This window comes from Quercus robur, chromosome 2, assembly GCF_932294415.1.
Source record: "Quercus robur chromosome 2, dhQueRobu3.1, whole genome shotgun sequence".
Lineage (NCBI taxonomy): Eukaryota > Viridiplantae > Streptophyta > Magnoliopsida > Fagales > Fagaceae > Quercus > Quercus robur.
In genome coordinates, this window is record NC_065535.1 from 38,870,265 (window position 1) to 38,942,353 (window position 72,089).

Genomic DNA, 72,089 nt, shown 5'->3' on the forward strand with positions numbered 1-72,089 from the left:
AGAGCAGTTGCGACAACCATCGCCTCGATTTCTAGAGGGCTGTAAGCCTGGGGAACCAGCTCTGACAGTGAGCCTAAAACCAAGCCTTCGCAATTCCGTATGACCACCCTAATCCCAGCTCTATTTTCCTCAGCGAACCTGGCCTCGTCACAGTTAACCTTCACCAAACCGTGCTCAAGTGGTTTCCATTTTTGCGCTATGGGAGTGGCAATCCGATTTGAAGGTGGGTGCGCATTAACTATTTGGAATTCCTACAGACGTTCCTTTGCCAGTTGGGTGATTAGATGCTGACTGCAGCTAGGTTTATTAAGTCTGACCTGGTTCCGTTTAGTCCAGATGGACCACGCCGTGACCAAAAAGAGCTCCACTTGGTACTGGTTTTTGATCAGCCATGACACTCTTTAAGGTGATGAAGGTGAGTGAATTACGGCAACTCCATAAGGTTAAGTCCTCTCAAACTACATCCAATTCCCCACACGACCACAAGGCATGGAGGGCAGATTCATTAGCACAAGAGCAATGATCACAGAGAGGATTCTCAATAAGGATTCGACGCACCAAATTTTCCTTGGTGGGCAGAGAGTTTTGGCAAGCCCTCCAGATAAAATTTTTTACTTTGTATGGTACCTGCAGTGACCAAATACCATGCCATAACTCCCTATCTTCCACAGACCAGTTTGCACTACGTGAATCTTCCTCTAACTTCAAGAACTGATAACTCGACTTGCTGGTATATGTCCCTCTTTGAGTGAAAGGCCAAAAGAGTCTGTCCTCCACCCCTTGTTGAGGCAACAGCAAGGACTTGATCAGTTCAACCTCTTTAGGAATGAATACACCCTCAATGACTGAATGGTTCCAGCGGTGTGTTGCTTCATCTATCAGCACCTCCACCCTTGCATCTGCCATGGTATCAATAATGGGAGAAATTACCTTGGTTGGGTGTTTCCGTGGCGGCCATGTACTCTGCCAAATGTGCACAAACCTCCCATTTCCCACCCTCCACCTACAACCTCTAAGTAGCACATCTCTCCCATGTAAAATACTCCTCCAAGCGTAGGACCCAGTGGATGACTCTTTAGCCTCCATTATAGAGCAATTTGGGAAGAACCGGGCTTTGAAAAATTTACAGAATAGCGAGTCTGAATTTTGCAAAAGCCTCCAAGCATGTTTTGCCAACAAGGAATCATTGAACATTGCTAGGTCTCTAAAACCCATACCAACCCCCCCCCCCCCCCCCCTCCATCTTTGATTTAGTCAATTCCTCCCATTTCAACCAATGAATTTTTCTTTTATCTCCTCTTTGACCCCACCAAAATTTCCTTACCATTGATTCAATCTCATGGCAAAGTCCCAACGGAATTTTAAAGCACCCCATAGCATATGTTGGAATTGCCTGAATGACTGCTTTTATCAAGATCTTCCGCCCCACTTGAGATAAAAGCTTTCCTTCCCAACCTTGTAATTTTCTCCAAACCTTTTCCTTGATGAAATTGAAGCTCTCCTTCTTTTTCCTTCCCACTAGAGATGGCAACCCAAGGTATTTGTCATAATGTACAATCTCTTGTAAACCCAAAGCCTCTTTGATCTCAACCTTCATGGCTTCCGAAGTGGATTGACTAAAGAAAATAGCAGTTTTGTTTTTGTTCACCTTTTGGCCTGACCCCTCCTCATAAGTCTCCAAAATCTCCAAAATTTTTCTGCACTCCTCAATAGTTGCCCTGCAAAAAAGAAGACTATTGTCTGCAAACAATAAGTGTGTTAGTTGAGGGCCATTCCGGCTATGGATAGCCCTTTTAACTCCCCCATTCTTACAGAATGTTGTATGAGTCCATGTAATCCTTCCGTGCACAACAAGAAGAGAAAGGGGGAAAGTGGATCCCCTTGTCTAATCTCTCTGGTAGGTTGAATGAGGCCTTGTGGTTCACCATTGACTAGGATAGAGTATGTCACTATTTTTATGCATACCATAATCAAACCAATCCACCTCTCACTGAAACCCATTTTCTCATGACATTCTCCAAGTACACCCACTCCACACGGTCATAGGCTTTGCTCATATCTAACTTTACTGCCATGCAGCCTGTTTTCCCTGCTCTCATATTATTCATATAGTGAAATGACTCATAAGCTACAAGGATACTATCCGATATCAACCTATTTTTTGTAAAGGATGATTGATGTTCAGATATAATACTTGGTAAAATTTTCTTTAATCTATTGGCCAACACTTTAGAGAAAATTTTATACAAGACATTACATAAACTGATGGGGCGGTAATCACTCACATTTTCAGGGTTTTTAATTTTTGGGATAAGGGTGATAAAAGTGTGGTTTAACAGATGTGGGATGGTACCTGAATTGAGCCAAGTTAAAACTAAATTTGTGACATCGGCATCTACCAACCCCCAAAAATGCTGGAAGAACAAAGGTGGCATGCCATCAGGACCTGAAGCTTTGAAAGGTGCCATCTGTTTCAAAGCTTCTTTTACTTCCAAAGCTGTAAAGGTATCAATTAGGGCTGAGTTCATATCTTCAGTAATCATCAAAGGAATGTGCTCTAATTGAGGCCATTGGGGATTCAGCCTTGAGGTAGAGAACAGCTCCCTGTAATAGTTTACCAACACCAGATTTATCTCCTCTGATTCCACTCTCCATATGTTGTTCTCATCCATAATTCCCCGAATTTTGTTTTTACTGTGTCTCTTGGTAGCCCGACAATGGAAGAACTTGGTGTTGTTATCCCCATTTTTTAACCAAAGAGTACGTGATCTTTGGCTCCACATTCTCGCCTCTCGATCAAGCAGGATATTGATTTCCTCCTTTAATTCCCTAACCCAACCATTTTGCCCACTTACAATAGCAGCAGATTCGGCCTCCACCAAGAGAGCTTTTTTCTTCATTAATTCCTTCCTTACATTGCCAAAAATGTTGTGGTTCCACCATGCTAGGTCCCTAGCACAAATCTCCACACTTTTTAGAATATCATTGTTACGGTGCCCCACGGAATAGGAAGACCAAGATGCTTCCACCATTTCTGTACAGCGTTCATCTGAAAGCCACATTTCCTCAAACCTGAAAATTCTTTTTTTGGGGGGAGGATCCAAATCCAACAGGTTGATCAAAAGTGGACAATGATCAGAGGAGGCACTTTGAAGGTGTTGAACAAATGAACCCGAGAATTTCAGAAACCAAGCGTCATTAGCCAAACCTCGGTCAAGTCTTTCCCAAATTGAATGTCCATCCTCAAAATGTTTACTCCATGTGAACCGATTACCCACAAAACCAAGATCCAAGAACCCACATTCATCAATAACATCTCTAAAGAGTTGCATCTGCCTATGTTGTCTGATAGCCCTGCCTAGTTTCTCCTCCTGCCTAGTGAGTTCATTGAAATCACCTGCACATAACCACGAGGTTTGTGGATGGTGGTTTAAAGTTCGCAAACAGTCCCAAGCTTCAATTCTTTTCGATGTATCTGGTTCCCCATAAAAACCAGTGAACCTCCATTCATGTTCAGAACCCCTATCAATCCAAGTGTCAATGTAGTATTGTGATGAGTCAATCACCTCCAAGTTCACTGTTGATTTCCAAAATAGAACAAGACCACCTCCACGGCCTTCTTTCGATACTACCCATTTGTGTTCATAGTCAATGCTTCGTTGAACTGTATCTAGCCTTGCTTTGTCCGCCAGTGTTTCGGCTAAAAACACAACAGAGGGGTCTTTTGCCTGAATCATATCTCCAAGCTCCTTCCCTGTACGCAGGTTCCCAAGCCTACGACAGTTCCAAACTAGGCAATTCATTGTGAATGGCGAGGCTGAGCATCAGCCTCCACCACTATCATTTTTTGTGCTACTGCTTCCTTTGAAACATGTTGACGTTTGTTTGGTAACGTGGGAGAGCTATCTGCTTGCATGGGTGTTCTTTTTCCTAGGGTCAGGGACGTATGGGTAGAATTAGCTGGGGTTGGATGGTTTGGTCTCACAAGTCTGGTCCATTTCGGTTTAGGTGGTTGTGGAGAGGCTTTAGGGTTTTCAGGTGTAGCACGTGGTATTAAAGAGTCACGTGATGGGGTTAAATTTGGGTTAGGATCCAGATTGAAAGGTTGTGGGATATTTCCATTTTGGCTAAGGTTATTTGAGTAAGGGGCACAGGTTTGTTCCAGTACAATTACATGATCAACTACATGGCTATTCTTCTTAAGATATACTATCTAAGAGCAATCAAAATCATTAACGCATTCACTCAAAAGAAAAAAAAAATCATTAACATATTTATGCTTGTATTTTCATTAGATCATGACAATGGTTTGGCCATGTGGGTTATGTTACCATCAGACAATTGGTTCTCTTTATTTTGGTAATTTTTAATATTTTATGATACGTTGAATCCAATTCATGGACAAAATTAGCATTTTATGCAATAAACATGACTAGAACTCAATGTTATGGGTTCCTTGTGTTTCAAGACTCAAAATTTAAATCCAAACAGATTTAACATATGTAGTTCTAATATAACATATATAATAGAATACCATTAAGCTGATATAACACTAGCACAAAGGTTCAGCAGACCATTAAGCTGGTTTTGTTGCATTGAGAGAACTCTAGAAAGCACGATTACGACTCCAAGGTTGCCACACCCGCACCAAACACTCGGTGATGCGCCGATTCGCATTCTTTTTTTTTTTTTTTTCGTTTCCCGATTCAGGCCAATTCGCGCCAATTTGGGCTGATTCAACTCCGATTCCAGCTAGAATCTGTCGAAATTGACCGAGAAACTGATCGAAATACATGTTAAAAAAATAAAATAAAATAAAAAACTTAAGTTGATTTCTTATTTAGTTATTAACTTATTATATATTTGTCAAATTATTTGTAGGTCAAACAACTTAAATTGAAATTACTAAATTATTTGTAGTTATTATTACTCTTAAATTGGTATATGTTTACCATCATATGAAAATATATTTAATAATTTGTAAATAAAAATATATTTAATAATTTATTAGTAAACGTATTCCAAAAAACCTCACTCATAATAAAACATTCAAAATAATAATAAAACATTCAAAATGTCAACTGCTGAGACAATATAAAAATAAAGCTCTAAAGTAAAGAGGATTCTGGCATTTTATCCCTAATTTTTAAAAAAAATTAGCAATATGCCCCTGTTTGCAAACTATATAGAAGCGTGCCCCTGTTTCGATACTCGATTATCCTAAAATCGAGTTCAATTAATACTCGATTTGTAGAAAATCGAGTTATGCCCGATCAAACTTAAAAAAATATATAAAAAATAAAAAAAATAAAAAATTTCCATGGAACTCGAGTTTCAGGAAATCGAGTTCCATGCAAAAAAATTTTTTATAAGTGTGATTTCCCTATATTCAGGGAGCCCTATAGTGGCGTTTTTAATCCCTATAGTGACGTTTTAAAGCCCTATAGCGACGTTTTCCTGCAAAAATTTTTATAAGTCCCCATACCAAGTTCAAGGGGCCCTATAGTGGCGTTTTCAAGCCTTATAGTGACGTTTTAAGGCCCTATAGCGGCATTTCCCTGCAAAAAAAAATTTATAAGTGTAATCGCCCTATTCTGGGTGCCCTATAGTGGCGTTTTTAGGCCCTATAGTGACGTTTTTAATCCCTATAGTGACGTTTTAGAGCCCTATAGTGGCGTTTTCCTGTAAAAAAATTTTATAAGTCCCATACCAAGTTCAAGAGGCCCTATAGTGGCGTTTTTAAGCCCTATAGTGACGTTTTTAAGTCCTATAGTGACGTTTTGGAACTCGACTTCCCTAAAATTGAGTTTCATGCTTTTTTTTTTCTTTTTTTTTTCTTTTTTTTCTTTTTAGTTTTATTCGGCATAACTCGATTTTCTACAAATCGAGTATTTCATTGAAACTCGATTTTAAGGTAATCGAGTATCGAAACAGGGACATATCCCTATATAGTTTCGAAATAGGGGCATATTGCTAAATTTTTTAAAAATTAAGGGCAAAAGGCTAGAATCTCCCCTAAAGTAAATGATAATAATGTGAAACAATCCTAGCCTAGGTAGGACCGTAGGAGCATATCTTGGGCTCCGTTTGGTAGAGTTGTTAAACAACTCATTTTCAATTTTTAAACAACATTACACACTTTTTCATACACTTTTCCACCCATACGTATTTTAAAAAACTACAAACAATATTACTCAAACTTCTCTACCAAACGGACCCTTGGTGTCTAACTAACTTGACCCTATCAAATATAGCTCTGGGTGATCCTGTAGCAAATCAATTAGCATCAAGTGAATTATGATCAAAGGTCAATTATCAAGTATCTGGTGGTGTAGCCGTACGACTTTAGTAGCGCTTCAATATGTAAAGATTGAGCTACTGAAGGTACTCCCTGGTGATCCACACAATTTAACTCCATTCCTCCTTGCCATCCAACAAAAATGCGATGAACTGCTCCATCCCTATTGAAACAATATGCTGTTGTTTGGATGTTCATCTATTCGGTTTGGTCCGAGTCCCTTTAGAAAGTGATGTTGTATCATAAAGCAAAGGACTCTTTTCAAACAAACACTGTAGTGCATCCACAGTAATGAGGCTATAATCTAAGAACATCGAACCACTTGAATAATGATTTATTTTGCTCTTCTCTCCAGTAGGAAAAATAGTTCACTTCTTAGCAATCAACTCAAATATCCTTGGAAGAAATTGTTGGTACAACACAATAATAATGAAAATAACACAAAGAAAAACTGAATAATACTTCTGAATATTATTAATTTGAAGATAAAAAATACACAACACTATTTGAACTGAGGCGCGGCACTCGCTCTCTTTAAGAAAATTCAAGCTCTTGGTTGGCTAAACTTTGTAACCGATGCAAACCTTCTTTGACTTGTCTCCCCCAAAATACAACAATCCAACAAATGTCGTATAGCTAGAACAACCTCTGCACAAAGTGTTCAAGCCCGAAACTCTACTAGAAAGAACACCCTTCCTTGCCATAACATTGTTATATTGCAGTAACTTAGATGAGTCTAAATGAGTCTATTTATAGGCTCAATGGACCTCATGAAATTATTACCCAAATCAATTTGATTAATTAGGTCCATAAATTTGATGTAGTGAGCATTACAAGTTTATTTGCCGGACATAAATTTGACTGGCTAGAGTAACACAATTTAATGGATTAGATAAGGAGTTTCTGAAGAATAAATAAGCCCAATAGCTAATCCATTAAGTGGGTGAATGATTCTTCATTTTCCATAATAAAAAATGTCATTTACTCACCAATGAATATGGAAATTATTCTGAATATGTCTAGCTCATAATTGCTACAATACATATCAACCTATTAATCACCACAATTAGAAAAATAAAATAGTCTCTCTCCTTTTCAATGTGAAATTAGACATTTTTACTAAATCCTTATCTACCAAATTAACTCCCACATCTTTACATTTATATTGTCATATAAATCAATTTTAATTAATTAATATTAAAATGCTCCAACAATCTCTCACTCATTTTAATATTAAAATGCTCCAACAATCCCCCACTCATTTTAATATTAAATTTTATTGGTTAAAGAGAGATAACCAAGCAAAGATGGGTCACTATGCATCATGAAGGTGTGCTCTACATTGAACCTTCACTTAGTAAACAGCGATCTCAACTCCAAATTCGTAGTGGTCTCCGACTTGAATTAGGACTCCTCTAGGGAAATTAAGCGTCATTGCTTACATATACCAATCTAGGTGTTGACATAAGATTTTATAGCTAGCACTTTATGGCCATGTGTTGATCCCAGTTTCATGAGTGTATTTGAGATTAAGTCCAAATCTCATAGGGAGCAACCCCACCCCCATACTCACATAGGTGAAATTTTGTCAAAGGTGCTCCTATAATTCTGACACCCCATTCATATGAGTTACAAATTTCATTAAGAGTTTTTTACTCAACCTCTCCACATTACAGGATAAATGCACTTACATCATAGGGATGAACACTTAAAAAGTTATTTACAAAATAAATAATTAAAGAAATAAATAGTGCATTTCTTACGACCATCGTATGGTTCGTTTTTCCCATTGAACCCAATTCTTAGGATTTCTGGTCCTTGGGTTGGGTATCTTCATACATGGCTCATAAATCTATGGACTTTAGTCTCATCCCCCTCAATGTATTCCAGACTCTATCTTTTGCCAAGGCCTTGGTAAATGGATCTGCAAGATTATCATTAGATTTAACATAATCCACAGTTATGATGCCACTACTCAAATAAGATCGTACGGTACTGTGCTTTCTTCTTATAGGTCTGGATTTATCATCGTAATAACGGTTTTTAACTCTACCAATTGTGGTAGTGCTATATATCACAATGAATTAATATAGGTGGAATTAGCTTTTCCCAAAGTGTAATTTTATATAACAAATCTCTAAGCCAATTTGCCTCTTCACCAGTTAAAACTAATGCTATTAATTCAGTTTCCATTGTTGAATTAGAAATTATTGTTTGCTTTTTAGATTTCCAACAAATAGCACCACTAGCTAAGATAAAAATATAACCAGTGGTAGAGAGAGTATCACCTGACAAAGTATTTCAATCAGCATCACTAAAAGCTTCAATCACAACAGGGTACTTTTTATAAAATAAGCCATAACTTTTTGTACCAATTAAATTTCTCATAACTCGCTCAATAGCTAGTCAATATCTCTACTAGGCTTGCTAGTAAATCTGCTAAGCACTCTTACTGCATATGCAATGTCAGGTCTAGTACAATCAATAGCATAGCGCAAACTACCAATGATGCTAGCATAATCCTTTTAATTAAAAATCTCATCATCATTATCCATAGGAAATAAATGAACACTAGAATAAAAAGGAGTAGCTACACTTGTGTGATCATGAAAATTTATATTTTCTCAAAATTATATTCCATCACATGTTTTTGTAATTTTCATGCCCAAAATAAAATTAGCTTTACCAAGATCTTTTATATCAAAATGGCTTTTAAGCATATTTTTTGTCTCATTTATAAAATACATATTTGAGCCAAAAATCAACATATCATCCACATAGAGGCTAATACTAACATGTAAATCATTCCATGATTTAGAATAAATACATTTATCACATTTATTTAATTTATAACCATTCTTAATCATGCAGGAATCAAACTTTTCATGCCACTATTTAGGTGCCTATTTTAAGCCATATAGGGATTTATTTAGCTTACATACCTTACTTTCTTGTCCATGCTCTACAAAGCCTTTGAGTTGGTCCATATAAATCTCTTCCTCTAGGTCCCCATTTAGAAAAGTAGTTTTTACATTCATTTGATGAATTTTCAAATAAAAAATTGCAGCAATAGCAATTAACAATCTAATAGATGTAATTCATGTTACCGGAGAAAATGTATCAAAGAAATCAAGATTAGCTTTTTGTTTAAAACCTTTTGCAACAAGTATAGTTTTAAACTTATCTATTGATCCATTCAATTTTAACTTTTCTCTAAGGACCCATTTACAACCTATGGCCTTATAACCCGGTGGAAGATCTACTAATTTCTAAGTTCTATTAGAAATTAAAGATTTCATCTCATCATTTACAACCTCTTTCCAAAATATAGTATCAAGTGATGTTAAAGCTTCTTTTAAATTTTTAGGATTTTCCTCAATGTTAAAAACATAATAATCAAGACCAAAATCCTTTTCAACTCTATCTCTTTTACTTCTTCTAAGTTATATTTCAAAATTTTCTTGATTTTGTAAATGAGAAGTAGAAGAACTAGGTTATGACAAAATATTTTCTTCACCCCACTATTTTTCAATTTAAAAGGAATTTTTTTTTCTTCATGAAAAATTGCATCATCAGATTCAAAAATTATTTTATTTTCAAGATCAAAAAATCTATAGGTTGCACTATTAATCGCATAACCAAGAAAAGCACAAGTAGTAGTTCTTATACCTAATTTAGATATTCTAGGGTTAGTAAGCCTTACATAAGCAAGACAACCCCATACTCTCAAATATCTTAAATTTGGCTTATGTCCTTTCCACATCTCAAAAGGTGTCGTATGGTGACTTTTTACGTGGCACCTTATTCAAAACATGACATGCAATTAAAACAGTTTCACCCCAAAAATGTAAAATTGCACTAGATCCAATTAACATGACATTTGTTAACTCAATTAGAGTTCTATTTTTTCTCTCAGCTATACCATTAGAAGCAGGTGAATATGGTGCAGTAATTTCATGGATAATTCCTAAATACTAAACAAATAAGTTGAATGCACTTGCTTCATACTCACGGCCTCTATCACTTCTTATTCTTTTTATTTTTCTACCGAATTGATTTTCAACTTCTTTTAAAAAACTCTTGAAATTTTTCAAAAGTATCACTTTTATTTTTCAACAAATAAACAGTGGTATATTTTGAGAAATCATCAATAAAAATGATAATATATCTATTTCCTCTACTAGTTAAAATTCCTTGAAATTCACATAAATCAAAGTGAATTAACTCAAGCAATTCGGTATTTTTTACAACACTTTTATGAGACCTTTTTGTAATCTTTGCTTGACTACAAGTTTCACACTTTTCAAAATCTTTTGATGGTTTTGGAATTAATCCTAAACTACTCATGATTTCCACATATCTACTATTTATATGACACAAACAAGCATGCCAAAAATTAATAGAAGAAAGCATATAAACTGAACTAGTAGATGCTTTATTATTCTCAACATTTAACTTAAACATTCCATCACAAGCATAACCCTTGCCCACAAATAATCCCTTTTTAGTGATTATACAATTATCAGATTCCATAGTCTGCTTGTAGCCAACCTTGTTAAGCAAAAAGCTTGACATCAAATTTTTCCTCATAGACAAAGTGTAAGCACATCTTTCAATGTTAACACATGTCTAGAAGTGAATTTCAAATCGTCCTCACCACTCCCAAGAATCTTGGTTTTGCTAGAGTCACCTAGCATAATTTTTTTTCTTCTTCTTCAAAAAGAATGTACAACTTGAACCAATCTTTGTCATAGTAAACGTGCCTATTAGCACCAAATTCTACCCACCACCGTTCAGCCTGTAGAACAGATTCACATTTCCAAAATTTACAAAATCGAGATATGCCCACTCTTGCCACAAACAAAACAAGATCTATTAAATTGATCTTGTGAATGGGGTCCTTGGTTCTTTCTTATTGTTATTTTATTCGAGTTTCCCCTTCCTTAAGGTCTATTAATATTTTTGAACTCTCTATTTAGGCTTCAATTGACCATTTCTAGAAAAATGATTTTTGGGCATATTATTATTGGCAAAAATGAGATTTACCTTTGTGGTGAAATTACCATTGCTCTCTTGGGTCATGAGTACATCTTGTCCTCTAGCCTCCTCCACACGGATGCATATGATCAAAGTCTCCAAGGATGTCTCTTTTTTTTTTGTGCCGCAAAGTCTTTTGGAACTCCCCCCAAGATTGTGGTAGTTTATTGCCTGCTACCACCATATTATCTCCAATCTTTATACTTTCGGATCTCAATTCTACCACAATCATCTGGAAGTCTTGTGCTTGATCCACGCCTGATTTTCCATCCACCATTTGGTAACGGAAACATCTACTAGCAGCGTACTTCTTCGCACCAGCCTCCTCGATATTGTACTTGCTTTGTAACGTTTTTCATATTTTCTTGGAAGAAGTATAAGTTGTATCATAATAATCATAAAAATGATCGGCAAGACAATTCAAAAGATAAAAGCAGCAATATATTTATCTTTTTTATACTTATCTATTTTTTCTTGATGAAGAAGAAATTCTTCCTCACTCATCTCATTGGTAGAAACCTTGAAAGGATTCTTGTTAGTGAGGATGTAGGCAACTTTGAGAAGACTCAAATAGAAGAGGACCTTTCCTTTCCACCTCTTGAAGTGAGCTCCCTTAAAGCGAAAGGTCTTGTTGAGATCTCCAACAGTCTCATTTGGTTTTTCTTGTATAGGCTCCATGTGTTGAATCTCCTTAAAATTGTTAGTGCAAACACAATAATAATGGAAATAACACAAAGAGAAACTGAATAATACTTCTGCATAATATTAATTTGAAGATAAGTAATACACAACACTATTTGGATGGAGGCACGACACTCCCTTTCTTTAAGGAAATTCAAGTCCTTAGTTGGCTAAACTTTGTAACCGATGCAAAACTTATCTGACTTGTCTCCTCTAGGATACAATAGCCCAACAAATGTCGTATGGCCAGAACGACCTCTGCACAAAGTGTTCGAGCCTAAAACTTAACTAGAAAGAATACCCTTCCTTGCCAAGAACCATTCTTTTTTTTAGAGTATAAGAATGCTTGCAATTGCTAAATTTTTTGGTGTATGGTAACGTTGTTATATTGCAGTAACTTGGATGGGTATTAGTTCTTATACCTAATTTATACTCCCTCCGTCCCACTTTGTTTGTCCTGTTTGAAAAGTCAAACATTTTAAGGGAACATCATTTATTGTCTTGTATGTCTTATAAAAATGTATAAGTTTACAAAACTACCCTTAAATAAATTTATTAGCTTTTTTTAAAAGGAGTTATTCTTAATGAGGCTTAGGGGTATAATAGGAACATTAGTAAACTAATAACTTTCATTTTTAGAAACAGAACAATATTTTGGGACATCCCAAAATGGAATAGAGGACAAACAAAGTGGGACGGAGGGAGTATATTTTAATTCAAACTTTGGTTGCTTTGCTGCAGATCAATGACGCTCAGCTATCGGATACGGACAGGCTTATACGATGTTTTGCAGTGGTGACAAACTTGCTGGCTTTCCTTTGTTGCCTGTTTGTTATTAGACACTCCAATATGAACCAAGGTAATGCCAGAATTTTAAGCAGAATGAGCCACATAGCATCTGCTCTTTCGGTGATGGGGTTCGTACCAATTCTGACTATAGGTCCACCATCTCTTCAAGAGTCAGCCTATAAAATTCTTAATTTTAAGTTTAATTTTGATAGACTCTTTCACTTTCTGTGCTTAAGAGAGGAAATTTTCACAATTTCAAGTTTTCTATTACAGTAGATAGACTGAAAATTTAAGAGATTCAAATATAGAATTTGTTTTTTTTTTTTAAATTATTAACTAAAATTTTTGTGACAATGCATACCATTATTTCTAAATGCCTTAATAATTTGATTTTCATGAGATTGGGCTTTAATTATATTATCTTGGTTAATAGAGTATAAGAATGCTTGCAATTGCTAAATTTTTTGGTGTATTGTAATGCGGTAACTTGGATGGGTATTACCCAAATTAATTTATTACTTAAGTCCATAAATCTGATGTAGTAGGTGTTACAAGTTTAATTGCTGGACATAAATCTAATGGGTTAGAGTTACACAATTAAATGGATTAGATAAGGAATTTCTGAAAAATAAATTGGCCCAACAGCTAATCCATTAAGCAGGTGAATGACTCTTCATTTTCCATAATAAAAAGGGTCATTTATCCACCAATGAATATGGAAATTATTTTGAATGTATCTAACCCAATTGCTACAATACATATTAGCCTATTAGTTACCACAATTAAAAAGAATAATAGTCTCTTTCTTTTTCAATGTGGGATTAAATATTTTCACTAACTCCTTATCTTCCATATTAACTCTCACGTCTTTACATTTATATTGTCATATAAATTTAATTTAATTAATTAATATTAAAATGCTCCAACAGAGATCAAGTCTAAAAGAACAAGAACTAGGTAGGATTCAATAATTAATTTGGCATGGTCATCCATATTGCCCAAGAGTAACATCTTATACTAATCAAACATTCAAACTAGGAATCTTTTTTCTTTTGTTGGCTCTGTGGGAGGTATCCATTCTGCTGAGTGTTTTTGAGGCTGGAGGAAAGTGCTGCAGCCGAGAGATGAAGCCAGGCCACTTTTGAAGCATAGATAGGGACTGGTGAAGATAGTTTCTTATGTTATGACTCATGGCATTTTGATAGGCGGGTTTAGAATTATGGTTTGAGGATTGTTTATGAGTCTGCAAGTAGCTCTAGAATGGTCTGCTAGATTGTCCAAGTTAGGTCTGTGGGTCTAGTTCAATTCAAAGCAAGCTATGGGAAGTTCAGATAGGAGGTTTTGATAGAGTGAAATGCTTGGCTACCACAAGCAAGGATTTTAATTGTACAAAGACGTGAAAGGGTATCCGTAAGAAGAAAACTACTGTCAATAGGTGAAAAACTGGTTCGGTTTTCTAAAAATATTCCTAAGAGCAGACCGCAAGGGAGGGATCAGTTGCTTAGTTTAGTCTGCTATCATTTACCATCTTTGGTTGGACAAGAATGCTGGGATTTATAATGACAAAGTTCGATATGAATCTGATTCGTTACAATTTATCATTGTGTTATAATTCTAGTGTCCCAAATGAATTAAGTATAAGCTTAACCATGTGTTTATAAACTCTTAGACACCCTCCCTTTGCAAGTTGGTTTTAAAGGATGAATTCTACCCATGAGTTTGTAACACATAGGTGATTTAAGATATAGGCTTGCCTGATATAAGAATAGAAAAAACTCAATTCAAAATAAAGTTCTTATCTTTATAATAGTCTTTGGAGTTTCTGTTTTTGTTTTTGAGAGAGGGAGAGTGCTTTTTTTTTTTTTTTTTTTTTTTTTTTTTTGTCACAAGAGAGGAGGAAAGCAAAATATTTTTACCCAAAACTGAGAAAGAGTACTCTTGATGTAATCCTTGTTTTCAATAGAATAAAAGTCAAGATTATCAGGGACATACAATGAGCCTGGTCAAGAAGTTGTATGCTGACCAACAATTAAAGCACTAATAGCACTTTTTACGTTGCATAAATTATTCATTTCTTGTTGCAAGAACTTCCTAGGGTCCAAATACAATTGAATTAACTTTTAAGACTTAACGAGCGACCAAGTCAAAGTCAACCTCCATTATCTAGCTCGAGCTTGAACATAAAATTGCAAAGTAAAATATCTATATGGCTGCAAACGGACATTGAAATTCTTTCTTAAGTATGTTCGAGGGTCAGAGTACATAAAGCCCAGAAAAAGAACTTTTCATAATGGAAAATGGAGTCATCATGCAAACTTCCATTAGGACAGAGTAGAAGCTTGACCATGTAGTTAAAACCAGCCAGTGTGATAATGCAAGCAGAAATTCTCTTTTTATTCAGTAGGAAATTTTAAAGAAAAATGAACAATACAAGACCAAAACAAAAACTAAGACTAAAAAGTGAGAAGCATTCAAATAGGAGGTGAACACAGGTGGAGCCTGGTATGAGATACCATAGAAGAAGCAATTCCTGAATCCTGATCATGTAAAATGGCTTTCTGGCTAAAAGTAGGAATGAATTCCATGAGGACACGTTGATACAATTTTTTTTTTTTTAAGTAATCCTCAATTTTATTACTTGCCCCAAGCAGATTCATACACAGAGAAGAACTCCATATAGACTGGATAAAAATTGGAAATGCGTTAAGACCCAGAAAGCTAATAACAGAGCTCTAAAAAAACATGCTATTTGCAATACAAAATTTGTTATATGTGTGTGTGTCTGTCTGTGTATAATATATTACATACATTCATTAACACAAAATCAGCTGAAAATTGAAGATGCAACAACTTCCTCAGCAATTCGATCATAAAACAGCAACAACAAAAGGCAAAAAAATAACAACACCCATGGACGGGACAAGTCCATTCCCTTTTTTTTTTTTTTTTTTAAGAGAAAATATATGGTGATAAATAGAAGAGCTTGTGGCTGATACTTCTTGAATTCCCTGAAGCAAAAAGTGAGCAATTGAGATTGATTAATTAGCCAGAGTTGAAGTGGTTCGGCTGCTGCTGCGAAGAATCCTATGGAAGACCTCCCTGAGTTGTCTCTCCAAGGGGTCCAATCCCTCCTTAATGGCCTGGTGAACTTGAGAGAGCTCCTGCACTCTGTTCCTGACCTCAGCTTCCTTCTCTTCAGTGAGTGGGAAGTGCAGGGAATCCACCAATTCAGAGAGCTGCCTGCTGGTTTTCTCAATGTGAAGAAATTCCTTTAACAGGCCGCAAGCGTTCCTCCGTTCCCGCTTCTTTGACTCCTCCATAATCCGCTCGTGCACGGCCAGCACCGGCCCGGCCCACACAAACTGCCTCGGAATATAGAAATGCACCTGCAGACCACGGTCCTGGCACGGAATGGCAGCCACCAGAGCCCACATTGTCAACAACAACACCCAATTCATTGTAAACACCGGCACGGCCAGGCCATTCCCTTTGGGCATCACCAGGTTATTCCCAATAGCCTGGAGCTGCCGCGAAGCCGACCAAGAGCGAGACACACTCCAAGACGGAGAGCGGAAATGACCCAAGGAATTACGAGGCGAAGAAGAAGCAGCGGCGGCGAAGTTGTTCCTTCCAAAAGAGCGATTCCTAATTGCATTAGCATTGGATTGAGATTGAGATTCCTTATGATCATCCAGCATTGCAATTACAATGGACAAATCAATGAGAGCTTTCTTGGCGCGGCGGAAATGGGCCTCACCCAGATTTAAATTTGGATTTGGATTTGGATTTAGAGCGCAGAGAACGATGTGAACAAGGTTGTGGCATTGACGGATGTGTTGAATCCCGTCTCGGATAGCGTTACATAGATCAAGAGCCTTGACGGTACGGTCAAAGTAGTCGGAAAGCAAGCGATCCATAGGAGGCTTAGACAGCATAGATGTGTGTTTGAATAGAATAAGGCGGAAGTTTTCTTGGCAGGAAAGGAAGGCGTCGAGAAGCTTCCGGAGCCAGGCCAGAGAGAGCAAGTCGTCGTCATCCGACTCCGACGAACACAAATCGGCGAAACGCTCAGTTACTTGTTTCTGAAACCCTTCCAGCTCCTCCTCCTCCACCTCCACCTCTTCCATGGAAATGGTATGCATTATCTCCGACTGTGACTGTTGAGTGTGAGGAGAGGCTTTTATTCAGGGTCTTTTTTTGGACCGAGTTTTTTGGTTAGTTGAACTTGGAACAAGCAAAAAGGAAAGATTACTTCAACGACAACGACAACGACAACGACAACAACAACTACCGAAAAAAATACTAATTAGAATTTGATTAGGGAGCTACATTCATTATTACTACTAATTCATAACAAGTAATAATTCTCTTTTTTACACGCCTCCCCTTCGCTCTAACTTCAATGCTCTACGCTTCCACCCATGCTCTGGGATGTTTAAATCGACCCCAACCTCCTTCTTTTTTTTTTTTTTTTTTTTTTTTTTTTTTTTTTTTTTTTTTTTTTTTTTTTTTTTTTTCAACGGAGACTTCTGCAACCATTCATAATATTTTAAAAATATTTTCATAACAAATTTTAATTAATAAATTATTATTAATTAATTCATAACAAGTAATAATTCTCTTTTTTACACGCCTCCCCTTCGCTCTAACTTCAATTTTTTTTTTTTTAACAAAGAGAACTGCAACCATTCATAATATTTTCAAAACATTTTCATAACAAATTTTAATTAATAAGTTATTATTAATTTTAATTTGAAGTTATTATAAAAAAAATAAAAATAAAATTCATTAGTATCAATAACAAACTAACACTTAAGATTTGTAAAAAAAAAATATTATATACATAATTTTTTTTTTTTTAGAAATTTGTAATATTGAGTTTAAAAAATAATATATCACCAATTACAAAGAAACAATTTTTCTTTTTAGGATAATAAAGATAGTTCAATTATGTCCAATCATATTTATTACTATATTAATATATAAGTTTTATATAGTAAAACTTTTTAGGCGAAACTACACTATTGGTCCCTGAAGTTTATCCTGTTTGCGCAATTAGTCCCTCAAGTTTGAAGCGAGCACAATTAGTCCCTTAAGTTTTAAAACTGAGTTGTATTGATCCTTTTACTAACTTCTATTAACGGTGTTACTTACATGGCTAACTTCACAATGACTTGGCATTTTCTTTAATGATGTGGCATATTTTTAATTAAAAAATTACAAACTAAGTGAGAAAAAATATTAACCGGTACCAAATTAAAAAATATTTTCTACCTACTGTGAAAACCCACAACGAGAGAGAAAGGGAGAGAGGAAAGAAATCAAACCCCAGCCGCCGCCTGAAATTCCATGCCCTAGCTGTCGCCAGCAATAGCCCAAGTTGTAGCTACCGCCGGCGACAGCACAACAACACTACTTCTCTGGCATAACCACTAAACCGCTGCCGCCTCCCTCTGCTGGCAACAGTGACCTTTTGCCTCCTAGCGATGCTTCCTTCTCAGCCACTTTTGTATCTTCGTGCTAGCACTCTGGAACTAGAAGGCTTTTTAGGCTTCTCTAGTCCTCTGCCGTCACGTGTTCAAACCCAGCTCATAAGTCCATAACCATTGTTGTAGTAGGATTAAATTTAGTTGTATAGTTTTCAATCCAAAACATCTCTGTGTCTCTCACAGTTTCCATGTCAGGACCATTGTTTTCTTGTCTTTTTTTATCTTTTACTAAACTTTCAAGAAAACCTGTTTGAGGCTGTACTTTGAGACCCAGTTGTTTTTATTTTTATTTTTTATTTTTAAAGGGTGATATTTCTATTATTATTGTTCTATTGCTGAGATATGGAGATTTTTGGAACTGGGTAGATTTGTTCTATTATTATTGTTCTTTTTTGAGTCTCTTTTGGAACTGGGTAGTCTCGTTGTGGGTTTTCACAGTAGGCAGAAAATATTTTTTTTAATTTGGTACCGGTTAATATTTTTTCCCACTTAGTTTGTAATTTTTTAAATAAAAATATGCCACATCATTAAAGAAAATGCCAAGTCATTGTGAAGTTAGCCACGTAAGTAACACCATTAACAGAAGTTAGTGAAAGGACCAATACAACTCAGTTTTAAAACTTAAGGGACTAATTGTGCTCATTTCAAACTTGAGAGACTAATTACGCACACAGGGTAAATTTCAGGGACCAATAGTGTAGTTTCGCCAACTTTTTAATACCTTTCATTGTTAAAGATTAGACTCTGTGCCATGGATGGGTCTAAATGGTGGGACACATGGGAGAATGTGATCGGCGGAGAAGTAGAATTTCTTCTATTTATTTTTTTTTTACTACTTTTGTTGCACACGTGGAAGGTATAAAGCGTGGGTAGGTCTTCATTCCACGGAGCGTTCATACATACCATAGGAATCATAGGATAACATATTGGAGAATGGGAAGGGACTTGGTCTACTCTCTCTCTCTCTCTCTCTCTCTCTCCTAAATATCACAACTGCTACCTCGGCTTATTTTAAAAGGTGAAAAACAAAATTATTCTCCAAATTAGTTTTGAGAAAAACTCTACAAACTATTCTTATATCTTTTTATTAGATGTAAAATTTGAAAATCTAACCATTTGATTGGATATTTTTTATATTCTTAATATGCATACCAAATTTCATTTAAATTAGATAATATTTATTATTTGATCAATAAATTTATTTTTTATAAATAATTTTAGACCATAAAAACTTGAAATGTAATTACTAATTACCATTTACAACTCTACTTCCTTCTTTTGCCATTTTATTTTTTATTTTTTTTTTTTTTTTTGCCAAAAATGCACAACAACCATAAAAAAAAAAAAAAAAAAAAAAAAAAAAAAAAAAAAAAACCAAAACCCTCTTTCACCAAAATACCCACCATCATATACCAAGGAACGTGTCAATATGGGCAGCGTCTACACTCAGCCTCAAACCTTTCAACTGTCTTGAACAACTTGAAAGGGACTACACCGATTGGTTAATGGAATATATACACTAAAAAAAATAAAAAATAAAAGATGTGAATTCAAATTTAAAATATACACATATATTATAATACCTCCAAAGAGTTAAAGAATATATCTGTTCCGGTGAAGAATATGACGATGACAGAATAGTTTTTGCATGCATATAATAATTTGGATGCAATGGTCCAACTCTACAAATAATTTAACCTTTGATTATCTCATCGATTGTTTTTCCTTATGCATTCAATCCATACGTCAATATCTTTTTTAAAGAGGAGAAATACGTTTACATAGCTAAATATTCCCTCTTAAAAAAAACATAAGTGTACCAACCTATTGAATTATAACAATATTCATTATTGTGATATTAAAAAATTGAGAATTCAATCAAACATATATCCTTAATAGATTTTTTCTAAGCTTAAATTGCAAGAAATTCAGATGCGCTATGTTTGTTGACCGATAAAGTTCAGGTGAGCTGCCAAGCTCATGAGTTTGGGTTGGGATGTTGATAATTGCTTAAAATTATAATATTTTCTTAGTTTTGGTAGGCATTATCATATTTATTTTGTGTTTATTCCTACATTTACACCTAAATATAAGAGTTTGCAAGCTCTCTAAAATATATTCTTTACGCATATTTTCTCCTCTAATCATCTAGACATTAATAAGCTAAGAGACTCCAAAAGTTAATACCAAGTGAAAAATAGTTTTTGAAGCATTTAACAAGTTAAAGATGTGCAACATATTTTTTTAGCCATCTTGGAGAGAACCAAAGTTTACAACCCTTAAAAGAAGTTGTATATAGAAGATAATTTTTGCCATTTAATGTGACATAAATGGGATGAGAAAGTTCATTTTGAGGCATTTAAAAATTTCAAATGCAAAAACATGCTAAAAAATATATGAAATTAGCACAAACAATTAAGTGAGAAACACCTGGTCAATGGTGTTAACCTAGGGCAAATCTGGTATACTAGTGACGAATTTGACATGATAGTGTGTTGTTGTAGCAAGTATGTTGATGCGGCAAATGACGTGGTGTTGAAGAGGTATAGTTGACGTGGGAGGGAGGTACTAATAGTAAATACCAAATACCAATACTGTGCGCTTAGGATTAACATGATAGTCTATAATGATGACACGTATCAGTTGGCATGGTGCTTAGCATGTAGTGGCACTTGAGAGACATGTGGAAGGTACGATTAATGCGATTTTTATTCAGCAGCAATGTACAAATCGGCCAAAACTCTTTCAATTGATGTGATCAGAGACTAATAAAAAAGAGGCTCGAGACTAAAAGAATGTCATATCCCAATAACTCCATTATTATTATCTTATCATGTTTTCATGGCAAAATTTGCTAAATAGTATGTTTTTAGAAAAGCAGAACACGAAAGAAGTTATTTAATTAGTTATACTGTTTTTGGAAGTCAAGTTTGGTAAACTCGAGTTTGGGTTGGAAGTCAAGTTTGTCAAACTCGACTTCCAGCCCAAACTTGAGTTTATCAAACTCAACTTACAAAAATAGTCTAAATAACTTACAAAAACTGAAGTCATATGGACTTACCCCTCCATGTGCAAGAACAATGGCCATGACAGTTGCAGCTTCCATGACCCATGATAAAGGAATCCACATAAAACCCAAAATTTTTAGTATTTTGTTTTCTGAAGCAAGATAGAAGAGTGGAAGAACCAATCAATGAGGGAGATTGAGCAAGCAATAATGAAAAAAAATAAAAAGAATGGATGAATATGAAAATTTAACATTGTTTTTCTAACTTCTCCTCCCCAAGTTTGTTGTATCCAAACAAATCCCATCTTTCTTGAACTACATCAGATCAAAGGTCAAATCCTTTCTTATACAATTAAGATTCTTAGGGCGTAAATTTTCCAACATTAAGCAACTTATAATTTAGCACCAGACAAATAAGATAAAGTAATGAAAATTTCTTTGTATTTCCATCTTTTTCATTTTTCCTGATTCTAGGCAAATCAAAGTATCCACATGACGCTCATTTTGGGTAGCTTCCCTCTCGTCTCTCATGGGACACCCTTTACAGTACCTCCTCAGGCGTGGGGCACCCCTCGAGCATACTTGTTCGTCGAATATATCAAGCATCTCGGCTGGACCAGGCCTGGTTTGAAGGTGGGTTAGGCCTGTTCGCTCTTCAGTCTTATTTTGACAAGAATACCACTCACAAACCCCTACAGTATTTATTGTTATAATGTTATTGTTGTTCTTCTCAAAACAAAAACAAAAAAACAAAACAAAACCAAAAAAAAAAAAAGTGTTATTGTTGTTACAATTTGTTGCTTAGATTCGCTTCTCCTGCACGAGGTTATAGAATTCATGTCTCGAATCTTCCACAAATAAGACTTTTGCTAATTATTGTTACTTAATAATCAAATTAAAATCTTACTCCGTATTTTCAATTGTAATATAATAATTGAATAATAGTAAACACGATTTCACAATTTTAACTAAAATCGTATTTTTTAAACATAATTTCAGTCATATATTATATATCCAACAGACACCATGTGTAACTATCAAATTTACCGAAAAGCTCAAAATTGTTGTGTCATAGATTGGGTGCTTCGCTTTTTTGTAGTAACATGTGAGGCACCGGACGTGTTTGCCTCAATCGGGTCAAATTTATATTTATTTATTGGATTAGTGTTGCAGGCTGCCCATGTTGTCCGCAATATTTTTAATTTCCTATTTCCTTTGTTTTACTCCGAAATCCGAATTAATGCTAACCTAAATATTTGTTAAACACACCCTTTCCCACACACCAAAATAAATAAATAAATAATAATCAGTCACTAGTTTCAATTATTATTATTATTATTATTTGAAGAGAAATATAACCAAAACATTTTGTTACCATTAAAATGAGAAATTGCTATGTGGAAAAGCTGGTCTTTTGATAAGTGGTGAATGTGATATATCTTTTAATTGTCCCACACTCACAGTGAGAGTGTGGGAGTGGGACCCCCTACATTCTGGGTCTCCTAAACAAACTAACTAGAGTTATAAACGAGTCAAGCTTTATCGAGTAGTGCATATTCAACCTTAGCTCGTCAAGAAAAGTCAAAAAACTCACGCTTGACTTGAGCTCGTGACAAGCCTAAAAATAATATTTGAGCTTGAGCTTGTAGGAAAGCCAAAAAATTTTGAGCTTGTAATCAAGCCAAGCTCAAACTCAAGCTCAAGTCAAGCTTTTGAACTTAAGATCTAAGAAAATTATATTATCAAATGTTTAAATATCTAAAATAAAGAAAAAAAAATAGTACACTCGTTTTATCTTGCATCTAGTCCTACTTATGATTAGTCATTATTCAAATTAAAATTTTACATAATTAAATTCATTTATTCATCTTTCCTTATCTACAGTTTCAGCAATTGTTCAAAATCCAATTTTTACATTCACATTAGATGGTGAGGAACTAGAAAAATACTTGTTTGTAAATATTTTGAATGAGAAAATACTAACATGTTTCATAACTTTACATTAGATGATCAATGAGGAAGGATCATATGTGGCCCACTCGATTATTTATTTATTTTTAAATGTAACTAAAGTCTAAAGTAGTTCTTGGTTAGTTTAGAGGGAAGGGAAAAAATTAATGTAATGGGTAGTAATCTCATGTTGACCATATCAATATTAAGATGTGTAATGAGCATATTTAACTAATACATATAAACTTGCAGTGCAGTTTTGTTCTGCCCTCCCACCAAAAAAACACAGAATAAAAAAAATAAAAATAAAAAAAACCCAAAAAAAAAAAAAAAACTAATACATATAAACTTATAAATGAGTCTATGATTAAATTGTTTCATATCAAGCCTTAGCTCACAAACTTGTTCATGAACAAATTTTTTTGCTTGGGCTCGGCTTATTTATTAAATGAGCCTAAAACTAAGGCTCAAGTTTGGTTTATTTATAAACAAACAAACATAAACAAGCTTTTTATCGAGCTGAGCCCGAGTTGTTCATGTTCAACTTAGTTCATTTACAGCCCTAAAACCAACTAAACACAAAAACAATAGCCTCCCAACGGAAGAGCAACCAGATTCATCATTCCTCCCTTGCTACTTGCTAGTTATCTTCTTTGACCATTGACTTTTGAAATATTCATTATTCATACACAACTTGTCTCAAGCCCTCTCGCAACTCACAAGTCGCCATCTCACATTCCTTAGTTTATCTTCTAATAACTAAAATTCAGTTTAGATTTTAAAACAAAATTGCTTATATATATATTTATTTATTTATTTATTGCTTTACAGTGAGGAGAGAGGGTAGGAAAATAATGTATTTAATGTTTCAATGCACGTAACATCACACTCTCAATATTTGAATCTCACCCACTTATATAACCCACATTGTAAGTGTGACCCTTCACATTTGAAACACTAGAAATTGCTTCAAGGGTAAGGCGACTTGAACCCACAACACGATGACTGAGAAGGCGAATAGGTGACAATCAAGTTAGAGGCCCATTAACATTTTAATGCGTTATAACATTTAATCTGGACACTCATTTCCTATCAAAAAAATAAATAAATAAATAATCTGGACACTCATTTAAAACATCATATTTGGATCAATTTTGAATCATTTATAAATCTATAGTTAAATTAAATTATAGATGGAAGAAGATTTCTCTCCAAACTAGTTTGGTAAGAACCTCTTCAATCTCTACCGATATCTTTTTATTAGATGTGAATTTTGAAAATCTAACTGTTGCACTATATGTTTTTATTATATCCTCTATGCTTGCAAAATTATAAGAAGATCAAAGATCAATAGTTATGTCATCAATCGAATGTTTAAATTTCAAATTTATGTAATCTAAAATTATGCATAAAAAATAAATTTATTGATTGAATAGTAAATAATATCTTATTTTCACGAAATGTGACATGCATGTTAAGAAGGCAAGAACATAAAGAACATGAAATCTAACAGTTAGATTTTCAAAATTCACATTCAATAAAAATATATAAGAGTTTGAAGAGTTTTGGAGAGAAACCTAGCCCCGGGGGTAGGGGGGGGTGTTGATGAATAAGAACATAAATGCCACCATTAATAGCACGGGTATAAACAAACCACCATTAGAAGACTGGTTTTTACGTTTGTTGGGGCCTTGGAAGCTCAGAAGATAAGCATGTGCCACATGAAAGTTAAACAGGGGACAAACTCTATAGACTAAAACAAGAAACCCATAGTTTCTCCAGACACAGATTTCTGCTGATTGGACCATCATGAAAACTGAAGGCAAAAAACTGGCGTAGTTATATGAGCCATTAATTTAATTTTACAATTTTGACATTTCAATTGTCAGTTCTATAGTAATCATAAGAAAGAGAAGAATACCCAACCTAACTGCAGAAACCACATTGCTAGATCAGAGCTCATTTAGCCTTGCTGTGTGGTGGAAAAGCTTGACAAGTACGTCTGTTTGTGTGTTAAAATCAAAATTGCCAAATAGATATACACCATATAATATATATGTCGCTTGGACTATGGATTATCTAAAAAAACAGCTTAACTGGAGCACAGGTGACTGCTTGCAGACATGATGTGGGACCCATGTAACACTGACACGTGTAGAAAGACTGACTACTCTGGATAACCGTTGACGATTTCACTCTCTTTAGCTACAATATCAGCTACAAAAATGCTACCTGAGTCACACCATCCGCCCAAAACATCCCTTTTGGGGCACTGCAACATGGGTTAAATGTGATAGTTTGAGTTGACACCAGCATTTTTCTTGCATTATGACAGTAAGCTACGCTTATATTGACTACAAGGGAAACTTAATTTGATACAGAACAACACAGCTAATAGATCCAATCTAGTAAAAGGTTGATTCTTGTTAACTTTGCTCAGGCAGAGAAATAAGTGCAGAGTATCACGATACTACATGCCCATCTCTTAAAGAAAAAAGCATTGTGTATGTAAGTAGATTTCTTTGTAACACAGACATTCAATTTCAAAATATTGGTTGATATATACTTTCATGTCAAATCTCATAATAGGGGAAAATAACACGGTAAGCACATGAACCTCAGGAATGACAACCAATCAACCACTTTAAAGATGGCTTTGGTTCTGTTCCTCAAATCTGTTCATTCAATTTTCAATGGAGATGATTCTACGTTGCATGCATATGGTCAAACCTTGAGAAAGATGCAAGAATGATATTTAGTAATCATAACATACATGAACACGTGTGAGCCAGCACAAAGAATTTCAGAACCAAGTACCTTGCAAAACCCAAGCCAGTTTGAGTCTCCTCTATAGGAAAATACCTTCTTGTTTTCTTTCCACTGTCCACAAAAAACCTGCAAAAATACATTGTTATTTTGTCATGAGATTGAGTGCAAATCAGTACCACATGAGCTAATAAGTTACTTGACCAGTTTTCTACTTAAAGATGTTCCACATGATAAAAAGGAACCAAAAATCAATCATTCATACCCTTGCAATTTCTTTTAATAAAAAATAAAATAAAGCAAACCATATCACGCTTCCTTTATAAATTTGAGTTCAAAGCAATTTCTGTTATCAAAAAACATGAGAACACAACCAGTCTATACTATATAAACAGGCAATTCTCTTAATTAGATGGAATTATAGGTCGGGTTATCAAAAGAACAAAACAACTACTTGATGTAATAAGAAGCAAAGTTCATCCCAAGTTGAAAGTATCAAACAAAAGGAGCAATGAAGAGAAAAATGATTTCAGCTCTGGTATCTTTGAAACCATTTACCTCATAGTCAACCCCTTGTATATAGATATGGTCAGGGTCAATTGATGAAAAAGCAAGCCCAGTTATCTGCAGTAACAATGAGAAGAAAAGTTATTTCCAGCTGCAACATCCAATCCCAAAAAACATGAAAATCTGTGGAACTTATGTAGCTTGAACCAAAAACAGTAGAAATTTACTTAAGCTTGGCAAGAACAACAGGTGTGAACTGTTTGCATGCCTATTCTAAATTTCTTACAGTTAATCCATATATGTGAACCAACTAGCAAAAAGCTTGGCCAAACCCCCTCTCTCCACACCCCCCCCCCCCCAATCCCCCCTCTTCATTTTCCACCCTGAGAAATAATGACAGCTCCAAAAAAATAATAGCAACACAGGTGAGTTTGCATGATCAGTTGATCACACATAAATTGGCCATGGGAGGTTGTAAGAGAATCTGCAGTTAAGAAACTGATATCTGACACTCATCTTTCAGGGAGTAAATGAGTAAGTTTCAAACCAAATCAGATAACGCTCCAAGCTTTCACCAAAAAGATTTATACAGGAATGACCTTAATGAGCCTCTGAATCTTATTTAAGAATCAAAACATTCCTGATTCTCAAACGTACTCATTTTCAATCCATATAAAAAATGAGGTACCATAAAGGCTTAGGTACATAAATTAAACATTGGGTTGGGGTGGTCAGGAAAGGTAGGATCAGTGAAACCTTTGGATTCAATTTCTATATGTTGTACATTTCATCAAAGATTAATGCACAACTAGAGGGGGAGTGTTGGAAAGTATAATTGAAGACCAAATCTAGAGACATGGATTGCCAGAGAATATAATAGGATTGATTAATAAAGCAAGGGATTGATTGCTAGAGAGAAATATGGGATTTACGTAATCAATAAGCAATTCAAATTCAAATTATTATTGACTTTTATGTGTAATCTCTATTATAAATATGTATTTCATTGTAATTATTATCAAGAAAAAGTGAATGGGAAAATTTAGCTCTTTAGGCTCGTCCCGTGGAAGTAGACCATAAGGCCAAAACACAAACTCACATGTCTTCTCTCTTCTCTCTCTTTTCTCTATCACTCTATCGCAAACTTCTACCAACAACAATAAGGTAGGCAATCCAACAAAAGGGCTTGAGTATTAAACACCAGATACAAATACAAAAGGCCCTAAAATAAAGACAAACCAACAAATTTCATAGCAAATACAGACATACCCAGATCATAAAAGCATGTTGCACAGACACTGACATGATACAAGTATGGGTACCGGAGGGGGAGGGGGGGTATGGCATTTCTTGAAAAACTAGGGTATGACACATCTAGGGTACGGCTACTAATAAATTAAATAATATTTATTTTTAGGTATATTTTAACAATTTTTGGACATAATTTATATTTATTTTAAGTTTTAAAATTAGTAAAACCTATCAATCAATTTTTCAGTACTAATTTTACCTACAAAGTTTCAATTTAATAAATAAATAAAAATTATATCACAGCAATAATACATAACCAAACAAATTGTTTTACCTAATGATATTTCAACTAAATAAATACTAAATAGACAAATTGCTCACAGCCAGCAAGCAAGTCACAACAAATAAAATAAGTCACTACAAATGCTAAGCTAAACAACAAAACAAACAGATAAACCAAAAAAAAAAAGGTCACAACTACAAATGCTAAACAACAGGTCACAACGAAAGTAAAAGGCAAGAGAGAAAACCAAAACTCTTATTAAAATAAAATAATAATAAAAAAAATAAAAAAATAAAAAAAAAATAAAAAAAGAGAACCCAAACACAGAAAACCAAAAAAAAGAAAAAGAAAAGAAAGACGAGAAAACCAAGGCCAAGCGCCAGACTCAGGGACAGAGGGTGTGAGGGAGATAGAGACTAACCGGTGTAGCTTCGGTGACGTTAACATCAGAGCGGCTTCATTGGTCGCCAATCTACATTGGAGGGAAATGCGAGAGGGCAAACCAAGAGGGAAACATGAGAGGGAGGCTGAGAGAGTGAGAGAGAGGCTGAATGCTTTTAGTTTGATCGATGGTCGGTAATGGTCCAGCTGTAAAAATCAAGATTTTTTTCATGCTATCCCGTGTCTGGGACATACCTGGCATGTCGCTACCATGTCGCAAACATGTCTGGGACGTACCCAGAATTAATTTTTTTTTTTTTAATCTCCTGGTACGCACTGGTTACTCTGTTTAGGCGTGTCTTTCCAATACCCAGAAAACAGACGGAATTCTAGGATTCCACCTTGGGGCAAATACTTTTATACATACCTCTTCTGGTTCATCTATATCATAAGCTATTCTCGTAAGATGATACACACTAGCTAACAGTCCGCCCCGTGTCTGACATGTGTCCAACACGGGTACTAGGCCAAATTTGACGTGTCCATTCAACATAGATAAAACATTCTCGATTCACAACCCCAAGACAACAAGAAACAAAAAATACATTTTTTTATGAGACCGTGCAAAGCATCATGTCTTTGTACCCAGTTAAACCCTGGACCCATGTAATGTGTCCACATCACACGGAAAAAAGAGGACAAGTAGTAATCTCATGCCACCCCTCTAGGGGAGGAGAGAGAACCTGATTTATGGATCAGTTGGTTGTTATGGTCCAGCAGCTAGTATAGTAGTTCTGCCAAGCCGCCATACTAAAGGGAATGATGATCATGTCAATTACATCAGAATTGTGGCGAGCTCTCCTGAAGCAAGTCAATCTATGGAAAGAAGCCACCTATGATGGCAACAAGACCCTGGTCCGCACTAGGACAAGACTTGGTGCCAGTTCAAGCACTCTAACAGATCTAGACAATGGGATGGAAAGGAGGGGGGATTTGAGTTGGGGAGATAGAATTTTCCAAATTTTGAATTTAACAGAAAAGAGTAATGGCAGGGACAATTTGCTGATTATTGATCACTCAAGGGGACAATACTCGAATTTGTACTATAGGGGGAGATTGAAATAAACCCAATAGTTTTTTTTTTTTTTTGGTGGGAAGAGCGCGGGGGGGGGGGGGGGGGGGGGTCAATTTACCCAAAGTGAAAAATCCAATGAAGTATTCACAGCTTTGATCTATGCATTTTGATTTGTAACTTCAAAAATACAATTTTAATCATTGACAACACAACAGTTTTTTTAGAAATAATGGAGGAAAACACCTTGCATAATCAAGTAAGCTTCTCCCAAAATATGGCTCCACAGAATAGATAGAGTAAAAATAATAATAATAATAATAATAATAATAAATATATTAAAAAAAAAAAAAAATCATAGAATTGTTCTTGATTCCAATCAAAAAGCATTAAGAACTTAAAAAATCCTCATCATATCTTCAAAACAGTTCCACAGGTTTGCTTCAATTAATTTTGTGGAAAGGGTCCAAACAATATGATAAAGACCAGGGAAGAACAAGCTATTTAATATATTGACTGACCTCATATTTTGAGCAGTGCACCCATCTTGATAATGCTGACCATCTACATGCAAGATGTAAAAGATAAATCAGATTCACATTCTATGGAAGGTGAAAAACTTCAGCATTACAATTTCTGTTCATCCATCTTCTGGGCAACCAAATGGAGCATAGGTGAAAGTAACATGTACTCTAACATGCAGAACAAAAATTCTCTGCAAGTGCCCCACATCATCAATATGTACCATGTGCTTTTGACAGAAAGTAAAATGAATGGGCAACCAATGCCATTTTGCGTTTAGAACAGTTTAACGGTGACCAACCTGCGAGGATCAAATATGGTCACAGTACGATCAGCCCCACCAACTGCAACATTACCAGTTGAAGAACCGCAGACAGCATAAAAGACATCACCAGGGGAACCACAGATTCGGTGTAGACAACCGCCATTTTCTTTCATTCGTAAGTCCCATATAGTCAGCTGCAGTCACACCACCAAAGCAAGCACAATGTGATATATGCAAATAAAGAACAGAGGAGCAGAGTTCATCAAGACATTGAAGAGATTAAAATGTCCACACCTGGCAGCCTTCAGTGATGGCTAATATAGAGCTTTCATTCCCATGAAATAGATTTTGTATAAAGTTCAATGAAGAGGGATACCAGAGTCTGTAATGTGGCAACATCAATAAAGAATGATGTCCAGGAAGAAACATCCACATATTGTTTACAAAACACAAGTTGTTGATATAAGGAACTAAATAAATCTTTGGTAATAAATCATACAAACAAGTTTTCTGAAGAACTAAAGATCTTCATAATTGAGTACTGCTATGGTCATGGTAAACCACCAAGCAAACTTAGACCAGGACAGACGCACAAGGATTATGGTCATTTAGTCATGCCTTTCCAGCTTGCAATTTTTAAAACTTTACCATGTGTAACAGTATATTGAGGAAAAATAATGGTTCTGTCATACAACAGAAATGAATCCAACTAATTATTGAGATGTAATCTAAAACAGAAAAACTAAGAAGAGATAAACTTCCTAAGGATATCTGCCCTCCTTTTTAATTTGAATCATACAAATCTATTGATATAACCCAATATTCCAAAATTCATCATTCAAAATGTGACGAAGTATAGAAGGAAGAAAACTGACAGAAGTCAAAAGTAATGCCTGCGATTACATATGTCTGGACTAAAACCATCTCAATAAATCTCAAGAAATCAAATATTTGATATGCTATGAATAAAAATTAGATATAAAATGACATTAAAATGAGTAAAAACAAGAGATCTCTATTTCTATAAATTTTAACCATTTGTGTCACTACAGTAAATCAACATTACCATTCAACAGTAGTCCTAGAATGGAACACTATCAAGATCATATAATGCCCAGGCATCAAATTTCAAATATTAATATTGATCGCATACCCCACCCTCCTCTCCCCCACCCCCAAAAAAATAAGATAATAATAATAATAAAACCTATGAAATGGTATGCAATTATATTTTTTTGATAGGTTGGTCATCAGGATGCATGTCATTTAAGTAAAGCAATCACATGGATGGCAAGCAATGCTAAATTTATTAGGTTGTTTTTGGATGAAATTTTGATAAATTCATAATTTTAAAACTCATGGGATTTAAATATATAGGAATTTCAATCCCATCAATCTAAATTTTTGTTTTTTGGAAGTGTATATTAAAAATTTAAGAAATTAGAGTACTGTAATATTCACAATGATGATGGTAATGGTAGTGACAATTATTTCATGATGTTCACTGTGGTGTCTTAGTAGTGGTTGTGACCAAGGTTGTCAAAGTCTGGATCCTATATAAGATCGTGGGAGGATGGTGGGATCTTGGATCGTGAATTGTACTTTTTTAGGGGGGGAAAAAAAAAAGAAGCAAAAAACGCATTATTAGTGACTTTGTATGTTGAACAATCACATAAATTATGAATTCATCCATAATGTGTGTGTGTGTGTGTGTATATATTTGCATCAATATGATGTAATTTTTATACCATCAATTGATGCACCTATACTAACAAAACAAATATACTTAACTTTAATACTATGTATCCAAAAAACTCACCAAATGTTTAATTAGTAACCAAGTGCCAAAATAACTATCAACACATTTTGAAAACGTTTTCAAAGTTCTAAGTTCCAAGTTCAAAATCCAAAATAAGTTTGCAAATGACAACTAGTTTGTAAACCCAATTGCCTTCAGTGTCTTCAACAATTAGTTCCTAAGGTTTGATATTTGAGGATAAACGGCAGACCCTAAGGTTTGATTTTAAGGATCTAAGAGTAGGGAGGGAGCATCTTCAAGTTGATTATAGTTTATAGGGATTTAGGGAATAATTTTTTAATTTAAAGTGAGGAATTTTTTATATTTTTAGTTCAAATAGGGGTATTTTTTACACTTCAACACTATCTAGGGCATATTGGGCTATTTATATCCATTGGGTTGATTAGGCTTCTATTTTTTTAAGCCAACCCAAAGCAAGTTTGGGTTTTTAGTATGATCGTTCTTCATAGGATCGATCCAATCCTACACAATCCTATTGATCCAACATGTGATCCTGAAAAATACATGATCCTATTTCGATCCGAGTCATTTTGGCTTGGTAAAATTGTATGATCCTATGATCTGACTCTTGATCCTAATAACCTTGGTTGTGACAATGATGGTAGCAATGGTCATAGTAGGGGAGGTATGTGGTAGTGATAATAACAATAGGTGGTGGTGATAATGGTAGGATGGTAGTTACACAATGCATGGTGGTTGTGGTGGTGTGGCATTGTTGGTGATGAAGGTATAGGTGAAGCCAACGGTGATGATGGGAAGGTGCAACCAATATTAGTGGTTGTGGCAACAATGACAAGGTGTGGTTGAGATGGTGGTGGCAAAAACGATGGTGGTTATAGTGTGAAGAGTAATGAGTTGTATGAGATAATAATGTTAGTAGAATTTTTACAATGACAACTTCTTACATGGAATTTGAAAACAAAATTTAGATGTATGAAAATCCAAATTCAAAAATCCATGGAGTTTTTTTAAATAAAACTCTTTTGTTAACCCAAACAAGGAAAATCAAAATTGGAAATTCCCAAATTAACACTTTGACTAAAATCCAACCCAAAATCCTTCATCAAAAGACAGCATTAGAGAAAATAAATACCGTACATGTTACTTACGTATGTAAAGTTCTGACATGGATATCCTGGTCATAAACATCAACTGTTTTGCAGAAGCTACGTGCCACAGCAGCCTGGAATGAGACCAGTCAGCACAACAGAGATGCCCTAATACAGGGTGGAAAAGAACAAGAGGCGCACATACAATTTTTAGAGTAGAAATGGAGCTCAATGTTCAAAAACTAATCACTAGAAAAAATAACGTGATCTCTTTTTTACTTCTATTTCTTCACTTTATTTAAGGGAATCATTTTAGTCTTGACCTATCCTATAAATTTCCAATTGCTGTAGATTGGCAATAATCTACTTTAACTAGCATAACTGGTCCAATACAACAACAAAAAAGCATTCATCCCAATTTTTTGAGATTGGCTATAGATCCTCAACAAAGAAGTCCAATAGTGTAATTTATTTAGTGAAAGGTTGACCCAAATTCATTTAAATTATTGTTTGGATGACAAATGGAAAGAAAACAATTTATGACTTGAGTGACAGACATGTTTCCAATTGACTTATAGGGAAAACACAATATAAGCAGTTAACAAAATTTGCCTAATGACACCACACTACTTTCCAGGTGAATTTTTCCACTGGAAAGAAGCTAAAGAAGTATTATTGCATACCCTGAATGGAATCTACTAAGGTGAAAAACCCCACATTATATAAAAAAAGATATATTAGATCTAGCCTTCTCAAAAAAATATAAGTAGGTCAGCACAATTTTACCCATTGACATGCAACATGCTAAACTTAAAATCTCTTCTCATATGGTAAACCATTAAAATGTAAATTAGTTTAATCAGGAAGAATAGAGGGAACATGACTTAATATTCCAACAAATTTCAGCTTCAGCAGTTCCAGCTCCTGCTAACTGACTCACAGATATGCATCTGAGAGATACTGATGTATACCAGATTAAGCGTCTTTAAAATGATATGAGTTAACTAGAGAAACAAGGTACCATAGACAATTGACTTGGACTGAAGCAAAGCCCTGCCCAACTGCCTTCACCAACACCACCATCTTGTGGCAATACTGAATATGTCAGCCTATTAGCATCTGGAAATTTCAGCAGTATTACAAATAAGTCACTTCTACCATTTAAGAGAACAAATCCAGAAATGAAAACAAAATGGAAGCCAGAAGGAAAACAACTACTTTACATATAGTTTATCTATTGCAATTCAATTTGCAGCATGACATAAGTGTCCCTCAAACCTGAAAATATAGCAGTGCCCAAGGACAAGGGGCAAGATGCATTAAGCAAATCCACAAATGCATTAAAAAGGGCTGAAGGAGTTCTAATCACTTTCATGAAACAAATTTTTTTTATATGTAATAATAATTTTATTGAAAGATAGAAACTACCTCACGTACACAGGATTTTTTTTTTTTGATAGGTAACAAATATCTTCATAAAAAAAAAAGTATGTCACGTTTACGATGATGAACAGAATGTACTAGAAACAAATACAAACAAATCAAACAGAGATAGAATGCACGAAATCAAAAATGGAAATACATTGGGTAAAACTCCAAGTGCAAGACCATCCAAACAATGTCCCAACTAGCAAAGACTTCAAAAAATCCGCAAATTTCTCAACATCCTCAAAAGTGTGGGTATTTCGTTCCCTCCAAATTAGCCACATCAAACAGGCTAGAACCATACATAGCCTAAAGGATACAAAATAATGAGCATTACAATCGAAAACAAAGAAAATCAATAAAATCTACAATAACCAAGGGCCTTGCAGCACTTATCAAAAAAAAAAAACCAAGGGCCTTGCAGCTCAATCGCATTCCCTGGTCTCTCTTATGAGGAGAACTAGGGTTCAAATCTCCAGTCCTAACTTATTGTAACAATTGTCAAAAATAAAATAAAATCTACACTAGAATTAGTATCACTAGACCCCAAACCCAATACCAATCAAATAATGTTCTAGTAAAGACGACTTTAATTTCACCAATGAGGCTTTCTCATCTTCAAAAGTCCAATGATTCCACTCCCTCCAAACTCACCACACATAAGGGAATTAGATTCCAAACTAAAGAAGAGTATTTTCCAAACCAATTCCTCCATCCCAATAAAAGATCAACAACACTTCTCCATATAACCCATTGAACCCCAATCACCCAAAAGACAAATTCCACAATGCATATGCAATAACAGATGATCCAGTCTCATCATTTCTCCTGCACATGCAATACCTATCAACCAAAGTGATTCCTTTCTTCATGAGATTATCACAAGTCAAAATCATTCCCCAAGTAGTTGTCCACACAAAGAACACAACCCTTCTTGGAGCCTTAGCGCAGCAAATGCTTTTCCAAGGAAACTGCACCAAACAAAGCAAGCACTTATGCCTCACAAGGCCTCATAAAGGCACACATCAAACCTACCATTGCCATTTAACTTCCACCTTAAACGATCAGGCCCTTTTTCTTCGGGATACTAGAGTACAACATATCCAACAACGAATCAACCAACTCCAATTTCCAATTGTTGAAATCTCTAATGATTGACATTTGATGCGAGTGTAGTCCCTTTATTTGGATAATGAATATAAGAGGCAACTTGCTGCCTTCTTTAAGCCCAAAAACACTCAATTTCTGCCACCAAGAAATCTCTCCAACAAGCCAACCTTTCCACCTTTGATTTCAACCCTTCCCTTTGTGCCCCTTTCTTCAAACAATATACACACTTTCCTCTTTCTATCCAAGCCTTTTGAAATTCAATCAAAAAAAAAAAAATTTATTAACTCCAACATCCTAAAATTCAATTTTGTTCCAATTTTTCAAATCCTCTGTAAAGGCCTTTAGTTTCCTAGTCAGTATATAACTAGGTGACCCATTAAAATTATAACTATTCTGCAAATTTTTCACCTTCTCCACAAACCCTTCTGCCTTCAACCACAAATTCTCAAACTTATGAGCTCCTTTTCCTCTTAGCCTAGGAAGAACATGCATGGATATGAGCATGGGTACAGGTACAGGTACGGATACGGTGACAAGGCAATTTTTGAAAATTAGGACACTAGTAAAGCAGGGATACATGTGTGTACATACATATATACATACATACATACATACATACCTACATATATACATGTGTGCATATATATATATATATATATATATATTCAAAGCTTAAAAAAAAAAAATTTATAACAAAAATATTATTTGTTTTTAAATAATTGTTAAAAATTCTTTTTGTAAGTATATTAAAGTCCAGCAAATATACATATGCATGTATCTATTGTCTACCTAAATAATGAAAAAAGAATAATAAAAAGTTAATTTATAAAAGAAAATTTTAAAAAGAAGTTGAACTAACCTAAGCACACACGGACAAAAGTCACAAAACAAAAGGGCAAAAGGGGGAAATATAAATTTAGATTTGGCATTCAGTCCTTCCTGAGCAGGAAGAAGAAGACGAAGACAAAGACGAAGAAGAAGAAAAAGAAGAAGAGGAAGAAGATTTGTGATGGGCTGGGTTAGTTAGTCTTTTTTTTTTTTTTTTTTTTTGCGGGCGTGTCCCAGCAGTATCTCAGTCGTGTCCTGGAAGTATCCAGGCCATATCCGATTATTTAAAAAATACATAAAATAAAATACAGCTGGGACACGCGTGTAGCCATGTCCCAGGAATATCCCGTGTCGCATACGCATATGACACGGATACAGCAGACAATTTGCCGTGTCTGTGCTTCCCAGCTCTCAGCAGTCCAATAATTTCCAATAAGATCAAGTTATGACCCTAATAAAATAATTAGATTGAGCTATGATTAGACACAGGCCTTGGAAAAAGTCACCAAATCACATTGGGATAATGCTCCGATGACACTTAAGACTTGATCAACCAAATGTACACCCCTTCCTCTAAGGGTAGATCAATTAAGTTCTAATTTGAAATAAAATCACTAAATTCTGTCATATTGGACTGTATCTAACACATCCAACCCTTTCACTTGGGAATCTTATAGCATTAAAGTACACAAGCCAAGACACCTTCATGATATGCCCCCAAACTCCTCACGTAGGGTTCTTCCAAGTCAGTCATCATTCAGACAGCAAACCCCTCACATAGTATCAAAATCCCAATTCTTCTAACAAATAGCCATTAATTAACTCATCAAACCTTCTTTTAACTCCTAACACAACCCTAAAACCATTTATTCAACAATTCTAAACTCTAAATTAACATATTCTCCTAATCCTAAACCCACCAAAACCACACATAAACAATTTACCCAATTTTTCCTATGTCATCTCATCAATTTTAGTTTCTTGCAAGCACACTATAATGCATTTCTTTCTCCATTATTTCACCACCATACATTTACTGGACTGTTTAAACCCCTCAAATTCCAGGACAACAACCACAGCATCACAGGTGAAGTGTTAAAACCCCTTCTTTGTGAAGCTCCCCACCCCTGTTATGGCCCGAACTTCTGGCATCATATTAATTGAACATAAACTAGCAAGATTTGAAGAAACCCGAGGCACATAAATGGTATATTAGGCCCAAATCACTTACAAAATACAGACACAAAGAAAGAATGATTGAATGAAGAGAGAGAGAGAGAGAGAGAGGGGGGGGGGGGGGGGGGAAGCTCTTTAGTTAGCTCATTGGAAGAGGTGGAAGCTACTTGAGGAAGGTCTCAAACAGCCTGTATTCACCACCACTGCTAGGTTGCCATCAGTGATCAAACAAGTTTACCTACCTTCCAAGAAGCTAGATATTTCAACTTACTTCTGGGTTAGGCAATGCAGGCACACCAATTTATCAGAGAGAGAGAATCATCCCACTGGTAAATTTCAAGGAAAACCACTGCCACAATTCTTAAACTTTCAATTAAAATGATACAATGCTGCAAAGTTTACAATCAAAGCTTATTAAAAGAAATAACAACATCATGATAATTAATATAAAGAAAAATCTACCTTTACCAGTAGTATCTAGTTTAGATACAATGAGGTGACCATAGGAATCTACACTTCCCAACATCAAGTAGTCAGTGCCTGAAAATATCAAATCTGGTTAATTAGTTATGAATGTCAAGACCTGCTACCACATTAAGAATCCTGAAACAAACAGTAGAAAATAATAAAACTATGAAAGTTGCTATAACATTATCTGGGAATAATATCGTTAGTACCTTGATCAAATGGTCTACATTTTAAAGATTTCATTCATTTATATAGGTACTTGGAACCACCAAAGCCTTTCCACTTTCCCCAACCATAAAATTTGATACATTTAACCCAATTGATAAAAAAGACATGCATAAAGTCTAGTACTCAATTTCTACAATGCAATCATGTTTTTCTATACACATCTATAATCATGAACTTTAATGTGAAGAATGCAAAGTATTGCCAAATGAGGAAAGCATAAATAGGATGATCTTACAGAAACAAGAAAAAAATTGTCTAACACACCACAAATGCTGCTCAGCTGTCCAACTTTAGAAGCATACATTTGAGACGAATTATTGTCAAAACAACCCACACCAGTGTTGCATAACATTCAACAGTTTCTGGTAGAAAGAAAGAACTAAACCTTATTCAGACTTGATTATAACTTCAAAATGTTCATTCAGGATCCAATTAGAGGTAAGGACCCACCAATGTTCCAGGTGACCTGCCAAACCCAACTAACATCTTAAGAATATCAAAAGATAAGAGACGGTGAAGATAGAATCGGTCATTGTTGGGCCGGATGTTTTTAAGAGAACTTTTTCTTTGTCTAGCTTAGCAGGGGGCAGAATAAAATTATGGAAAATTTCCCCACTATGTTTTTAATAATTTCAATAACAGCACCTTCTCAAAAATTTATCATAAACTTAATACATTTGAAGTTTGGAAGTAGATATAGAGTTGGATAACATTTAAATTACATACTTCTCAAAAGCAAAATTTTGTGGTGTCATCACGGCTTCAAAGATGTCCTTTCTCCATCTTAAGCATCTATTCCTTAATTTTCCATTTCTTTTTTGGTTAGTTCCTCAATTTTATACTTCAAACCATTAACCTGAATCAACCAAGTCAATTTAAATTTCATACACCACACACACACACACAGAGGGAGAGAGAAGACCCATATTTCTCAAATTTTGAATTAAAAATTTATAGTTCACCCAAATAATCTTCTTTTATCCAGTAGCAAGCCAATTTATTATACCAAGACGAACGTGGATAAATAATAATATAACCACATTATATCATACCCTTGGGCTGCAATGTATCTAGCTTCTTTTTTTTAATATAAGAAATAAATTTAATTAAACATACACACACACAAAATAAGGGGCACAATCGTTAAACACAAACAATATAATAGAAAACACCCTAATACTAATATAACATCTAAAATTCAAAACATCTAAGAACTCCAACATGTTTGAAGAAGAAAATGAAGTTAGTTTTAAAAAATCAACTGCACAGTTGCTATGCAAAATAGAACTTGCAATGGAATAGCTAGTCTTGTTAAATATTTATTTGGTCGTTTGGTTGTGCTTATTCTTGCAATATAGTTGTTCATGGGGAATAAATATTCCTTGTCAGAGAGGTGGAAATAGGTATTCCTAAAACTAATGAATAGTTAAATTGATAAAATGGAAAATTAATTTGATAATTTTTATGAGTTCTGATTAACAATAGAATACAAATAGAAATGAGACTAAGAAGTAAATTTAAATATAATTATAATCATAAATTATAGATTTATTATTCTAACCTTATGTTTGGATGGAGGGATATGGAGACAAAGTAGAAAAGTTAAGATCATCGGAATAGACTAAAAATCAGTACATTCCAACCAACCTCCCCTCTCCCCCCATCCCCCTCTGTCCCAAACATACCCTAAAAGATCATTTATTTTCATATTATTGTATATTAAATTATACATTTCTTGATATTTAGTTAGATTTGTTTTTATTAGTAAGTTACACATGCAAGTGTGGGTCTTGAACTCACAATCTTACCCTCTGCAGTGCTCTTACAAGGGGAGGAGGTGCTGTTTGTAGCAAACCTCATTAATTACAAAAATATTACGTCGTTACAATTAAATTAAACAAATCATAACCTATTACCAAAAAAAAAAAAAAAACTATACTTTTTGAAGTAAAACTGTTACAATGTGTTCTTACTTCAACCATCGTTTGAAAATTTTTCAATAATATGCATAATTATATAATAATACTATAAGATAAATTTTCTTAATTCTGGTTTCTATTCCACTATGGGAACCAAATAAATGAATAAGAATTACAATTTCATTCCTTATAATATTTGTTCCAATTCCTACTCTTTTTTATACAACATTCCAAACATTCCCTAAAATCTCATTGGTAAGGATTAAGCATTCCAACTGAAATTGCACCATACAATGAAAATGAAGCTGTTTAATCAAACAGATTGCCACAAAGCAAATTAACCCTGCAAACTCCTAGCAACTTTGTTTATAATATTTACCCAAAAAGAATTTAATCAACCAAAACAGAAAATAACAACATGAAAAGACAAAGGCTCTTATTTTTATTTATCAGAAAAACAGATTCCGATAATTTGATAATCCACGAAGTTCTTACAAAGACTCAATCACACTTAGAACTTGTCATCAGGTCTAAGAGTAAACATAATTTTATTCCAAAAGCTTCTTTTTTTTTCTTTTTTTTTTTTTGATGTGAAACCTTACCAAGGCAGGGTCCTTTGGACCCACCCCTAGGGAGTAAACCACGGATACATGACCCCACCCACCAAAATTGTGTATTAGGTAATCTAGGGGAATTCCTACTGGGGATCAAACCCAGGACGTCTAGGTCTATAGACCATCCCAAGCCTCCAACCACTACGCTACACCTTCATGGGTATATTTTTATTCCAAAAGCATAGCATTATATCCATCTGCCAGCAACATTGTGTTTAAAAACTAAAAATAAAAAATAAACAAACAAAACTTGGGAAACACCTAACCACATTGCAACATTGCATTAATACAAATTTATGCTTTAGAACTACATTTCATCAGCTGTGGCCTAGGCACCTAGCAAGCAAAATCCAATTGCCAATGCAACAGCCACTTACTCTCAGTTTCTGTAAGCACTATACTCTGGATTTCTGAACGATGAGGACAGCGGTTGACTAAGAAAGAGTCCATAACCTTCAAGAAGGAAGATCATAGATGACGGGTTAATAAATGAATAATAGAGTAGCAGATATAGAGTTCTCATTTCCAAGTGTCAAACAGGATCAAGAATCTACGCTAACGGACAATAGCCCATGATTTCATACCTGTGCCTGTCCAGGGATCAGGAGGCTTTCTTTCCCTTTGTTTACCAAAGAATCTTCCAGAGATATCTAAAAAAAAAAAATTATTACCCCACTTGTCACGTCAAACAAAATAAATTATTTTGGAATGCATCAAAAAAAAAAAAAAAAAGGAAGAAGAAGTAAAACATCAAATTAATGCTTATGACAAACAAGCAACCGGACTTGTGGTCTTTGCTATTCTGTGCTGCAACCATTCCTCGTTTTCTGTTTTGTACTTGTAATGCAAGTTTTAATTTTATTTCTTTGATTTTGTCATTTAATTTGATTTCCTATTTAACAGTATCAATCACTTCTTATACTAAAAAAAATTATGGGTCTTTTGTTTGTATCCCTTTTTAATAATAATAAATAAACAAAAAGGAAACATGTTTTATATATGAAGTGCACATAACACAATCACAATCAATTAGATTTTAAATGCACACAACAGTTGATGGGTTGAGCAAAAGATGTAGGTAGGAGTATGTATATAAACAGAGATAGATTAGATAGATGTGGAGAGAGTAAGCGGTATGTACCTGGAGTTTGTAAATGTGGGAACCGGAAGCGATGTAAGCCCAACAAGAAGAACCGTCCTTGCTAACCTGGGCAAGGATTGGAACTCAATTATTTTTCTTTTTTTTTCTAAACAGAGAAAGAGAGAGAAAGAGAATGTGTACATGTAGGGCGAGACGAGTGGGCTGTATGTTTCCGGGAGATGGATTCTGAATGAGTGTGGACGGCACCACCGCCTTCCTCAAACTTCTCGCCTCCACCATCTCTCTCTCTATATTATGTATTTTGTGAAGTTCTATTCCAATCAAGGTTTTGAATTCCGGTTTGGTTATTTTTACTGCAAGCCTACCGTTTCGAGATTAATGGTCCGTTTGGATGGAATTGAAAACTGAAATTGAAACTGAAAAACACTGTAGCAAAATAATTTTTAAATGTGCAAATAGTACCGTGAGACCCATTTTTAATGAAAAAGTTGCTAAAAAGTGAAATTTGTGAGTTCATAAATTGTACACGATGTGCACTGATTAGCTGAAAAAAGTGAGAAAAATCAAACTTTGCAGCTATTGTTCATTGAACAGTACATGAACAATAGCCGTAAGTCTCACAAACGCGTGAAAAAAAAAAAAAAAAAAAAAAAAAACGCAAACGCAAACGCAAACGCGCTAGGTTTCAGCCCAATCCAAACGTAACCTAAGTATAATTTTTTTTTATTAAGTATAATTCTCAAAAAAAAAAAAAGTATAATTTTTTTTTAATTAAGATAATAGTTTTCATTCATAGTAAAATCTATAGGATAAGAGCTCGCGGCAAGGAGACAAGGATCAGATTCAAGTCTTGAGCTTCAGACATACACATATATATGTGTTCCCTTTGTGGTATCAGAGCTATTCTTTTCTGGCCGGTGATTGTGTTGTTGTGTTCTCTGTTGTCTTTCTATGTCTACCCAAAACTTTGATACTCTTTTGTTGTGTTCCCTTTTTACCATCGTTGGCACCACCTTAGTCGTAAAGTGAATTCTCAGAACCGAACAATAAGGCCCGTTTGAGCTAGGAGAGCGTGTAGGGCATGAGAGATATAAGGTTGATTAGGGTATGTGTTACGAAGTGCAACGGTGTTAAGAAAAACATGATAATTGAATGTTAAACCTAGGATAACATGGATAAGATGTGGAGATCCAACTCCTTTGTTAGCTCCAGGACTAGTTGTCCCCTTGATATTGTAAATGAAGAAGATCACACTGTTGAAGAAGATGAGTTTCTAGATTTCCAGAAATGGAATATCCCCAAAGTTAATACTAAAACTGTTTATAAGACTAGTTGGGCTGAAAATACCTTCTATTCTGCTTACAAAGTTAGAACTGTTGAACAAACATTTTCTATTTCAAAAACTCATGAAAAATGTTGCTTGTTTTCTAAAAGAAATATAAAAGATTTTCTTGCTAAAAAATTCAGTTATTTGCATATTGGATTTGTTCAAGTTGCTATTAACCACTCACCCGAAAGGGTATTAATGTTTCTATTCTCATGTGTTTACGAGATGCTAGATTTAAAGTCTTTTCTAATATCATTCTTAGTATGATTACTACTTCTTTGTATGATAGTCCTATTTATTTTAACTGTTATCCTTGACGGGACTGACGAAGTCAACCTCCTTAGACGGAGTCATTGATACTGACGAAGTAACCTTGACAAACGAAACAACTACACCTCTGACAAAGATAAAAGCTATTCAATACGGTCAATAAATAAGGCAGACAATCAAAAGGCCAGCTGGGCAGACCGTTGGAAGACCATTAAAACCCACATTACTGGGGAAGAGGCATTGACGAGACTGACGAAGTCAACCTCCTTGGACGGAGTCATTGATACTGACGAAGTAACCTTGACAGACGAAACAACTACACCTCTAACGAAGATAAAAGCCATTCAATACGATCAATAAATAAGGCAGACAATCAAAAGGCCAGCTAGGAGACCATTGGAAGACCATTAAAATCCAAATTACTGGGGAAAAGGCATTACTCAAAGGAGTATTAAAACCACCATAACAGCCACAACGGCTAGGAGCTAAAAGGATGTATATATATAGCCCTCACCCCTCCAATAGAAGGTTGTTTTAATTTATTTTGACTATATCTATTTTGCTATTTTCTTCTTTACAACTATTTTATCATTATTTATGCTTCTATATTATTGTTGTGCTCTCTCCTGGGTAGTTAATGGTATCAGAGCCATGGATGGTTTATGTATGAGTTTTATTTCTTTGCAATTGAGAAGTTACTAGGAATTTTATTACTACATAGCCACTACTTGCTCCTTGTTAGCGTTGGTCAGCCTAAAGACTCGTTGGCAAACCATAGTTTCGCATTGGTCAGCCCTTTTGTTGTAGCCGACGGATAGGCGTTGTTTGGGTGGTCCCGCAATGGAGTTTCTCGAGGAGGTGGTCCCGATAGCAAGGAAACCAGTGGTTAGTAATAGTTCCGCTAGTAATTATTAATTGCTTAGAAAGAGAATAAATACATTTATCAGCTCATCATCTGTTTGCTTGTTCACACTTAGGTTAGGCACACACTAATTTGAAACATGGACTATGATGATATAGATTATGATGAAGGTTATAGCATGAAAAATATGGATTATAATTGGTCAAATAGTGATATGGATTATGAAACAGATTCTGATTCTGACAGTGAAATTGATGATTATAATTTAATAGTAACACAAATAATTGGAGTACTTTAACAGGAGATAAAATTAACCGACAAACTAATAAACATAAAGATAGTTTTTTAGACAGAATTAATGAAAAATTAGAATCTTTAGAAAATATTGACAGATCCACTATATATACTAAAGTTGAAAAGGAAAATGATAGTTTTTTGGACCTCTATGAAAGAATGAAAGCTTTAAATTCACCTTTGAAAAAAGAAATAGAATTTGAACCCCATCAAAGATCATCTTTAGTGACAGATAACTGGCTTAATAGCTTAGTTGTAAGCACCGACAGACACATAAATAGTAATAGAAAAGACTATAGCCAAGAAATATAAAAGATGAAGCTAGAAGGAGACAAAGGAAAAGGAATAATAAGGAAAGGCATAGTAAAAGAAATGTTAGAAAGAATAGAAAGTCAACAAACCAATTCTAAAGATGGAACTCTACGTAAAGAGTTAGATATAGGAAAAGACATAGTAAAACAAAGAAACATGACAAAGAAAGAAAAAAGATGATAGTCTAGAAAAGACAAATAATAGTCCTAGAAATGATGATGATAATGCAAAAGATTTGTATGAAAGACAGAATAGTGAAAAGATATGTAGAAAGTTAGACACAAAAGATGAAATAGGAAAAGTTATTAAAGACATGCTAAAACCAAAAGAAAATAGTAGTAAAGAATCTCTATGTAGAAAACTTGAAACAAAGAATGAGATAGGAAATGAGATAGGAAAAGTCAACAAAGGTAGGAAAAACAATAATGATAATTTAAAAGAAAAGGCAAATAGTCATAGTGTAGTAAATGTAAAAGTGGAAAAAGTGGAAATAGTCAACAAAAATGACAAGAAGTGTAATAGTTTAAAAGAGAAAATTGATGAAAGACTAGAATTAATTGAAAGATCTATAATAGATACCCAAAATGATAGTTTGACAGAATTAACTAAAAAAATGAAAATTTTAAATACACCTTTAGAAATAGACAGAAAAAGAGCTATAGCAGTTTTAAATACTATTGCGTTATCAGACAATGAGAAAACTGACAGACATGTTAGTAATACTATTTGTCATAAATGCAAAGAATATGGGCGTACTAAAAAACAATGTGACAGACATAATAAAATTGTTAAACAAATAAGTAAATTAGAATTTGAGAAAGATATGATAAATGAATTAATGGAAATATTTCATGTTAAGCAAAAAGAGATAGATCAAGTAATGAAAAAGGAAGAAATAAAATCAACCAACCCACTTAAAATTAATAAAAGAAAAAGAAAACAAAAAGACATAATAATGAAACTGATAGAAAATCTACCGCATCACCATAAAGATAAAACAGAGTATTTGTTAAAATTGAAAGACTCTATAGAAATACCTATTGCTTGTATTAGGTGTAAGAAATATGGACACCATGTTACAGAATGTCGAAAGAAAGAAAAGACAAAAATAAAACAAGATAGAATAGATATAAAACCAGTAACTCTACAGGATTTAATGACAGAAGCAAAAATGGTAAAACAAGAAATTAAAGATATTAAAGAGGATAACTCCATAGATATAAATGAACAAAATATTGTAGAATTGATAAATTTAAAAGAACTTTCTACACCCATGATAGACCTCTCTTCTTTAGAAGATGATATTTTAGATAATGACAACAATAAACAAAAAAGTTTGAGCTTGATTGACAGAGTAATTTTCCAAAAATGGCATACAGAAATCACTCTGATAATTAATAAAGAGTTCTCTTTAACGAAGATTGCTTTGATGGACTCAGGAGCTGACATGAACTGTATACAAGAAGGATTAATACCTTTAAAGTATTATGAAAAATCATCTGAAAGATTGACTCAAGCTAATGGTGAAAAGCTGATAATTAATTATAAAATACCTAGTGTTCACATATGTAATGACGGAGTTTGTTTTGAAACAGTTTTTGTTTTAATTAAAGACCTTTCTTCTAAAATCATTCTAGGAAATCCTTTTATGACTTTACTTTACCCCTTTTTAACGACAGAAGAAGGTATTAAAACTACTGTCCTAGGGAAAGATATACTTTTTAAATTTATTTTACCACCAATTCCAAAAGATATTTATTCACTTAATACCATAGTAAAAGAAATGGAAAAAGAAAGAATTGATAGAAAGAATAGACATTTGGAATCTTTGAAGTCAGAAATAATATACAAAAGAATAGCTGATCAATTAATAGACCCTATACTAAATAATAAAATAAAATTATTTAGACAATAGATTGAGACAGAGATTTGTTCCAATCTCCCTACTGCTTTTTGGCACAGGCATCGACATATAGTACAGTTACCTTATGAAAAAGATTTTAATGAAAGACAGATACCTACTAAAGCCAGGCCAATACAAATGAATAATGAATTATTAGAACATTGTAAGAAAGAAATTGAAAATCTTTTAACTAAATGATTAATCAGAAAGAGCAAGTCTCCTTGGAGTTGTGCTGCTTTTTATGTTAATAAGCAGGCTAAGTTGGAGCAAGGAGTTTCAAGATTAGTTATAAACTATAAACCTTTAAATAAAGCATTACAGTGGATAAGATATCCTATTCCCAATAAGAAAGATCTTCTTGACAGACTTCATGAAGCAACCATATTTTCTAAATTTGATATGAAAAGTGGATTTTGGCAGATACAGATAGATGAGACAGATAGATATAAAATTGCTTTTACAGTTCCTTTTGGTCATTATGAATGGAATGTTATGCCTCTTGGTTTGAAGAATGCACCTAGTGAATTTCAAAATATAATGAATGACATATTTACACCTTTCACAGATTTTTCCATTGTTTATATAGATGATGTCCTAATCTTTTCTAAATCAATAGATGACCATTGGAAACATTTAAATATATTTCTCAGAGTAATCAAACAAAATGGTTTAGTTGTTTCAGCCTTTAAAATAAGTTTATTTCAATATAAAATTTGATTTTTAGGTCATAATATTTATAAGGGAACTTTAAGCCCTATTGACAGAGCTATTCAATTTGCAAATAAATTCCCAGACGAAATTAAAGATAAAAATAAATTACAGAGATTTCTCGATAGTTTAAATTATGTTTCAGATTATTTTCAGGGATTAAGAAATATATGCAAACCCTTGTATAAAAGATTAGAAAAGAATCCTCCACCTTGGACAGACAGACATACTATGATAGTTAGACAAATTAAAAAATATGTTAAGCAACTTCCTTGTATCGTTATCCCTCTCTTGATAATTTCAAAATTGTTGAGATAGATGCTTCTAACATAGGTTATGGTGGAATTCTAAAACAAGTAGCAAAAAATGATGCTAAAGAACAAATTGTTAGATTTCATTCTGGCTCTTGGTCAGCTACCCAGTAGAATTACAGTACTATTAAGAAAGAAATTTTATCTATCATACTCTGTATTTCAAAATTCCAAAATGATCTTTTTAATCAAAAGTTTTTAATTAGAGTTGATTGTAAAAGTGCTAAAGAAGTTTTACAAAAAGATGTTCAAAATCTTGTTTCCAAACAGAGTTTTGCTCAATGGCAGGCTATTTTAAGTATTTTTGACTTTGATATTGAATATATTAAAGGGGAAACTAATTCGATTCCTGATTTTCTAACCCGTGAATTTCTACAGGAAAGATGAGTTCCCCTGCAGATAAGAGCAAATCCCCAAAACCTAGAACCAGACAGTCTTATGCTACTCCCCCGATTCCTCCTCCCCCTAGCAGATTCCTTCCTTGTCCCTCTTTCACTTCACCCACTTTCTCTTCAAATAAATCTCAAGAAAGAACCCCATTAACCTGTAGTCCAAACTCGTTCCAACCACTCTCCCCAAGCCCCAATCCAACATCTAAACAGACTTATGCCCTACCCTCAACCTCCTCAACCCCTCCTTTAAAGAAACCATTTAATGTAGTTGCATCTTCTTTTCCTCCTTTGGCCTCTCCCTCCAACCAACCAAAATATAGATCCTCTACCTCTTAGGAAACCCAAACCCAAGCCCCAAAAGAAGATCACAACATTGAACTCCCAAAAGACTCATGGAATTTTATTTTATGGATTGAACTAGAATACCAGCATATAATAGACACCCCCTCCCTAGTCAGACAGGTCATACCCCCAGGATGGGAACATCCTAAGATAGAAACTTTTAAGACCCAGACATTTTATGAGCATATTTTAGTAGATACAGACTCAATATTAGTAACACATATGCCTTGTTCCCAGGAACCAAACAGAGTTGGTTACTCTAAAGTTGTTATTAAACAGATTCTCACTCCTTCCCAGTGGAAAGCACAACCCTGGATCACCAAAAACTTTTCTGTACCTTTTGAGACCTCAGTTTTACAATTATTATGACTATATGGAAGCTTGGGACAAATTCCTTTTATTCCAAAATAATATTAACAGGCATACTTGGTTTTTCCGATTTGATATGTATAGAAAGAAAGATATGATGATTCCAAGATGGTTCATTGACTGGTAGAATTCCTATGGTCCTGAAGCTATGATTCTCCTCCCTGATCTTTTAAAAGCTTATGAGAATTTCAAGAAAGAACCAAGCATACCGCATCTTAGGGATTTTCCACATCTTTTACAGTTCTTTTATAGGTTTCCAGATCTCCCATGGATCATTAGATGGGAATACAAGATAGAAAAGCATCCACATTTTCCTATGCTCGCCAGAAAGTTTAAATTAAAATAGTGGAATAAGTTTAATTTTGATCATATTTGCCAAGAATTACAGAAAAAGACCTCTTCCTCCCAGACAGAAAGTTCTAATTTCTTTTTAGAAAATAGTCAAGTTCAGTGCCAGCTTGCCTTTGTTTTAGACAAAAGACAGCTTAAAAAGCAACTGTTTGAAGATGCATCACAAATATCAGACGATGAAGATGACACAGTAATGGAATCCTCCTCTCCAAACTACAGAACTCATCCAGAAGCATTCCAAGATTCCCAAGACCCCTATGACATGTGACAAATAAGACAAAAGAAGACAAAAGACCAAAAGATAAAATGACAGAATGCAAATAGATCCAGGAAGATATTTTGACAGAATATTATTTGCACGCAGATTCTCACAGATAGAAAACTACTGTTCACTAGCATGCATACCCGGACAGACTCAGACTGCCAGATAGACTATTGTCCATAAAACTTTTACTGTTCAAGACTCTACCAACAGATTAACTTGAGTTCACTTTAATTAACTCAGGTTTTGAAGACTTACCATGGTTCACTTTATCTATAAAAGGACAGACTCCGAAGACAGAAGATAGGTCCAGAATTAAGGTCCAGTTTCCAAGTCCAAATTTCTAAGGTCCAACTTAGGTCCAAGATAGCTCTCCCTCTCCCTCAAAAAGACTTTTGTAATCTCCTCTCTTGTAATCTTGTAACCCTTCCCTTCTAGACAGATATAATCTTGTAACCCTTTACAGATTTTACTTTATAATCTTGTAACTCTTCAGACAATGTTTATTTTCAAAGCTTGTAAGAAAGACAGAAGTTTTCAATTTTAATCAAAGACAGAAGTTTTATTCAAGTAAGATTTTATTAGTTTCAGTTTTCATATTCCATACTCTGTTTTAATTTATTTTGACTATATCTATTTTGCTATCTTCTTCTTTATCATCTATTTTATCATTGTTTATGCTTCGCTCACAAAAAGTTCCTAGCTCTTTTTTAGCAAATCTTTTTTCTTTTTCTATCTAGTTTTTTAGCCTTAAGTCATTACATAGCCATAGAACTATTTTATTAATTGAAGATATTATGTCTCCATATGTTAGACTAGGATAGTCTATAGTTCCGTCATTATTAACTATATCAAGTCTAACTTTTTGAGCAAAAAAATACGGTAAACCAGCAATGAATTTTTCTTTCCAGTAAGACTGCTGACAATCATTCCTACTTAAAACTTTTGAAATAAAAACATCTTTATACCATCTAAAATCTGAAAGTTGTGGACATCTTAAATTAATTAAAACATCTGAAGCTCTTTCTTTATATTGATTGGGATCACCAACAAAATGTTTAGTTATAGTAAAAATTAAAGTATTTACTGCATCTTGTGAAGGCTGTTTATCTGTCATTATAACACTTCCTTTTGTTTCTCTTTTAACAGCTGTTAATATTCCATTTATGTCATCATTATTTAAATAATGATCCCACCAGCCTTTCAACTGGCCAGTAAAACCAATGACAATTAAATGAGCTATCTGATGGTCCTGTTTTCCATGATTCTTATAAACATTAGTGAGCAAAGTCATTTCATGTAAAAGGTTTATTATTTTATATTCTGACATTCCATTAATATTCCATTCAAAAATTAAATCTGGTGAATAAGACGAATTAACATAAGTATGTCTTTCTTCAAATTGTAAATCAGGGGGAGTAGGTTTAGGATACCAATTCTTTCTGGGGTATAAATCTTCAATTCTTCCTTTTTTACGATCTTGCGTTGAAGATGCTAAAGTTAATTTATTAATTTGTAATTTATCAGTGAATTGTGATTCCAAATTATTTATGTCTGTCAAATCTGTCAATTGATTGTCTTCTGATTCTTCATCCTCTGAAGAGTCAGTTTGTCCTGTTGTATTTAATGTTATAATATTCTTATTTTTTAATAGCTCCATATGCTTTAATGATTCTAATTTCATTAAGTCTAATTTTTTATTTATTTCATTAAGTAAATTATCAGTTTTCTCTGTCATGGGTTTCTTTAAAGGTGCTCTAAGGTGAGGAGGTATTACATGAGGGATAAATAAAGGGGTATTAGACGTATTTTCTTTTTTTATAGAAGTAGAAGGGGGTATTATTCTATCCTCTATGTCTTGTAGCTTTTGACCAATAGTTCTCAGATAGGTATTGGTGTAATTGTTCTGTTCAATTATACTATCCAGGTTCTTATTATCATCACTTAGGCTAGGTCTTTTGATAGGCGTAGCCAAAACTTGGACTCCACTATTTTGACTCAATATAATTGATTCAAATGGTGGATAAGTCTGATATACTTTCTCATGATTTTCTGTCTTTGTCCATGACAATATTTTTTCTATTACACTTATCTTTTTGTTATGATAGTCCAAAACGTCAAAGAAACTAAAGTGTGTCTGTAAGTCTGTCATCATTTCAAAATACTTAGTTCTTAAATTATTTCTTTCTTGTTCATTATATTCTTCAAAAAATTGGTTCTTTCTGTCATTATTTTCGGGTTTTAAGTAATCATATTTTATCAGTTCTTTATCTAAAACAAATTCTTTAGATAAAATATTAATTTGTCTATCATCTATAAATCCTAATATATCTGTGTGGGTAGGAGAATCAGGTTGAGGTTGAGGCTGATAAAGAGGTTGGTGAACATTAGGGTTAAGTTGTATGGTATCTGTCGGATAATAAGCTATTTCAGTATGGACAGGGGTTTTCTTAGTGTTTATAGGGGGAAGGTGTATAATTGGAGGAAGATTCTGGGGAGGTAAAGGTCTGGAATCAGAGAAAGGTGTCCTGGAGGAAAAGGAGCTTCTAGGGGTAAACATCATAGGGGTCTTTCTGCCTGTAGAACTACTAGGTCTTATGAGACTATCAGTATGTTTGTCATTATTATTAAAAGAAATAATAACTGTACCATCTATATTTTGGGCTATGAAGTCTGGTTCAGTGTTTTCTATACTTGGTGTAGGGGCAATGGCCTCAAGTTGCCATCTTTTAGGAAGGGTTATATCTTTCCACTGTATTTGCAGAAGGAGAGTCTGACCTTTAGGGGAAGGATCGACTATGGATGGAGGGTCTAAAGTGGTTTTCATCAGTTTATAATAAATCCTATAAATAATAGCTAAAGGTTTTGAGCCTTCTTTCATGTAATAACCATTTGTTTTTATATTCAAAGTTAAAGCATCCATAATATTTCTGTCAGATAGGCTTAAAGCAAAGTTAGGATAACAATTAAAATATACTGGTCCTTTATGTAAACTTGTTTCCATCATTCCTAGGAGTGCGTCATTAAATCTTAAATGTCTGTCATCTCTTAAACAAAGTAAAACACTTGCATTTAAAGCTTCTCTTGTTAATGGTTTAACAGCTACTTGAACCAAACCAACATGTAAAAATGCATATTTTTCTCTATGTCTGTTAATTGAGTCTATTGAAAATAACTGAACTGTTTCATATTCATTAAATAAAGAGTAAGTTTTTTCAACAGTTTTTATGGTGTAATCTATCAAGAAAGATAATTTAGAAAAAGTAGTCTATCTGTAGATTTTATCAGTTCTTTCAGTTGGTATATTCCATTTATTCCATTCTAGTAAAGTTCTGTCTATATCTTGCATGCTATATTCTTCAGAATTAACTGTCTTATCGCTTTCCATGTTCAGATTAGTGTGTGCCTGACTTAAGTGTGTCCTAGCAATAGATAATGAGCGACTAAACATATTCATTCTATTTCTAAGCAATTAATAATTACTAGTGAAACTATTACTAACCACTGGTATCCTTGCTATCGGGACCACCTCAGAGCTAGGAACTTTTTGTGAGCAAAATGGTTTTGATCCATTAATTGCTTCCTCTAGGAAAAGAAGAAAAGAAAAGAAATATGACAGAAGTGATAGATATAAGAACAATAATAGAAGATATTATAAAGGTAAGTCTAAAGACAAGAAAGAAGAATCCAAAAGAAAGAAACATAATAGACGTAGGGAAAGTGACATTACTTGCTTCAAATGTGGGAAAAAAGGTCACATTAGCAGATATTGTAACTTTCAAAGAAAGATAAATAAACTTGATATATCAGGAAAATTAAAGGATAAATTAATGAGTATAATAGAATTGATAGACAGTGATGAAACAAATAATGAAATTCACCAGATAGAAAATAGTAATAGCACTTCATCATCCTCTACAGATGTTTCTTCACATGATGAAAATGTTCAATTATGTAACTGTAATAATCCTGATAATTGTTATTGTAAAAGAAAATTAAAAATATGTGTCTTAACAAAACAAGAAGACATAATAATGGATTTGATAGATAAACTTCCAGATCTACAGTCTAAAAAAGATTATTTATCTAAATTAAAAGAATCTTTAACTGAAACTAATAGATTTGAAATAGATCTAAAAGATTATAAGTCAACTTATAATTTTACAGAAATTACTGATAGATTTAAACCCAATAAACCTATAACTATGACAGACCTACAAATAGATATTAATAACCTAAAAAATGAACTGAAAAAATTAAAATCAGAAAATTTCATATTAAAAGGTATGGTTGAACAGATAACTGCGCAAGTAATTAGCATAAAAGATAAAATTAAATATTGTAATGAACCTTTGACAGACTCCTCTTTTCTTGATAGGCATAATTATATTTGTGAAAGTTCTCATAAAGAAGATGATAAAGATGAATTTTTAAATATAATTGACAGAATGATATTTCAGAAATGGTACACGGAGATAACTTTGGTAGTTCATAAAGAATTTTCATTAACAGTTATTGCCCTTGTTGATTCAGGTGCTGATATGAATTGCATACAAGAAGGATTAATACCCTCTAAGTATTATGAATCAACAACAGACAGATTAACTCAAGCTGATGGTGATAGACTTAAAATAAGTAATAAACTAACTAAGGCATACATATATAATAATGGAATCAAGTTCAGAACACCTTTCTTCTTAACAGATTAGTTGTCCTCTAAAGTTATATTAGGAAATCCTTATTTGGCTTTAATCTACCCTTTTTTCACGACAGATAATGGAATATGTACTAATATTTTGGAAACAGAAGTTTTCTTTAAGTTCCTCCTACCCCCATTCCCCAAGGATATACACTTACTGAAAGAAATTTTCATCTCAAAGGATAAAAGTAATGATGAGATTCCTACAATGGCAAACTTAGTGATAGATGATGGTGAGATTCCTACAATGGTAGATAATACTATTCTACCCAGTAGCAGTAGTACTTAAGTATATATATACTTAAGTATGTGTATATATATACTATAAAAAAAAAAAAAAATTACTTTTGTTGACTATTCTAGTCTTTCTTTTGTTCCTACGTATCTTTCCATTATTTCTCATATCTCTTTGCCAGGATCTTTGTCTTGTACTATAGGATCATGACTTTTAGTTCTTTCTTGTCCTTTCTCATTATATATTTATTCCCATCTAGTTGTCACTTTCATAATGGCCTTTAATTAGTTAATTTTAAAATTAACGGTCAATTGCCTGGCAAGCAAGATAGCCATTCTAAGGCTAAAATCTCAGACCAAATTCTGCCAAAATAGAAATCTTTAATACAGATTTCAGTTAAAGCATGAAGGCGTCTCAATAGAGACAATATCCCTTCAGAATACAAGGTAAAAAATGACAGTGTATTCAAGTGGTTAGACAAAATAACAGACAAGATAGACAACTGCACCAGGTAACTATCCCCTTGCACCAGATTAGTTTTCAACAAATACAGACAGATGTTCCTAAGTCATTTCTACTATTCAAGAGCATGCGTAAAAAGAATTCTGACAAGGACAAAACAGATTTTAAAAGTCACAGCTATTCCAAAGTTCCAAAGTTATTGCCAGTTCGTATGAAGATTCTCAGATAGACCCAACAAAGTCTAGACAAAAATGGACATAAAGTATAGATAGGCATTTAAAGTTACTACTATTCACTAGCATGCGTACCCGGACAGAGTGCCAAATAGACTATTGTTCATAAAACTTTTACTGTTCAAGATTCTACCGACAGATTAACTTGAGTTCACTTTACTTAACTCAAGTTATTTTTGAAGACTACTCAGGTTACTTTTGAAGACTTACCATGGTTCACCTCTTCTATAAAAGGACAGCCTCCGAAGACAGAAGACAGGTTCAAATTTCTAGTTCAATTCTCAGACTAAAAGCTTAGGTCTAAGATAGCTCTCCCTCTCCCTCAGAAAGACTTTTGTAATCCTTTCTCTTTTGTAATCTTGTAACCCTTCCCTTCTAGATAGATATAATCTTGTAACCCTTTACAGATTTTACTTTGTAATCTTGTAACTCTTCAGACAGTGTTTATTTTCAAGCTTGTATCAAAGACAGTTTGTTTTCAAGTTTAATCAAAGACAGAAGTTTTATTCAAGTAAGATTTTATTAGTTTCAGTTTTCATATTCCATACTCTGTTTTAATTTATTTTGACTATATCTATTTTGCTATCTTCTTCTTTATCATCTATTTTATTATTGTTTATGCTTCTATATTACTGTTGTGCCCTCCCCTGGGTAGTTAATGGTATCAAAGCCATGGATGGTAGGTGTATGAGTTTTATTTCTTTGCAATTAAGAAGTTACTAGGAATTTTATTACTACATAGCCACTACTTGCTCCTTGTTAGCGTTGGTCAGCCTAAAGACTCGTTGGCAAACCATAGTTTCGCGTTGGTCAGCCCCTTTGTTGTTAGCCGACGAACAAGCGTTGTTTGGGTGGTCCCGCAATGGAGTTTCCCGAGGAGGTGGTCTCGATTGCAAGGATACCAGTGGTTAGTCGGGGAGACAAGGATCGGATTCAAGTCTTGAGCTTCAGACACACACATACACACACACACACACATATATATATATATATATATATATGTGTGTGTGTGTGTTTCCTTTATGGTATCAGAGCTACTCTTTTCTGGCCGGTGATAGTGTTGTTGTGTCCTCTGTTGTCTTTCTGTGTCTACCCAAAACTTTGATACTCTTTTGTTGTGTTCCCTTTTTACCATCGTTGGCACCACCTTAGTCGTAAAGTGAATTCTCAGAACCAAACAGTAACACATGTTTGAGCTAGGAGAGCGTGTAAGGCATGAGAGGTATAAGGTTGATTAGGGTATGTGTTACGAAGTGCAACGGTGTTAAGAAAAACATGGTAATTGAGTGTTAAACCTAGGATAACATGGATAAGATATGGAGATCCAACTCCTCTGTTAGCTCCAAGACTAGTTATCCCCTTGATATTGTAAATGAAGAAGATCACACTGTTGAAGAAGATGAGTTTCTGGATTTCCAGATATGGAATATCCCCAAAGTTAATACTAAAACTGTTATAAGACTAGTTGGGTTGAAAATACCTTCTATTCTGCTTACAAAGTTAGAACTGTTGAACAAACATTTTCTATTTCAAAAACTCACGAAAAATGTTGCTTGTTTTCTAAAAGAAATATAAAAGATTTTCTTGCTAAAAAATTCAATTATTTGCATATTGGATTTGTTCAAGTTGCTGTTAACCACTCACCCAAAAGGGTATTAATGTTTCTATTCTCATGTGTTTACGAGATGCTAGATTTAAAGTCTTTTCTAATAGCATTCTTAGTATGATTTGACTTCTTTGTATGATGGTCCTATTTATTTTAACTGTTATCCTTGATGGGACTGACGAAGTCAACCTCCTTGGACGGAGTCATTGATACTGACGAAGTAACCTTGACAAACGAAACAACTACACCTCTGACAAAGATAAAAGCCATTCAATACGGTCAATAAATAAGGCAGACAATCAAAAGGCCAGCTGGGCAGACCGTTGGAAGACCATTAAAACCCACATTACTGGGGAAGAGGCGTTGACAAGACTGACGAAGTCAACCTCCTTGGACAGAGTCATTGATACTGACGAAGTAACCTTGACAGACGAAACAACTACACCTCTGACGAAGATAAAAGCCATTCAATACGATCAATAAATAAGGCCGACAATCAAAAGGCCAACTAGGTAGACCATTGGAAGACCATTAAAATCCACATTACTGGGGAAAAGGCGTTACTCAAAGGAGCATTAAAACCACCATAACAGCCACAACAGCTAGGAGCTAAGAGGATGTATATATATAGCCCTCACCCCTCCAATAGAAGGTACATTGACACATAAACCGAATCCCTGGTTATTTTTATACTCCATTATTCACTATAGGCTTCTTATACTAACTTTGGCATCGGAGGTGTTGTGGCAGGCACCACACCGGTGACCACTTTGAGAGATTGTCATTTCCACGGCACCGCAGATGAACATCGAACTCCATCTGGACGTGTTCATTACGACTAACAAGTCTATTCTTCATCAGTCCTGATATTTCTCTTGCTTTGGATGATCCTAATATTGTTAAAGCTTTGACATTATATATTTTGACATCTAGTTATAACATGGAAGAAGGCAGTAAGCCTTTTGCTTTGATTTATCGTATTTATTACAGACTTTTAGGCACTCAATTGAATCTTAGTGCTAGGATCAATAGAGAACCTGCTGGTAAGACTATGTTAATCCAATGTTCAACTCTTGATGCTAGAGTTCAAGTTCCAAAAATGATTCATTGGCAAGATATTAATCTTCCAAAACAATGGTTGTTGAAACAAGAATCTCTTCTTGCTAAACCTGTTTTTGATGAGTTAAATCTCATCCATATTCAACAATATCTTAATGGAATTGTTAAAATAAGTTTTCATGATAACCAACCCTTGAGGATCAACAAAGGAAGACATTCCTTTGCTGGATCTGAAAGTATTTCAAAAAGAGATCAAGATCTCAATGATTTTTTGCAAAAGAATCTTGAAAATCCCACTAATTTAAAGCTAAAAGGTGTTTCAAGTGATAACTCCCAAGTTAGCACTGCTTTTTACTGTACTAAACCAGAACCTTCCTCTCCATATAGCAGAACTGCTATTGAAGAAGAAGAAGAAGTTAAACCTCCTATGTCACCATCTTTTTTTGATTTTCAAACAAATGTTGAAAACCCTGTTTTCGAAAGTCAATTAAGAATTTTAAATGTTCTGAATGAGAACTTTGAAATTGATATGGTTGCTTTATATAATGAATTTATTTTTGCAAAAAAAAAAAGAGATAAAAGGAAATATTACCAAAGTACTTTTGCTCAATCTGAAAAAGATCATGTTAAAAGGAAATGGAAAGAAAAGATGAATCAATTGAAAAAACACATCTTGTTTTTTGATTTTCTTGAAAACTATTATGTTTCAAAGGATGAAGTTTCCCAAAACCATTTGAATGTAATAAAAAAATAAAATTTTGTTAAAGAAGATAAAACCATTGTTAGGTCTACTCATCCGCCCCTTGAGACATTTCTTGTAAAATGTAAAAGGACTGAAGTGAAGGCCTCTCCTTTCAAAATTGCTGATGAACAAACACCTATTCATAGTATTATTGAACAAAACAATTTTACCAATGAATCTCTGCATGTTATTGGTCAGCAGCTTAACCGTATTGAAGAAAAAATTGTTGAAACAACTGCTGCTTCAAAACCTAAGAAACCTTTGATTGATTTACCCAATCAAAAAGAAAAAGTGGAATTTAAAACATCTCAAGCTAAAACTCTTGAAATTGTTGAGAAAATGCTTTCTGATTTAAAAGTTAAAACTAAGGGTACTTCTACAAGTGCTACTCAAACTATTTCAAGAAATGAGAAGGAAATTGCTTCTGAAGAACATACAGATTCCAACTCATTATCCTCTGTTTTTGTTAAAAAGGTTTTTGATGATGATTTACCAGAAATTAAAAGATTTGTTTTAAAATCCATTCCCATGTCTTTTACAAAAAATTGGTATTCAAAACCCATTCCTTCTGATATGCAATTTGAAGAGAGATCTTTTCAAACACAATTTTCTGTTTCTGCTGATATAATTTATGAATGGAATATTGATGGTTTTTCTAAACAAGAAATCATTAATAAAATGGGTCATATGTCTATGGTTGGAATTGCTTATATGAATAACCATAATCTTGACCACCCTGAAATTGTTGACCTTCTTGTTACTGGTTTTTCTGGCACTCTTCGTGGATGATGGGATTCATATCTCACAAAAGATTCCAAAGAATCTGTTAAAACAGCTGTTAAAAAGAATGATGAAAGTATTGGTCGAGGTAATCCTGATGGTGTTAATACCTTAATCTATACTATTTTTAAATATTTTGTTGGTATTCCATCCAATATTTCGTCTCAAATTTCTGATTATCTAAATAATTTGAGATGTCCTACTATGTCTGATTACAAATGGTACCAAGATGTTTTCATTTCTAGAGTTATGCTTCAGAAAGATTGTTTCAAGCCTTATTGGAAAGAAAAATTTATTGACGTTCTGCCTCCTATCTTTGCTCATAAGGCAAAACAAGAATTAATTGGTAAAAATGATTCTATTGATTATGATAATTTAAATTATGGTGATATTTTAAGCACTATTAAAAAACTTGGTATTAATATGTGCAATGATGAAAAACTGTTAAAACACCAATTAAAGAATAAAAGAAAAACTAAATATGAAATGGGTAATTTCTGTGAACAATATGGTTTGCCCCCTATGCTCCTTCCAGGTAAAAAGGGAAAAAACATGATAAAATTCACAAAAATTATAAACATAAAAAATATAGAACCAACTTTGTTAAACCCAATGGTTTTTATGCTAAAAAGAAAAATGTTGCTAAAAAATGTAATAAACAGAAATCAGGTAAAGGTAAATGTTTTAACAGTGGTAAACCCAAGGTTTTCAGACTCGGACCGTTCATTGAACCGTAAAAGGAAGAGATTCAAGGTTTTTAAGGTCGAACCGAGGTTGAACCGGGGTTGAACCGTGATGACATCATAATTAATTTAATAATTATTTAAATATAAATAAATATATTAAATTAGTATAAATAAAAAAATTGACTATAATAGTTCAAAAAAAATATAGAGATTTATCTATCAAATATTTATATATATATATATATATATATCATAACTTTCATAAATAAAATAAGAGATATTAAATTCTAAGCAAATATAAATAATTTTTGTTAAGATTTAATATTATAATCTTTTTATAGGAGCTTGTTTGAATTATCTTAAATTATTACCAAGCCCATTTGACAACCCTATAACTTGTCATGCCCAAGCCCATTTGACTAGGATCATTTATGAAAACTTTTAAAATAACCAAAAAAAAAAAAAAAAAAAAGAGCCAAAAACAAAAACAAAAGCTGGAAGAGTAGCCGGCCAAACCATTAAAATATTTGACTAAATAGAGAACAAAACCCAATAACATTTTCAAAAAGAGAGTGGTTGACAACTTGACAGCAATAATTTAGTGGGTGACAGTAAAGCATGTCCATCACGCAGAGAAGAGTCAGTAGACTAGAAGACTCTAGAGAGCAAAGACAAAAGCAAAATGCAGAGAGAGAGAGAGAGAAAAAAATGCAGAAAGAGCCGGAAAAAGTGCAGAGAGAAAAATGCTGAAGCAACAGTCGACGAAAACCATGATAGAGAGATTGAGCTAGTGAGAGTGAGAAGAAGAATAAAAAGAAATGGTGGTGTGATCTGAGGTTGCAGAATGAAGATTCAACAATGGCTAAGCCTGTAAGTACCCAAAAAAGAAGAAAAAAAAAGCTCTAAACTGAACCCGCGAGAACCGTTAAAGGAGAGGGAGACGGATAGAGAAGAAGAAGCAATTGCTTCATGGCGCCACCCCTGCTTCGCCGTCATCTTCTTCCTTTTCTCCTTTTTTTTTTTTTTTTTTTTTTTTTTTTTTTTTTTGTGTTCAGATTCAATGGAAAGTAGTGAACCGTGTGGAGTGATCTGATCACAGTTCTCAAAACCGTGAGGTTCGACCGCGGTTCGCACGGGTCCCTGTTTTTTTTCCATAGAACGGTTCTTGATGCTAAAAGAACCGTAAAAATGAACGGTTGAAGGTATTTCCGGTCGGACCATACGGTCCGGTCCGGGTTTCAAAACCTTGGGTAAACCTGGACATTACAGTAAAGACTGTAAACAAAAACCTGGTAAGTTAAAAAATAAGTTTAACATGTTAAATATTGGTGATAAAGAACAAGAAGATTTATTCCGAATCCTTGAATCAAACAATTCGTTTGATTCTTTGGAACAGGATTTTCCTTCCTCATCTGATTCTTGCTATCAATCTGCTGATGAATCTTCTGATTCACCTAATATTAAAATTGGTTGTAGAGATTCATGTTGCAATGTTATTAAAACTGTTAATGTTCTCACCAAAAGTGAAGAAAATGAAAGCTTGTTAATTAAACTGATAAGTCAGATTGAAAACCCTAAACTGCAAAAAGAATATCTTGATAAACTTAAGAAAAATTTAATGAAAGATGAAAATGTTAAAAAGCTAAAATCAACAATAAGTTTTGAAGAAACTTTGGAAAGACTTAATAAAAAGAAATCCAAAGATTTAACTGTTAATGACCTTCAACATGAAATCACTGTAGTTAAACAAGAAATAATTGAGTTAAAAAATGAATTTAAAACCATTAAAAGTGATAACAATAACCTTAAACAAGAATTTTTTATTGTTAAAAATTGATAAAAACCTTGATAAACATCAATTTGACAATGAACAAGATGAGCACAAAGGTGGAGATGAATCCAGTCAACAAGCTCTTCTTTCTGATTATGGTATTGTTGATATTTTCAATGATTCTCAACTTAATCTTGTTAATAAAATGCTTCCTCCAAAATGGTTTAGAAAAGTTAAAATTGTTGTTTCTCATGATTATTATTTCAATGTTATTGCTATGATTGATTCTGGTGCAGATATGAACTGTATCCAGGAAGGATTAATCCATTCAAAATATTTTGAAAAATCAACTGAAAGATTGGTCTCTGCCAATGGTACTCAAATGAAGATTAAATATGAATTGAATAATGCTCATGTTTGCCATGGTAATGTCTGCTTTAAGATCCCTCTGTTCTTGTTAAAAACATGACTCATAAAGTGATTCTTGGTTTGCCATTTATAAATGCTTTGTATCCTTTTCTTGTTGAGCATGATGGAATTACTACTAATCCTTTTGGACAGATAGTAAAATTCAAATTTGCTTCTAAGTTTGAAATTGATACTGATGATGCTTTAAATCTGATTCATGCTAAACCAAACATCTAAACTTCCTTAAGCAAGAAGTTAGATACAAGAAAATTGCTAAACAGCTTTCTGATAAATTGTTGCAATCAAAAATTGATAATTTTCAAAAAATTCTGATTGATGATGTTTGCTCTAATATTCCAAATGCTTTCTGGCATAGGAAAAAACATATTGTTGACCTACCTTATGTTAAAGGTTTTGATGAGAAAAACATTCCCACTAAAGCTCGTCATATTCAGATGAATGTTGAAACTGTTGAATTTTGTAAAAATGAAATTCATGATTTGCTTAAGAAAAAACTTATTAGAAATAGCAAGTCCCCATGGTCTTGTGCTGCTTTCTATGTTAAAAAAAAAGCTAAGATAGAGAGAGGAACCCCTCGCCTAGTTATTAATTACAAGCCTCTTAATAAGGTCTTAGAATGGATTAGGTATCCCATACCTAAAAAAATGATTTGGTTCAAAGATTGAGTGAGGTCGTAGTGTTTTTCAAGTTTGACATGAAATCTAGGTTCTGGCAAATCCAAATTTGTGAGATTGATAAGTATAAAACTTCTTTTACCACTCCTTTTGGACATTATGAGTGGAATGTCATGCCTTTTGGTCTTAAGAATGCCCCTAGTGAGTTCCAAAACATTATGAATGATATTTTCAATTCTTTCAACCATTTCACCATTGTTTATATTGATGATGTTCTTGTTTACTCCAATTCTATTGATGAGCACTGGAAACATTTGTATTCGTTTCTGGATACTATCAAAAGTAATGGTCTTGTGGTCTCTGCTAAGAAAATCAAGTTGTTTCAAACAAAGGTTTGCTTCCTTGGCTATGATATTGCTGAAGGACAAATTCGTCCTATTGATAGAGCCATTCAATTTGCTGATAAATTTCCTGATGTTATTACTGATAAAACCCAACTCCAGAGATTTCTTGGATCCCTCAATTATGTTGCTAATTTGTACAAGGACATGAGGAAAAATGTAAACCTTTTTTTGACCGGTTACAAAGTAATCCTCCACCTTGGTATGATGTCCATACTTCCCTTGTTAAACAAATCAAATCCCATGTGAAGACACTGCCTTGTCTAGGTATTCCTACTATCAATGCTTTCAAAATTGTTGAGACCGATGCCTCCAACATTGGTTATGGTGGTATTCTAAAACAAAGAGTTTTCCCAGATTCATCTAAACAAATTGTTCGCTTCTATTCTGGAATCTAGAATACTGCATAGTTAAACTATAGTACTATTAAAAAAGAGATTTTATCTATAGTACTATGTATTTCAAAGTTTCAATGTGATTTATTAAACCAAAAGTTTTTGTTGCATATTGATTGCAAAAGTACTAAATATGTTATTGAAAAAGATGTTGAAAATATTGTTTCAAAACATATTTTTGCCAGATGGCAAGCTATTTTAAGTGTTTTTGATTTTGATATTGAATATATTAAAGGATCTCAAAATACCGTCCCTGATTTCCTTACCCGTGAATTTCTGCAATGACATAATGGCAAGTAGGAGGTCGAAAGATAAGAGCCCTGCCACTGATAATCCAATTGTTAAAAAGGAACCTGTTTCTCCTTTAGAGATTGTTAACCGTTTCACTCCCTTAGGTACCATTCCTAAGCCTAATTACTCTTCTATTTTGGCCTCATCCTATGACCCTTATGCTTTAACCTTAGTTAACCAGCCTGTTAAAACTATTTTTCCCAAAACCTCTTATATTTCTCAATATGTTAAAAACAAAGTTTTCAAAACCTGTTTTCCATTGAGTCAAATAGGGCTTCAATTACTGATCCCTTTAGACTTGCTACCAGTTATTTTCCCCCAAAGTTTCATTGGATCCCTGAACATTATGAGAAAGATGTGTAATATTATTTTTGATATTTTACACCATGAGAAATCCATCATTATTAAAGCCATACCTGATAAGAACAACACTACTAAAATTATTTATCACAGTGTTTTCCTCAATCATATTATTTTCGAAGAAATGTGGGGCCCCAACTTTGCCTCCACAAGAATGTTACCAACTTCCCCTGTCCCTTATTCCTATCATGATTATCTCGCTGCTTAGTTCAGATTCATGCTTCATCAAAATGAAGATAAGTCTCATTCATGGTTTGTTAATTTTGATAAAGATTTCAACTCCAAGTTGCCTCTTTGGTTCAACCAATGGTGGACCCAATTTGGTTCTATCCCTGATATATTCCCAAAACAGTTAATGGGTTCCTTCAAATATTTTACAAGTTTGTTCAAAGTTGATTCTTATGGCGCCAAATTCCCTCCTTTGCTCCATTTCATTAAAAGATATAAAGTTCCTTGGATCTTGAAATGGCAATATGATAGGGAAGGAGACGTTCTCACTCTCTGTTGGTATGTTAAATGGTGGGATAAGTTTCCTTACACACAAGGAATCGTTAACAATGTTACCAGAGATTTCCTATCTCCCAATATCCTACCTGTTAAATCCATAGTGCAAACAGCTGAACTAGCCATTGCACCTGCTTTTACATTTACATCTGCTAAAACTGTTAAGCCCTCTGCTAAGCCTAAAAAGAAAGATTCTCCTTTGAAAGAAATTTGCAAGGATCCTGATGCTTTGTATGCCCTTCTCAAGAAAATAATCAAGGAAGAAGAAGTTGCTGCAAATCATGATCCAGAAGATGAACTATCTTCTGAAGTATCTGTTACAAAAAACCCATATTACCCTTACAATCAAGAACTGTTTGGTCATGATGATGAAGATACTCCTGATTTAGCAAAAGATTGATTCTCTTATTTGTCTGGCCTGCATAACGGCCAAAATACTACAATGTTTTCCCTTGGTAAAGCTCCAATTATTGTACTGCCTGCTCCCCACAAATGATGGTGCTTTTGGAAAAGAAGATTCTTCATGATTTTAGTCACCTCATAGTTACTTTCAGCACAATTTGGCTTTTTAGACTGAAGACCCAAACAAAGCCTTTGCTCCTGCTAATTTGAGTCAAAAAAGTGAAAAATCATTGTTCACTGATTACTGTTCACTTTTTACTATTCATTGGTACTGTTCACTACGCTTTTTCTGCCTATTTAAGGGGGGATGTCCCTTATGTTAAGACTCAGAACTTTTTCTTTCAAAAACTTTCTTTAGAGCATTTTTTTGAGAGAGATTTCCTTTGTTTCCACCTTAGGATTTCCTACTACTTTCCCTACAAATCTTGTAACTAAAACTAGTTCCAAGCCTTGTACTGTTGAACTGTTGAAATCCTATAACTACTACTGCTATAAGTACTGTTATCTATTTTCAATAATAACTACTTTCAGCTTTGTGTTTATTATATTTGTTGTTACCGTCTTCTTGGACGGTTTTACATTATTTTCAATCTAACTGCTTTCAATTTCTATTTAATATACTTGTTACTACCGCCTTCTTGGCTGGTTCTACTTTCAATTATATCATTTTAAATTGTTGCTACCACTTTCTTGGCTGGTTTTACTTTACTTACTTTATTTTCAACATAACATTACTATGCTTCCACCTTCAGCGCTGTGTTCTGCCTCCCTTTGTGGTATACATATATATATACTTAGATTAAAATAGAGTAGAATTTCTATTTGTATATATAAAAAAAAAAAAAAAAAAAAAAAAAAAAAAAAAAATCTTTAAAAAAAATTTGTTTCTCTCTCAACTTTTTTTTTTTTTTTTTTGAACGTGTTAAAATCTATATATAAAAAAAAAAATCTAAGTTGATATAGTGTGCATTTGGGAAGTGCGTTTTGCGCTTCCCACGTCCTGTGTTTGCAGTTTTTTTTTTTTTTTTTTTCCTCCAGCACCTCTTGCACTGTTCATGGGACATGAACAATGCATTTAGGCATGTGAAGAGTGCAACGTGCGTGAACAATAACTTTTTTTTATTTATTATTGTTTTCAGTTTTTAGTTTTCAGCAAAATAAACGGTATCCAAACGAATTCATAATCTAAAAAAAAAAAAAATTTAGAAAGTGTAAGGAGATGTAGTGTATAATTTTATGGGATATGGAAAAAACGTGGTAAAAAAAGAGAAGGGCTATGTCCACCATAGTTAGTAAAATACGGTACGTGTTTATTGTGGCAGAGCCAGGAATTTATCATTGGAGGCCACACATAAAATTAGACAATGTATATATAAATTACATCCATATTTTTATGGTCCCTTGATACAATCAAGAAACAAAGAGAAACATTAGGCATTGTCAAATTAATTACATCCATATTCCATACTATTTATAAAATTTGAAATAGTAACATGCATATAATTTTAATAATCAATGATAAATAGTATTTCAGCAACAAAAAAAAAAAAAAAAATGATAGCATTATATTTTAATAGGTACATATGTTATATGATATACGGATTATTTTAATAAGAAATAAATATATGATAAATACACCAAAAAAAAAAAAATATATGATAAAGAAAAGTCAAATTATAAAAAGATAAAAGGAAAAGTACCTGGGAAAGGGGGAATGCCACACAGGACAACACGGCTACAAATTACAATCTACCCACTTGGTTTTGTAGATATTCTAGAGAAGGTTTTAACCACACACTCATAACTAGTCTACTGCCTGCATTTACTATTCACACAAAAGTTTTGTTACATTGTAAATAACGAAAACTAGAGCCTAAGAGCATCCACAGCAGTGGAACTAAAAATTTAGTTTTGTAGCTTTACCAAAAGTTATTTTATCTATTTTACCTATACACATGCTGCAGCAGTAGATCTATTTTAACTTTCAACACAATAAAATAACATAAATATCACAATAAAATAATATATCATCTACAATAAAATAATATATCTCACTACCCAAAAAACATCCACAGCACCAACCACAACCACCTCTACCATCAGCCACAGCCACAACCACAACCACACCCACCACCACCACCACCGGCCACAACCACCACTCTACTTTGGCAACCACAACACAACATAGAAAAAAAAAACAAAACCACAACCACAATCACAACCCCATCACCACCAGTCACCACAAACCACCAGCCATAACAACCACAACCACAACCCACTGCCAAAGCCAAAATCATCCACCACCACCACAACCAAAATCCACAAACCTACTGTCAAAATCATCCACCACCACTACCATAGCCAAAATCAACCACCACCACCACAGCCACCAAACCCATATGAAAAAACATATTAAAAAAAAAAAAAAACTCAATCATAGTAAAGAGAATAGAGAGATGGGCGGCAGCGGTGGCTTGCGGCTTGGGGAGGACAATGTCGACATGGGTCTGATTGACGGAAGAGAATTGGGTGGAGGCGTGGGTCGAAGACGCGGATCGGCAGCTTGGGGCTTGGGTCGGCTTAGGCCGGCGACATTGAGGCCGGCGGAGGCGTGGGTCGGAGAGCATGGAGTGACTGAGAGAGAGAGAGAGAGAGAGTGACTGAGGGAGAGAGAGGCGAGAGTGAGTGAGAGAGAGAGGCATTTTTATTATTTTAATCACCGGCCAAATAAAATAATTTTTTTTTAGCTCTCATGAACTGTGCACATCTATCTATAGATGTGCACTGTAGCAGTAGAGCTAAAAAAAATAGATTTAGCTCCACTGCTGGAGCATCATTTTAGTGTTTGAGGAGCTAAAATTTAGCAATATAGCAATATAGCTACACTATTGCAAATTCTCTAAAGGAAAGAAAAAGTGAAAAACAAAACAGAAATAAAAAGAAGAAGGTGAACGGGGTTGAGTCGCCACAGAGAGAGAGAGAGAGTCATGTGATGAGCAAAATATTTGCAATTATGTGCTGGTGTGGCGAATCAAAGCTTCCAATCTTCAATTTTTCTACTGTTATGGAACAAGTTAGCCCTAGAAGTGTTAGAGTGAAAATTAGAATTTTTTTTCCCTTTATTATTTGGTGAGATATTTGTTAAAATAACTATGTGGTCATCTTAAGATGCTGAAAATGTTTAATTATTGTTTTTTTTTTCTTACCAATAATTAGCATTTTGTAAAAAATATTGTAAATAGTTTGTAACTCTAGCATTTTTCAAATCCTATCTGGGTCGGAGGGCTAAAATGATAAGTTTTCCCTAAAATTTTTCAAATTAGCTAGGATAACTCAAAAAAAAAAAAATATATATATATATATATATGTATATATATATCTACTAATTTTTTTCCAAAATATTTGGGGGGCCAAAGCCCCCTTCGATCTCAACGTGGCTTCGCCACTGCGTGTTTAATACGATAAATATACAGAGGGCATAATTCGGCATATTTTAAAAAATACGTTTCAAAAGTTTAGCATAAAAATACGTGGTAATAAAAGGATACGTAAATAGTTCGAGTATATTACATTTCTTTTTTAAAAATTCGTAACAAAAAATATGGAAACATTTATCATATAATTTTATATAGATAAAAATAATAATCTTTATATGATAACCTTTATCGTAAAAGTCACATGTAATTTAATCATTAGACTATCTTAAACAAAAGTTTGTTGAATGATATTAGAGATGTTATCATTTTTATTATATAAGTCTTACCAACTTATGTATCATAAATGGAATTCAGATCTTCTAGAGTTCCTAGGATACCCTACCACATAAAGTTTTTTTAATCTTAACCTCTCATTTAAAAACCAATGGTTTAGATTTTATCATGTCATTAATTTTGGAACAAAATCTTAAAAATAGATGTCATATCAACTATTAAAATGGACATGTCACATTTTGAATTTATTTTTAGTTTTAAAAACTCAAATCTGAACCCAATCTTGTTGCCGTGCCAACACCAACAGCACCAAACTTGTCTCCAACGAGATCTTTACGCTAGAACGAATAGAGAACTTGGCAGCCGGAAGGGAGGTATTTTGCTAGAGTGGGGCGAGTGGAGGAGCTGTATGGGTTGGGTCGCCAAGAGCTTTGGGTTATAGACAGAAGCGCAAACCTTTTGTTACAGAGATAGTCATCTCTCTATTTTACAAGTATGGACTCTACTTACCAAATAAAATGATACAATAATGAATTCAATTGGGTACAGAAACTAACTTAGAAAAAAATGGGTACAAAAATTGTCCCAGGCCATTATGCATAAAGAGCAAGTATACTAGTAGTTGAAAAATGCGACAACCAAAGAAACATAATTTGCACAGACGTATGTAAATAATGGTTCTACAAATCAATTGTATTTTTTGTCGTTGAAAATTGCTGCCAAGTTCTCTATTCATTTCAGCATTGAGATCTCGTCGGAGACCAGTTTTGGTGCAGTTGGGTGTTGGCACGGCAAGGAGACTGGGGTTCAGATTTGAGTTTTTAAATTTTTTAAAACTAAAAAGAAATTCAAAATGTGACATGTCCATTTAAAAGCTGATGTGGCATATATTTTTAAGGTTTTATTCAATAATTAAAGACATGGAGTAATCTGAACCATTGGTTTTTAAATGAGAAGTCAAGATTAAAAAAACTCTATATGATAGAGTATCCTAGAAACTCTAGAAGATTTAAATCCTCATAAATGAGAGAAAATAATTCAAATACTTAATACTTTGTAATTATTATCTTGTTGAAATGAAATGGCAATGAGTAAATTTTTAATAATAAAATTCGTAATAATTTTAAATTTTTATATGAACTAACAATGATTATTTACAAAGCATAAACTTATAGCAACAGACAAAATTACAAATTTTCTTTTGGCAGCTTTAGTTTTTTTTTTTTTTTTTTTTTTTTATAGCAATTTTAATAAGATAAATACTAAAAAGTAAATATGACATTTGGCAGCTTATGTTTTTAGGGGAAATTGCACTTTACTCACCTGTGGTTGGGCCCGTTTTAATAGTGTCCACCCGTGATTTAAAAGTTATCACTTAATCCACCTGAGGTGCCTCTATTAGACCCCCGTTACCCACCTCTGCCCTTTTTGTTAGAAAATCTCCTTTACTATATAAGCCAAAATTAGAATCCAAATAGAACCCTAAAAAAAGGAACGAGTGTAGTGGGCCTTTTTTACAATGTTGGACTAGGCTACCTCCTGCAGTATTAGGCCCAAATGTTCTAAGTAAGGGAGTCGGGACCGGTCCAACTGCAATTTACTTTGGTCCGGCTTGTGCACAAACTATACCTGTTTGCTAAGTTTTGATCACAGGCTCATGGTAGGCAAAGTTGCTGTGGGTAAGTTACGGTAGGCAAACATGATAAAGACAATACAAGAAATAATAGACAAAATGAGTAAAAGGGAGCGACAAGCGGCAACCTATAGGCCGAAAGTAGAGAAATAAATGAGGAATAATAATAATGGGTTTATTGAATTAAAGAGGGCAAACTCAGTCTGCCATGCCAAATAATGCTACGGAGCTGAAACCAAGAAGATAAACCACTTCCTCAATGCAACTAATCTCCTAAGGGAAAGAAATTAATTGCTTTGAGGGAATGGGCCTGAATGGTTTATGTTTAATGGGGATCCTCTGTATTTTTGATAGAGAGCAGGGCTTTAGAGGGAGAGAGAAGATCAACCTATTGGTGCATGCCTGCCATTCTATACTCTCTATTCTCTATTTTTCCTAGTTTTTCCTTTCTTTCTTCCTTTTCTTTCTCCATGTTTTCTTATTTTGTTGTGATACTCTCCTAGAGATTACTATTACAGTGTCTTGTGATTGTGATCCTCCTCTCCTTACTGTGCACGGCAAAGCCCCTTTTTATAGTGCTTGCTGTGACTAGATTTTACTATTTTAGCCTTTAACAACCTTTGTCTGGTCTGGGTGTCCTTGCAGACTACTTACTGGTTTGCCAGCCACCACCACTTACCTGTGCTGGCCATGACACCATACAAAGAAGGCTATTTTGTTTGTTTACTTGCCGTGCTACACTATGAGTGCTCTCTCTCTCTTCCTATCCCTCATGGCATGCACCTAGTGGTCCCAGCTCATCCTTACTTCCTTTGGGTGGTATGTCATCCCAGCAGGACGTATCCCCTAAAAGAGCCCAAGCAAGAATCCTAGAATAGGTTTTTCCCTCTCCCCACCGCCAGACCATGTCCTCTTACCTTTGACCCATGACCTCACCACCTCCTGTATTGGCTGGGTACAGGCTGGTGATATCTGAGCCTTGCACATGTTTCACTTCTATGTATATTCGAAATCTGCCTGTTGCTCACACGTCCGCCGTGGTCTAGAGACTTGTCTGCACATCCTGCCGCCCATCCTTGGCTTCTTATGGCGTGAACCATTTTCTGGCTTCTCATTCTTTAAAGCCTGCTCCTTTCAGGGCTGGGCTTTTGCTTGGCCGTGGGCTTTTCCTCCTTCGGCCCATTCTCTTATTCTTTTCTGCAATCTTTGTGTGTCCTGTCATACTACTCTGCCATTCCTGCCATGGTGTTATTTGACCCAAGCCTGTTGGGCCTCTTTGGGCTTGTTGCTTATTCTTCCCTAATGACTCAGTATAGTCATTTGAGCATTTTTTGTTAC

General features: G+C 34.1%; 2 protein-coding genes across 2 annotated transcripts; both read right to left on the reverse strand.

Moving 5' to 3' along the window:
* Nucleotides 1–15,553: 15,553 nt before the first annotated feature.
* Nucleotides 15,554–17,063, reverse strand: LOC126713625 (protein ROH1-like). The gene has a single exon (XM_050413429.1). It carries the CDS (start codon nt 16,945–16,947, stop codon nt 15,844–15,846), a length of 1,104 nt encoding a protein of 367 aa, XP_050269386.1. The 5' UTR covers nt 16,948–17,063; the 3' UTR covers nt 15,554–15,843.
* Nucleotides 17,064–25,068: 8,005 nt separating this feature from the next.
* On the reverse strand, nt 25,069–42,396 carry LOC126713626 (uncharacterized). Its single transcript, XM_050413430.1, has 13 exons — nt 42,217–42,396; nt 42,076–42,141; nt 41,519–41,584; nt 41,312–41,387; nt 38,168–38,245; nt 34,188–34,285; nt 33,227–33,300; nt 30,593–30,680; nt 30,335–30,492; nt 30,033–30,075; nt 26,576–26,641; nt 26,069–26,146; nt 25,069–25,523 (listed from the first exon to the last, which is right to left on the reverse strand). The coding sequence occupies exons 1-13, from the start codon at nt 42,313–42,315 to the stop codon at nt 25,419–25,421; spliced, it is 1,095 nt and encodes a 364-aa protein (XP_050269387.1). The 5' UTR covers nt 42,316–42,396; the 3' UTR covers nt 25,069–25,418.
* Between the last annotated feature and the right edge of the window lie 29,693 nt (nt 42,397–72,089).

Coding starts and splice junctions, on each gene's coding strand:
- LOC126713625 (XM_050413429.1), bottom strand. CDS start 16,947: ATGCATACCATTTCCATGGAAGAGGTGGAGGTGGAGGAGGAGGAGCTG.
- LOC126713626 (XM_050413430.1), bottom strand. CDS start 42,315: ATGGTGGAGGCGAGAAGTTTGAGGAAGGCGGTGGTGCCGTCCACACTC. Junction 41,585..42,075: donor CCCACATTTACAAACTCCAG/GTACATACCGCT, acceptor TTTTTTTTTTAG/ATATCTCTGGAAGATTCTTT. Junction 30,076..30,334: donor ACCATATTTGATCCTCGCAG/GTTGGTCACCGT, acceptor TCTTGCATGTAG/ATGGTCAGCATTATCAAGAT.